The sequence below is a fragment of the Pseudorasbora parva genome, chromosome 1, assembly GCF_024679245.1.
Source record: "Pseudorasbora parva isolate DD20220531a chromosome 1, ASM2467924v1, whole genome shotgun sequence".
NCBI lineage: Eukaryota > Metazoa > Chordata > Actinopteri > Cypriniformes > Gobionidae > Pseudorasbora > Pseudorasbora parva.
The window spans coordinates 34,386,346-34,458,434 of NC_090172.1; the positions used below are offsets into that span (position 1 = coordinate 34,386,346).

At 39.4% G+C, this 72,089-nt stretch overlaps 2 protein-coding genes and 1 long non-coding RNA gene across 3 annotated transcripts; 2 read left to right on the forward strand and 1 right to left on the reverse strand.

Annotated features, from left to right (window-relative positions):
* Nucleotides 1-5,548: 5,548 nt before the first annotated feature.
* On the reverse strand, nt 5,549-12,352 carry shha (sonic hedgehog signaling molecule a). Its single transcript, XM_067438575.1, has 3 exons — nt 11,595-12,352; nt 7,877-8,138; nt 5,549-6,407 (listed from the first exon to the last, which is right to left on the reverse strand). The coding sequence occupies exons 1-3, from the start codon at nt 11,895-11,897 to the stop codon at nt 5,713-5,715; spliced, it is 1,260 nt and encodes a 419-aa protein (XP_067294676.1). The 5' UTR covers nt 11,898-12,352; the 3' UTR covers nt 5,549-5,712.
* Nucleotides 12,003-36,952, forward strand: LOC137070978 (uncharacterized). The gene is made up of 3 exons (XR_010904366.1): nt 12,003-12,106; nt 26,975-27,469; nt 36,176-36,952. It is a non-coding gene; the product is annotated as an uncharacterized lncRNA (long non-coding RNA).
* On the forward strand, nt 18,955-25,436 carry cuzd1.1 (CUB and zona pellucida-like domains 1, tandem duplicate 1). The gene has a single exon (XM_067438562.1). The coding sequence runs from the start codon at nt 19,361-19,363 to the stop codon at nt 24,590-24,592; it is 5,232 nt and encodes a 1,743-aa protein (XP_067294663.1). The 5' UTR covers nt 18,955-19,360; the 3' UTR covers nt 24,593-25,436.
* Nucleotides 36,953-72,089: the final 35,137 nt, after the last annotated feature.

Consider the following 72,089-nt stretch of genomic DNA (forward strand, 5'->3'; position numbering starts at 1 on the left):
ACGTCTTATAAAAGAGGAAAAAACTGGTTCATATTGAACCTTTTGGTAACTTCATTGTAAGTGTAGATTAACTTGGGGAAACTGTCCCTTTCCTAATTGTAATCACACATGTGACAAGTTTTTAGAGATTGACTTATTGGTCTCTTTTTAGCAGAGATTTTAGACAAGCTTTATAGTCCAAAATAATGCAATAGGTATTTTATTTTTTTGGTATGTTTTTGTTTTTATATGGTTTTGTTTCCTAATTTATGTCAATCACAAGTGGCTGGCACACTCCCCATGTTTTTTTGTATTTTTTTACATGGATCCTGCTGCAGTTGAACTATTGGCCAGTTTATAGAAATACCAGGATGGCCAATTGCTTCAAGATTAGGACTTCTAGGCCCGGTTTCACAGACTGGGTTTAGATTAAGACAGGACTAGGCTTTAGTTCAATTAGGACATTTAAGTAGCTTTTAGAAATGTGCCTTAAAGAAAAACATTACTGGTGTGCATCTTGAGACAAAACAACAACAATAACATTTTAAGATATATCAGTGCAAGTTGCTTTCAGTGAAGACAGCTCAAACATGAATTTTAGTCTGGGACTAGGCTGAAGTCTTGTCTGTGAAACCGGGCATTAGATCATTTGCATTCTTATGGTAGTCAGCTTTAAAAACAGAGATGTGGCGTGTTTTTACTCCATTTTATCTGTCAAACACAATGCACTGCTTCCCGTTGGCAGCACTATGATTATTTGTCCCTTGTAATTAAACCATTTTTTTCTCTTTTCCAGGACAGAGCTTCCAGGATCACAGAAAGGAGGGTTTTTCATAAAATAAATACACTGTAGCCCCTTTACATTCTAAGATGGCATTGGTTTTCAAAAGGAATCGTTAGGGAAATGTATGTTGCAACTATAAATAGGAAGATGTCATTTATGTTTTTTGTTGTTGTTTTGTTTCAGTTTTTTGGTATTTGAAATTGCACTGATAATGCTTTCTGGCTGACAAGGTGAAGTTCTGTGTGACTGTTTTAAAAATGGTGTTGGTGTTGGCGTCGTTCTGTGGCACGGTTGAGATATTCTTTGCAATATAAACATAGCATATGTAACTTTAAAATGAGCCCCGATGAGTTTGTGTTTTGATAATATCATACATTTTCACACTAATCATTGCAACTATTGCACCGGACAGAATGATTTAGTATACCGATTGGCAGTTCGATTTTGAATTTGGTCTTGTTTAGCACTGTGAATTAATTTTAGCATGGCTGGACTTCTCAAGTTAATGGTTGATGGTTAGGTTTTAACTCCTTATTTTTTGTGCTGTTTATGCTAGCTTTGAGCCTTTTTTATCAGCTTTATTTTAATGATCTAAAACCTTCCCATACCCGCATCCAGCGCTAATGCGCCTGAATTCTGCTCCCCAAGATCTAAACTGTTTCTCAAATAAAGGACACGTACAAAATATGGCGATTGACAACCAGCGGCCTATACTGGACTGTGTTCAGTTGAAAACCAGAGGTTTGGTGATAGTGAGAAAAATATTAGCATGATCTGTTTTATCATGTAGTAAAGTTTTGATTGTTATTATAATGGAAATACATTTCTCAAATGCCTCCTTAATTCGAGTGAAGCTCCTCGCTCCCTTAAAGAAACGTTGCTTTTGAAAACCTGCATATCGAAAATGATGCATAACAGAAGAAAATGGAAATATTACACTAATATGAAAAACCCTCCTTTTGATTTCTGTTCTAAATAATGTTGTCTGTCTACAGTAGAGCTGCGTCCAGATGATGCTAACTTGTCTTCATTTCTCAACAGGTGCTTTTCTTTTTAAGTGGTACCAGATTTTCTTTCTCTCTCTCTCTCTCTCTCTCTCTCTCTCTCTCGCTCTCTCTCTCTCTCTCTCACACTCACACACACACTCTCTCTCTCTCTCTCTCTCTCTCTCTCTCTCTCTCTCTCTCTCTCTCTCTCTCTCTCTCTCTCTCTCTCTCACACACACTCTCTCACTCTCACTCCTCCTTTGCTTTTTTTCCTCTGGGGCCGAGGCTTGATGGGAAGGCTGTTGTTGATCTCACTGTGGTGTTGTGTGAACATAATCCTTCTGTATTAAAGCAGGGGGACCTTGCTTCTGGATTTCCTTTCTGTATTAGCCCACGTCCGTGGAAGTTTTGCGTCTCTGGGACCACACCCTACTGAGTTCCAAAGTTCAAAAACTTGCACAAAGCCCAAGAAAGATCTGTACACTCTTGCCAGCTGTACACACGTGTTGTGTTGTTGGATGAAAAGAAAACATTACTTGGAAATCATTATTGTATGGGGGAAGTGATTAATGCTGCTTTGATCACCGTTTTGTTGTCCTTCAGTCTTGTATTAATGATACGGTTTTGATGTGTTTGAAATGTGTACACCGGACTGTCCTACATGTTGAATTCTGAGGAATATAAATGATGTTTGTTTAGTAACCTTTTATGGAGCTTGTCAAGTGGAAACCAATATTATGCCTTGACTGTACTTGTTATGAATAATTATTCAAAATAAATCCTTCTCCTGGATTTTATCTTCTGTGTTGCCTATGTTCTTGTTATTGAGTGATAAATGAATGGCTTTTGATACTTTCTGAGAGTTAAGTAAGCCTCTCGCTGTTTGAGCCAACAAAAAGATCGCCATCTTACAGATTTTTTAGCCGCAATCATGCCACAATAAGCAGTGTTCTCTGTACCAAACACTGTAAGTCCCTTGGAAATTGTACTTTTGAAAAAGTGATAGTTACTTGGGTCAATATTTATGTAATTAAAATGAATGATTGGAATTTAACGATAGCCTACCTTTATTTCGTTCACACCTCACAACATTTGCCAGTCCATTTTTGTTTGCAATTGCCAGCAAGCATTTGTTGAAACAGTTGCTCTCTCTGCAGACACAAGGCCCCTCTGAAGGATTAGTTGGTTTTATTTACCTGCTCCGAGGAATGCTTTCGCCCAGTCGCTTTTGTGTCTGTGTAAATGCTCAAGGTCAGGGCTGAGAGTGAGCCTAACCAACAGCTCTAAAAAGCATCAAAACCTGCAGCACAATGAAGTCTGCTCAAGAATTGGTAGTGGAATTTGTATTCGTGTTCCAACAGAGTTCAAAAGCTCAAACTTCCATTCACTCACTATTTTTAACACCCTTCAAAGTGTCCATGCACACAGATGCACATATTCATCATAAAAGACAATAAATGGATATAGTTGTATATTTAGTTCTTTGTTGTTGGTGCAACGCAGAGATAGTGAAGACACTAATCTAGCCATCTTTCATATTTACTGACCCTTCATGCTGATGATGGTAGTTGTGCAGTCTGAATTTGCCTGTCAGTCAGGCAAGACCATTCACTTTAAACTTTAGTAGCCTACTATTCTCAATGCCCAGTTTATCAGCTGAGCTCACAGTGGCTCTCTGTGACTATTCCTCTCATTGATAATATTGTTCAGCATAGAGTTCACATGAATGATATCATGATCTGAGGAGGTGCTTGCGAAAGCATTGCTATTTAAAATCTGTAAGGATGACATTTGACCGTTCAGTTTTACAAAATAGCACTATTTCACTTTGCTATGGATGTATTCAGCTTTGGTCATTTCGAATTTTCCACAGTCTGAACGTGTAAATGGGTTTGGGGCTCATTATTAGATGGCTACATAAAGTTAGACTGTATTTTCCTTGCTTGAATTGTAGTCGTTTATCACAACTTAGATTTAACCAAAGGAAACATCTCAGAGATCCTTTGAGTTTAAGGTTACCTAACCACGCGTTAGACTCATGCATCGTGTAGTAGAATTGGAGTGGATGGCTTCACTAGGCTACTTGTTGCACCTGGTGCACCACCTGTTTCAGCATAAAAAACACCTTTTAAGACGGGAAAAGTGTGTAAATGTGTTTAAAAGCAAACTGTATTGTCTAGTCGTTTAAAATATATTTGATTCCGTCACATGTTTGACGTAATTCTAATCGATCTAATAGACGAGGCGATTTCCGGTGAATGTGTTGCTGCGTTTAAAGCACGCAAACAGTAGCCTTTTTAATCTGCGTGAGAGATTTTCTGATGTTTATGCTAAGGACTATCCTGTTCATATTTAACATGGGACCACAACTTTTCGCAAGCATACAAAATCCAGATCAAAGACTTTTTCGCGTCTTACCGATAGGCGCTTTCAACAGTACGATTTAACTTCATTTCGGATTTTCCACACGTTGGTTTGAATGGACTTCTTGTTTCTCCCACTCGAGCTTTATGCAAACTGAATAGCCCGATTTACGTGGGGGAAAACTGGCAACTTATCATGCACCTTTGGTCATTTATCAGATAACGTTTTTATTGCAGCAATACAATATTTTTAGGCCTATGCTAAGTAATTCTTGTAGCATAGGCTATTTATCTGCATTTAGACAACTTGTAAGTCATTGTTTTTCGTGCCATGTCTTAAACGGTGAGTGCAATGAACATAATTAGCTCAGTTTATATTTTAATAAACTGGCGCCAAAAGCCGACTTTTTAACCAACATCAATTAATAACATCAATAACAACATTAAATCTTCTGATTATTAAAATGATAGGTCAATATGTTTAATTTCTCCATCATCAAAAGAATATTCATGAAACAAAAACATACCAACGAGCAGTTTGAATATTTTCTTTATCTCATTCATTTATAATAAACATATAAATAATAAATTCTATACATTTCCTGACACCTTGCCTTAATGAAAGGCAGGTTAACTGGTATGGCCACTCAATCATATGCTATCCAAACTGTGCATCAGCTGCATTTTATTTCTATAAAACTATTTACCTATTACAAAATATGAAAAGAAAAATACATTTTAGTAAATGTACAGTAGTTACTTATTAATTGGTTTAACGAAAACCTTTGTTCTTTACTGTGGGACTATTATCGTTACTGAATTGTCAGAATGTGCATTTCGTATTTTCTTAAAGAAATACAAGAAACAATGAAACCAGAGAAGAGTGAACAATATGTCTGTCCCAATCTGACAACCAAAGCAATGACAAAATAATAGAGAATTCTAAAAGAGATAACAGCACAAGACTGCAAAGACTCTGCACCTATTTAAATTAAAATATATTCTCGTATCTTACACTATTTCAAATAACGAAAAGTGATTAGGTAACGATCGGTCAAAATCTAATGTACAATTCTGTGTATAAAAATATAATTTCTGGAGCCCCGCGGCGTTTGCTTACCCCTAAAATATAACAGTCATTTGCACATATGCACAGAATGTTACAACCTGTCACGAAAGTTTCTTTCTCTTTTCTTACATTATCTTTTTTTTCTTTCTTTTTTTTCTTTTTTTTTCCTGTTTACATGAGATATAGTACAAAAATAGATTCTGCACCGCTGGATAATCATTCGAATCCGTTTGTGTGCCACCAGCCTGAGTTCACGCGAGAATAAATTATGCAAAGAAAACTTTTAAGGCTCCATTTATTCTTTGAAAATGACATTTTTTTAAGTCATTGTAATAAATATCCCAACTCCGCTCGGGGCCTTTGTCTCTCTCTCTCTCTCTCTCTCTCTCTCTCTCTCTCTCTCTCTCTCTCTCTCTCTCTCTCTCTCTCTCTCTCTCTCTCTCTCTCTCTCTCGCTCTCTCGCTTGTACTAACATTGTCTTATATCCTACATTAGTGTGATTTCTCTTGCTTTATTTCCACATGAAGGTTTTCAGCTCGAGTTCAATGACATCCCCAAAGGATGAAGCATGTGGCTGTCCAAAAGCCACGTTCCCATTTGATATAGGAGCTTGGAGTACCAGTGGACTCCCTCCTGTTGTAAAGTCGCAGTGGACTGAGTGATTAAGTTTTTGGGGAATAGGGCTGATGACACGGCATAATAGAGCCTGACGGGCGCGAAGGCCAAATGCGCGAGACCTTGGTCCTCTATTACGGCGTAACAGGACGCCAGTATTCTGTCGACCACAATGGTCCCATGAGCAGTCACTGGTGCGAACGAGCCCTGGTGCTCCTCCGTGTATATCCGTTCCACGATGACAGATTTAAGTTGACCGCTATCATCAACAACCATCACCTTTTGTCCGGCCCTGACATTGCTGGCAAACGCGGCGGTCATGGTGTGGAGATCATCCGTTGAGTTGTCGAGGACAAAAAGGAGATGAGCAGCGGTGAGTGTGATCTTTTCAACGGGTTCTTTCGTTTCTATGACGTAAAACACACGTCGCGTCGCTGAGTCTCGGTCTGTGAACATGATGAAGTCGCTGTACACAAGGTTCCCAGCGCTGTCCACCGCCAGCACCTTGTCGCCGGGGTTCAGGTCCTCCACGGCCTTCTGCCGTCCGTTCTCGAGCGTGACCAGAGCCGAACCTGGGAAGCAGCCTCCAGATTTTGCAGCAACCGAATTTTCTGTCGAGATAAATAGCAATGGGTTTAATAAAGCGGGACGCCTTTTATGCAGCATATCAAGAATGTACATGATTACTAATATCAGGCCTGGTATAGCTATATTTTGAGTTATGACGAAGTTAAGTCAAAAAGAAAAAAAACTCCTAAAACATGCACGGAAACTACAAGCCCCTAAAGTCGCCTCACGTAAGAAAAAGTCTGAATAAACAAAAGAAAACGTGGCAACGGGAATTAGGCAGTAAATCGAAAGCTTTTCTCCAAAAATGTCTTTGTGTGAGATGGAGGAGGAAAGAGCCTGGACTGCTCTAATTAAAAACCAATAAAGGCCGGACATTGTCATTCTAATGCGGCTTGTGTACAGAGCACTCTTGGTAAAGGACACTTCTGCCTTTCCTTGCGCCTCTTTCATATTTGCTCAGGTGCAGAAACTTCTATGTGACAATTCACACTTATAGAATGAGAAAAACCCCAAGCAGGCTCAAATAGTACCTATTTACTCAGCCCAGACACTTTTCCAAGGCTCTAATGGTGTAGATTTGAATGTAAATTAGAAATGCTAGCGGTAGTCAATCAATGCCCTCTTCTTCTTTCCTTTCATTTTTTTTTTTTAAACCATCATGCTCTCTCCGTTGTCAAGCTTAATGACAATAATTCGGGCCTTGTGGGATCTCTTCACATTCCGATCTCTTGGGTCGGTAAACAGAGCTATAGAATGGACTTTCCGTTTAATCCTCTCATAAGATTCTAGGGCATGCAATAAGATGGTGACAATTGAGAAACAGATTTGGACGAGCGAGATCGACCTGGCTCTGTTTAAAGCCTGTAATGTATTTGTAAATGTGTTTAGAATTTAAATTATAAGATTTGATGAAAGCCTCTGAGGCTTTTGCCAATGTGTTCCAGCTAAATTATCTTAGATCAATGTTAAACGTATTACTCTACAAAATAAATAAATAAAAGATTCCTGGTAAGAATTAGGTTCTTAGTGATGTCAAACTTTGTCGTGTTTTCTTAAAAACATTTTTTTTTTTTTTTGCGTGCGTACGTGCGTGCCTGTTTGATTTCTCATGTTTTCATATGCAGTGTGTATTCTGTTGCAGTAAGTGAGCTTGTGATGACTTGATAGGCGCTTCCTTCAAAGAGACAGAGTGGGGCGATGTAAGATCAGTTAATATATTGGCTGCAAAGTCGTTTGAACTCAAAGTGTAAAGTGAAAGATTTAAAAGATCTTATCACTTGATGATTATTCATAACTAAATACATTATAATTATTATGTAGGCATATTTAAGTTATTTTTACGATTACAGTTATAATTTAGATTTTAAGTAATAAATTAAGATTTTTTTTGTAGCATTATTTAAAAGCTGTTTAGTATTTTAACCCAGCTATTTATTTATTTTTCCTTTTTCACATGAAACTGAGTGTGCCCTAATATTTTGCAGTTCTAATCATCCTGCCATGGTCTTACCTGCTTTGACAGAGCAATGGATGTGGGCTTTGGACTCATAATAGACCCAGTCAAATCCAGCTTCTACTGCTAACCGGGAGAGTGTCCCATATTTGCTCTTGTCTCGATCAGAGGTGGTAATATCAACAGCTCTTCCCTCGTAGTGGAGTGATTCTTCAAAATGGTGACCGTCCTCATCCCAGCCCTCTGTCACACGCAGCTTAACCCCCGGCCACTGGTTCATTACAGAGATGGCCAGTGAGTTCAGCTTGTCTTTGCATCTCTAATGGAAAGACAGAGGGAGAACAGAAAGAGAGCAGATTTTTAATACTTCCATTCATTGATCCATGTTGCAGTATGCATTTAAATAAATAAAAAATGCTCTTAATCTCCAAAAATTCCTAAATGATTGCTTACATAAAAGCTGTTTACATCCCCTTAAACAAACCAACAGTTTTAGTTATTATTTAAAGACTTAGGTGTGATAGGCTGATTCAGATCACCGCTCTCCATTCATCTTTTAATGACAATAATTCTGTATCTATTCCAATCAATATGTCCAGACATATAGATTAACTGACAGATGAGTCTATATATGAAATAAGAACCCTGTATTTACACTAGAAATAATTCAGCCTTGCATGCAAGGCTATTCTGCCCAAAGAGGTCAATGAAAAATTGATAAGTTATTGCATTCGCTTCACTGATCTAAAACATATAGATCCAACTAGGGAAAGGTGTGAATGCATCAAGGCCTCTTCCGCTTAAAAAAGCAGAATACATACAATGATATCTTGAGCTTAGAAGGCAAAAAATACTGAAATGTAATGTTTTAGTGATTTGTGGAATTTATTATCATAACATTTGGTGTAGAGCAGTGAGTCTGGCTGAGGTGCAGGTACAAGGAGTATCAGGCCATGTTTGGGTGGTGCACCCACTAACCTTTCCCGGGACCTTGTGTTGGGATGCTTGGCCTTCTCCAGGACAACTCTTCCCAACACTTAACCAATATGTCAAATAAAACACCACAAAAGACTCTTTCACTGCGTCCAAGAGGAGAAGCAACTACTCATTATTCTTGCAGCACAGGTTTGCTCAAGGGACGTGATGTGATTGCTTAACCGGCGGTCTTTCAGAGGTTATATAAAATCTATTCAAAATATGCTTGCAAATTGTGACACTAAGCCAAATTAATACCTGTAATAATTCACACACATACCCTCCTCGCTTTGACTCGCTCGCTGGATCTTTCTCTCCCCCCCTTCACAAGTGCACACACCATCCGTAGCACATCTACATAAATGTCTGTACCAGACTATCACCCCACTTTCTACTGATTCGCTTGACCCTCAAATTTTCATGTATGCATTGAAAACCACAGATAACTTATTACACTGGATTGTATTTAATCATACATTTTTAAAAAACGAAGTATAGTCAGTTTTGCAATATTTCAGTTCACTCCATTAAATTCTGTCTATTATACAAACTCTATAACATTTCTATGTCTGGGGATCTATCAAACCAACCAAAAAGGTGGTGCAGATGCATCCTCTTATATGCGGTTACATTAATCATTTTCTTACTGAGATACTTATACATATGTGGACTGAATGGAAAATGACAGACTGGTACTTTATCTAGCCTATAACAGAAAAAAAAATAGATTTCCTGTAACTACTGATTTAACTTTAATGATTTTAACATGCTGCACTACAGCACTCGTGGAACTCGAATGAGAGAGGAACATACAAACAAGGGACCAAAAGATACATCCTAGCATACTCAGAGCAAAAGTGCCGGGGATTCAAGACCCGTGAAGCCTAAACTCTTTATTAATTCATTGGGTCGTGTGCCGCAAATCAAGCCAAATTCTGTTCAGCCACCATGAAGCGCAGCGGGAACCCCCTCTGCCGCCGCTTTGTGCTCCACACGAGGTTTGTTCAACAAGCCGCCTAGTCACAGTCAGCTTGCTAATCTCCTCCCGAAATGAACTGTTTTAGAGGAAACACTTATCAGCTACCTGTCAGAGCAAACAACCTCCTGGATGCCCTCGCACTTGCGCCTAATTTCGCGAGCAGCACCATTAACTCCAATTCAGTACACAGCGTGTTCAACCAACAAACCATCTCTTACACTCGGATGCGCTTCTCCAAAACATTTGCTAACAGGACACCTCGTTAACTCCCTTTGAAAAGCTGAGACGTCCATTTGAAGTTACAAGATTGCAAGGGTAGCTTTCCTATTTTAATGACAGCGTGTGTGCCCGCGGGTCATCACACACGTATAATCACATTCGCCTTAAGTAGAGTTTGATATACATCTGAGAAAACCACACCAGACAAGGGTTTCATCTTTTTTTAAGGACCAGAAAAAGGGAGACTTTATAATGCACCTGCACGGCGCGTGTAAATTCACTCTGGTTGACATTCGCAATGCTTCAGCAAACCTCGTCCGTGCGATAACCAGTCATGACTTAGACTTTGAACCGAACAGCTTTTCAACAGAGTAACCTAATAAAAAAATATCCCACTCAGGGTAATCACTTTGTAAATTACACGGACGCAGACCACAATGTGTTTTGTATAGCAAATACATTTTCGAAGCTTTAATGAGCAGCAATGTTATTCTTCCTGTACATTGGCAAAGGGTCAAAAGTTCAAATGATCCCTGCTAATGCGACGAGAGTGCAAAGCCATGTTGGGGACAGACAGCCTATTCCCGAAGCTGTCTGACTTTTTCAGAGGACTAGCTTTCTTTCCAGAAATTAAATAAATAAAAAAAAAAAAAAATGTTATGTGCAATTCAGGGGAAAAAACTTTATATCATTTTTGAGCAACACAATTAACCATAAAATACATGTCTGACTAGTCAATGTATACTTTCAAGCAAGGTAAACAGTTTACCGTAGGCTATCTAACGGATTAATGCAAATGTATTAAAATAATAGCGCATATGCAATTAAAATAACGTTGCACTAGTCTACTCCTGGGGTGTACCACATACAACTTATTGCATGTTGCATCGCTTGACGTTGCTTAGATATATATCGGTCAGCTGTATAAAAAAAGAAAAAAAGGGCCTACAGATTATGCAGCATCGCATGGGGCGTAAAATAATTGTCAGAAAACGAGCAAACTCTTGCATAATATCGAAAGAAAGAAGAGGGGTGAAGACAGATAGGCCATTGTGTCTGATTCTAATCTGTCACTAAGTGGTACCGTCCTGGCCCATTAATAAGCAGAAACAAATTTAAGAGCATCCTTTGAGAAATGTCAATATTTTCATGCCCTGATAAGCAGCCGCTGCGAGCGGGTGGGCTGCGGTCTGGCAAAGCGATCCCATGAACATGCACGCTTAATTTCATTCTATATTTAGCTGTAATGAGACTGACATATTATGACCATCACAGTCCCTTCAGATCAGGTGCCGTACCAAGCCTATCTAGCAGGATACCCACATGTTATAAAACATAACGCGCGCCTGATGTAGGCTATCTCGGCGAAGACAAATTAATACACAGGAACAGAGAAGCGCATAAACATTTCACGCAACCTTCCACAACGAGGATGAGCAAGGAGGCAACCAGCCTGTCCTCTCCTGGTGGCACGGCTCTCACACAGCTTCATTAGAAAGAGCCGTGCCGTAAGACTAATTCGCAATCCTTGCACGAACTGTACTTTCTTAAGCTCTGACTTCAGACAGGCACCGGTGCGATTTGCGAACGGAAAGGAATTACCTGTGTCATGAGTCTGTCTGCGCCTGTGTTCTCCTCATCCTTAAAGATGATGTCGGGATTGTAATTTGGAGTAAGTTCTTTAAATCTCTCCGAATTGCGCGTGATCTTTCCCTCGTATCTACCGCTGGCCCCTAAGGTCTTCTCCGCGACATTAGGTATAAACTGCTTGTAGGCGAGAGGTGTCAGCTTCTTCGGATGTCTTCTTCTGCTGCCGTAGCCTCTGCCTGGACCGCAGGCCAGTCCGGATACCACCAAGGACAGACTGAGAAGAGACACCAGCAGCACTCTCGTCATAAGCCGCATTTTGCCGCACGGTGAATCTCGCTGCGGTGTTCTAGAGCGCACTGCGCGGTCTGTCTAGCAAAATCTCTCGTCCTCCTTGCGCGGATCTCCGGCGATGTCCTTGCTGTCTCCTCAGTTCACGCGTGTCCCTCAGCGCCAAACCCTACCGTGACAGGTGCGGAAATGTGCGTCTGAGAACGCATCGGAGGTGTGCGGTGTGGATGTGAAAGGTAAGACTGACCTCGAAATCGCAACGTTAGTTGAAGCCACAGCCACTTATGCGAGAAGCCTCTTTACTCCTATGTATTATAGCTGCGATCTGAGGTAGGGAGGGACCTGATTGGCTCGACGGGACGAACCCTTTTGATGTTATCCCCCAAAACGGACGCGCAAAAACCTTTAAAGAAGGTGGGTTTCAGGGGAGGGACACGGTGAGATGTGAACGCACCAGTTTCCCCCGCTGCTGTCCGTGAGGCTGCGACATGCATGTGTGCTCAGTTTGTTACTGGGATAAAAATGCCCCATCCGTGTAGCCTATGTGACCTGCGAATGGACCATTTTTGTTTCAGTCATTTGGTCTGTATTTATGTTACTACTTAAGGGTGGATTAATTGTGCGACTTTCAAAACTTAAATTAGCATATTAGCCTACAAGTGAGGACATGCGCCTGTGCACATTAATCTGACCAATCATAAAAAAATCACAAACAAAGCGATTCAAAATACAAACATACATTTTAATTTAAATGTAAACTTTTTATTTTTTATCTCTTTAATCACATACTTATCATGTTGATCAGTTGTTGTCCCATTAACTTCTAACCTAAACTTTATAGAATATGCTATATGCATTGCCAATTACATCACAGCATCAAGTTGTACTGCCATTTTCAAAGTTTTAAAGTGAAAAGTTCAAATCTTGACCAATTTACAGGATTTCACTTTCTTTGAAATATCGTCCAAACGACTATTTCTAAACTGACAAGTCAGGAATATTTAGGTTAATTTAGGATACAATTAATTATTCCTCTATATTGAGAGAGAGAGAGAGAGAGAGAGAGAGAGAGAGAGAGAGAGAGAGAGAGAGAGAGAGAGAGAGAGAGAGAGAGAGAAGGAGACAGAGATTAAGTTGGCTGTTCTGCCCAACACAGCTTATTTGAGATATTGGAAAGGGCTCTTATGTGCACACAAATGCTAAGCTGTCTGTTTGGGAGAAAGATCAGCCTCCAAAAACCCTGTCACCCCTTAAAGTCCACTTCAGTGACAGATTAAGCCATGGTAACCACTGTGTTCCCTGGCCCATAGCAGCGGGTAAGGTATGTGTTTCATTGTCTTATCTTCTCGTTTTCACACATTTTCCAGACTGCTCTATCAAAGATGGTGGCTGCTTGTCTTGTGAAATACATTAAGAAAAGTAGGACCCCTGCTGAAGGTTTTTTTCCAAGCGAGCATGACGGATGATTTGTTGTCCAATTTGTTTTAGTTTTGAGGTGTGCACTTTTTTGACAGCTCAAGATCATTCAATAATGACGAGTAAAACAATTAGTAAAGATATATTTCACATTCATCCCACATGTAGAATATATATATATATATATATATATATATATATATATATATATATATATATATATATATAAAGGTATATATTTGTCTTCCCCCAAAACAACTATATTTTTACCATATTTTTGATTGGAGATTGTCTTGTGGTCAATTTATTTAATTACCGTACATTATTATATTAATCCTAACTTTGAAGGAAGAGTGAAGTTATCATAATGTTGAGAGCAAATTGAGAAGTCAATCTTTTCTAAACAACTTTATAAACTCTGAATACGCAACTGAAAGAGAGGAAGTTCAATTGATGCTCCTATTTCTAGCAAACAGTCACACAGAAGTTACTTTAGGTCCTATTTAATGAGATTATGACCACCTGGCCACAAAGGTCTAACAGGAGTGAACTCTACAGACTGTAATATGGTTTTCTATAAACTACCACACGTATGACGAATGTGTTATGAGCTAGAGCTATAATATGAAGTGGGTTCGGAGGTTGGCAATAATCTGATAGATTACCTTCAGTGTATAGGAAAGTTAATAAATCAGTGGGGATGACTATAAGAAAAAAAGGAGTACAGAGGAGAAACAGATTTTCCTGCTATCTATACAATTACAACTTGGCAAGTGCATTCATCAACAATTATGAGATCACTGATATTGTCTTCCTTAACCATACTGCAGCAATTTTATGGGAGCAGACAGTAGACATCAGGTCATTCAGGTATGTGTAGCATGAATAAGCCCTACAAACAAACACAATGTCATGTAATTCTGGGACTCATACAAGATCATGTGCTGCCGCAATTGACTAATCCTTTGAGAATGACCCTAAGCAGTCAGTGTACAGCGAAACAGTCTTACATACAGGACAATCATTCTGTAGAGGAACACTTACTTAGCCTTGATTTCGGGCAGCTCTTTGTGTTGTTGTGGACTGCAGGGAGTGGAACGTGGGGAATTTCACAATCGCGTACCTGAGGTTCCAGCTCAGCTCCGTCTCGGAGTGTGTAAAGAGTTTTTTATTTGCCTCGCTCAGCCGCTCCCTCTACTTAAACACAGTCTCAGTCCTCTCAAGGCCAAGGCAAGACAGCCAAGCCCCAGGTCAACCCAACACAGTGGGAGGGAGCGTCTAAGAGATGCGCAAATACATGCTATTTTCAATTCGAACAGAGATTTAGGGGGCAAAGGGGGCTGGTGAGCACTAAGAGTAATTCAGAAACCTATGAATGATGGGGGGGGGGGGGGAGAAGCCTATTTTTGCATGTTATCAATGGCATTTTCATATTGACATACCACATTCCACTCAGTGCCATGATAAAGACATTCCCAAGTGGAGGCTGAGAAAACCAATTTACTCGCCATCAAACATCACACACTACTAAAAATGATTATGAATGGTTCAACCTGTTGTTGTTTCTCAATGCTACATGTGGATTTAATGGTCTAAATAAAATTAAAAACTTCTAGGTAAGGTATGCCAAAGACTTGGTCAGAACTGTAAAATGGTGATGGACAGCAGAGGAAAACATAAATGCAGTAATATTCAAATAAGTGAGCACATGAGAGTAAACCATCTGCTGCAGCATGCTTTGTTCGATTGCCATTTGACCTGAGGACACAGATAGTATCTGTTTAATGAACTTGGGGTGCTTGTGGCCTGTGCCATATTACCTAGAGCAACAGTAATTCCTCTGGAAATTTAGTCAACGTTTAATGCGGCTGACCACAGTAACCAATGAAAAGTGAAAGCGTCATTAAACACCCACTCACATGCTAGTGGCCATGCGAGTCACCATCACACCATGAGAAGTAACTGCCTTTCTACCTGAGTGTTTAGACACATTCCATAAGAATAGTGAACAGTGATTTCAAAACATTCCCACACTCAGTATACTCTACTGGACAGGTTCCAGGATGTGGCTCACTGAACAACATTACAGCCAATATTTTTCATATTGATCATAAAATTAATTGTTAACTACATGTGTCTGCACGTTTCAGCTTCTGAGGTGATAGATAAGAATTAGTTTTGAAATAAGCATAGTAAAGTCATCAAAGATCAGGAGTGGAGCAAAACGATCCCACAGACTACTGCGGCTGAAGAAGAGAGAGAGAGCAGCAGTTCCTCATCACAGCCTTGGATAATGACCTCATTCCGGTCGCCAGAGTTTTGCGATCCAGGGCAGCACGATTACACAGGGAAGAAGCAAAGCCTAAAACGAGGAGAAGAGGAAAACATGAAAATAAAATACATGTATATTAAGCACAGGGTAAATGGTGAGAATTATGTGGAAAGATGGACTGATGCTGCGAACGATTACTTAATATTGCAGAATCCTCCCATCTCTTAAGTCTTAAAACACACCTCTTCAAGAGTCTTCTGACCCAGATGATTTGTATCTACTACATCAACATTATATGGAAATCCTTGCAGAAGTTTATTTTGGCATTGATATTCTATGGTGCATTTTGCACATTTTTTGTGAACACCTGCAAAGGTTGTTGTCATTTATGATATTGCTCTCTAAAACGCTCCATTCTGCAATTAATTATTTTTGGTATAATTACCTCTAAACTGTATAACTGACTTTTGTCACAAGCAACCAGTTTGCTACAGAGCTGTGCTAGTTTTATATTTTTATTTAATCATTTATTGTGTAAGAGTCCATATGTAATAAACAGGCTAAAATGTACAGATACCTTCACACTTCAAATTGTTGTCCTGATCACCCTGGTTGAGGTTTTATTTTGCGATAATGAGGGACAGACTGTACATGTTATCCATTGTTATTTGTAGAAATGTTGAAAAGAAAAAAACAAATAAGAAAGAAGCAAGCCCTAAATCCCACGAATAGCCTAAAACAAATGGTTGAGAAAGTCCAGAACTGCATCTGTGGGCTTATTTAACATACTCAACTTGTTTTAAAAGCTCTAAAGCTCTGATGTCTTGTGGTAGCTTCAAAAGCAAAAACAGCTTTCTAAATCTATTTGTGATGTTTATGGTTTAGACATGTTTCTGTGTGTTTGATATTAGGTATTTGTTTAAGGCTTAAATTCATTTCTAACTAATAGTCATACAGAGCAAACGCATTTGTCAGTTTTCTGAAACCTCTGAAGCCAGCAACAACTTTCTCAACTATATCCAGAAAAAAAACCTGACAGAATCTCTAGAAAAGAACTTTAGATATTTAAATGTATAATCAGTTACATTTCTTGCAAACAGTACCTTTCCAGATTATCGGGCCAACTTTAGCTGCAGTCTGTTCCAATAACAGTTTCCATGAGTATCATATTAGAAGCATTTAAAAGGTGTGGTTCAGATCTCTGGAATTTTCCCAGAACAAGCAGGGGGGATTACTGTATAGACAGATAGACAAACCTGCACCAGCCCTTCCAGGTGTGTCATTTAACTAGAAAAGAAAATCCACTTCAGACCTTGATTCTACCCTTAACCAACAGCAATACAGATGCCTGTTCAACTATGCAATGCTCATTCTCTGTGACTCTAAATGTCTTAAATACTCATGCCTCTCTTCATACTCACCTTAAGCCTGTTTCTTCTTCAGAGCACCCTAATAAAGGTGGTTGGTTTAGTATGTGGCAGAGGCTCTGTAGACAGGCACATGACACATGCTTGCAAAGCTTGCACCAGGTTGAGAGGCGGTATACCTTTTAAAGAATCAGTTATTACCTTTGTGTTCTATTTGACTGATTTGGTCACTCGTCCACATATAGCCTATGGCAAACGCAGCCTATTAGGTAACTATTATGTGCATTTAAATTAATAATTTGATACAATGCACTTATTGTGTGCATACATGTTTTTACATTGTACTTGTATTTTAAAAGTAACTGCATATATTTACATCTGTTGAACTTTTCCTTAGCCCTTAAACCACCTTTAAACTTACCCATACCACCAAACTTGTGCATAACCGTACCTTTATCCCACCTCAGTAGCAGCAAAAGTGTTTTGCTATGCAATTTAAATACAATAAGTTACATTGTACTTATTTTTTGATGTAAGTTCATAGTAGTCCGCCAAAACGGTCACTAGCCTATATGTTAACCGTCAAAAGATGAAGGCTAATTGTCCTTTAGAGATGCATAATTTAAAAAAATTCACACAGAAGGTTTTGAAGATTTAGTTTCATGCAAGGATAGTAAGACGACACCTGTTGTATTGAAATATTCTTGTCTTGGCTTTAATCCTATCTTTCTCTTCGTTGATTTCACACACAAATCAATCTCAGCTGTAATCATGAGATTATGTTAATGTAACGGGGTAGATATAAAAAAAAGAAGAAGAAAAAAAAGATTATTTTTCAGGGACTTTTATTTTGACGGGTGGACTGGTTTTCGGCAGTCAGAGTGCGCTGCGAGAGAAGAAGCAGGCAGAGCGCGGTGGATGAGAGTGACGCACAAAGAGATTGATGAGTTGTGTTCGAGAAGCTCGTCCGATAAAGTTACTTCACGGAAGTTAATCGGGGCTTTTAGTTGAATAAAGGACGACAGCATCAAGTAATTTTGTGAACGGTATCCTGCGTTTTGTGGTGGAAAAGATTTGTATCGTTTTGCCCCATGGATTGCATTGCTTGGCATTGCATTGGACTGCTGGAGTGACGCTTTAACGCTTCATGAAGCCCCGTAAGTGTATAAAGTACAAATGTTACTTGATTGATGACGATTGAAGAGAGGTTTAACATTTTTTTGAGCGTGTTACACGATTTACGTTTTGATCGAGAAGCAGTCTTACGAACTAGCATCCAACTGAACTGATCACGCGTTATCTGAGTGTTCTGCACGTGTCGTTGCGCGTGAGATGAGAAATGCTGTGCGTTGGTGCGGAATGTAGTGAGAAGACTCGTGTTTAAAACCTTTTTTTCACCCTGCCATCCAAACGACATTTCAGATCGATTCATCTCAGTTTGATTCATTTGGTTTTTGTTGTGGCATCTTCTAGTTTTTTTGAGCATTTCATTGAGTTTGAGTGATTCAACTGCACTATCTCAAGTGAATTTCAACGCACGCTACGTCGAGACAACGCACTCAAGTCATTTTTCTATTGACTGTTTTTTTCCAAGTTATTCCCTTTTGGTATTTTGCTCCATTGGACAGTGAGCTGTGCGAGTTCAGTTGAACTGCAGAACCTAAAGTGAACTGCGAGTACTTAAAGGGACGTTTCACGTAAGTGTTTTCTATGTATGGTGAAATTTCATTGTGTATGCACTTGTTGTGTTTAACTGGGATAATTTGAGCTGTGAAAACTCATTGTAAAAAAAGTACTAAAAAAGTCAAGTGTTTTCTATTTTAAAGTATCCTTGGGTTTGATTATTGTACAAGTGGAAAGTTTATAACTTTTACATTGAAGGTGTTTATGCCCAAGTGATTTTGGAAAGAACTCAAAGACTGTTATTTTTTTTTATTTTTTTTATTTATTTAGTGGTTTACACTGAAGTCACACTTTCTTACAAGGAAGACACACATACACAGAAAATAAATACTGTTTAATTTTTGAATTTACCTACAGTGTATCCTTTTTGGTTGAGAGCTGTCAGGGAGTAGGGGCGTCTCACCTACTTTAATAGACCAGGGAAGGGAGGAATATATTCAACTATATTTTCACTTCAGAAAGCCACCTTGTGACATTACTTTAACTGAAGCCTACCCTTGTCGGTCTATAGAGTGCTTCTCATTAAAGTAGGACACTACATATATACATTAGTATATAGCGAGACTAAAAGCACTGAACGCGAGGACCAAGATCCTTTCGTTGTTCAGTCTTCCAGGGCAGCGCTAACAAATTTCCCCTACCAGACGGGCTAAATACCCGTTACAAAAGTGGCGTCACGAACAGGATTCAAACTAGGCACATTAAAATAGTCACACGTTTCCAGGCCCACAAGTTGTTGGTCAAGAAAGAAGATGTCTGAGCTTGAGGGACTAAGACGAGACATGGCAGAGATGCAAAGGCGGTTTGAGCAGCAGGCAGGGGCACTCGATCAAGCCAGAGCAGATCAGAGAGAAGCCTTATCCTTAGCAAAGGTGGTAATTGAGAGCCAGGCTACCGCACAACCGGCCCCAGCTGCCATTTATATCCCTCGAGACAGGAAGCTCCCTGAATTCAGTGGTTGCGTGTCAAAGCCGGGAGAGCTGAGTATTGAAGAATGGGTGACATCGATGAAGTCTGCATTTCAGGTCATGAGGGTTCCCACTGAGGACCAGATTGAGCTGGTGAAACAGAATCTGAAAGATGAGGCCAAAGCCACAGTGAAGTTCATGATGGATGGAAAGGAAGAGACGGTTAAAAACATCTTTACTGTTCTCCTCGATACATATGGAGATAAAGTGCCCATTGGTACAAGGCTCAAAGATTTCTATGATCGTGCTCAGAAGGTAGGAGAAACGATACGCTCCTATGCGTACGACCTTCGGGAAAGACTTAATCGTGTGCAGCTCCGAGAGCCAAATAGAGTGGCAGATGCTGAAAATGTTTTGAAGGAACAGTTGGTGTTAGGCTTACAAGACGACTTTTTGCGACGAGAGATGAAGCGCAGAGTTAAAGCTGAGCCAGATTTGAGTTTTGTTCAGTTGATGCAAGCGGCAATTACCTGGTCAGAGGAGGAGGAAACGCAGACTGCTAGTAATGTAAGGTCCAGTACCCGTGCCAGAGGTGTAGTGAATGCTGCTGCAGCACAGGATGCTTCCTCTGCCCTGTCGCTGGAGAAACTGCATGAGGCAATCCAGAAAATAGCGGCTCGTCAAGAGGAACTATATCAAGCTGTCCATGGTAAGGAGAGAAATAGACCACAGCAGAGCCGTCCAAAGAAGCAACCTTTAAAAGACAGTGAAGGCCGTTATATTTGTTATTCGTGTGGTGAACCTGGACACACCAGTCGCTATTGTCCACAAGGTGGCAGGTTGAGGGGTCCAGCTGCATCACAGCCAACAGTGGAGTTAGCTGAAGGTACAGAGAATAACTCCGGGGGTGTGGTTCAGAAAAGCCCAGGGCCCTCATTGATTAGATGTCACACAGCAGAATGGCTGGCTGATGAGACTGCTCAAAACCAGAAGGATGGTGCTTTTGGGGATTGCCTGGCCATTGAGGTGAAGATAGCTGGTGTCAAGACCAAGTGCCTCTTAGATACAGGGTCAGAGGTGTCCACCATATCTGAGTCATTCTTCAGACAGCACTTTGAAGAGCAAAAGCTAAAGTTATCTTCTGCGTGCTGGGTTAAGCTGACCGCAGCCAATGGACTGGACATTCCTGTCTTGGGATGCTTGCAGGCTGATGTAGAATGTCTGGGAAAAGTACTTCCTGGGAAGTGTATATTTGTTCTGACGGACACAAGCCCGGAAGTGAAGGAAATGAAAGGGGTGTCTGGGATCATCGGGATGAATGTACTAAATGAAGTTCAGTCCTTGTTCATCTCAGCGGACGGGATGGAGAGGATTGATAAGTATAACAGCAGAGATGAAGCCCAGGTCCGGAGGGTTCTTGCTAGAGTTGAGAAAGAAGCAGGACATCTGGGGCCCAACGGAAGAATTGGGTATGTCAAGATTGCCGGAAGACAGGCTGTCACTATTCCTCCCCACTGTGAAAAGGTGCTGGAAGGTCGCTGTGGATTGTCACCTAAGGTGACGAGTCATGTGCTAGTAGAGCCAGTAGCTGGAACAAGTTTGCCAAATGGACTGCTAGTGGCTCATGTTCTTGCTAAAACAGAGGGTGGAAAGGTCCCTGTACGTATGGTTAACTTGAGTGGAAAAGCTGTTAGGCTTGCTCCCCGATCCAGAGTTGCTTCTGTGTATAAGCCTAAGGAGGTGATCACAAAGGATGTGCTTGAATTTGAAGAAGATGATGGTGTACTTCATGTCAAAGAGTTGGTGCAAAACAAGGTTCAAGCTGATAAAAACTCACTCCTGCAGCTACCTGTTCCTGTTGAAGTGAACTGTGAAGGGCTCACACCAGAACAACGTGAGAGGCTCACAGAGTTGTTATCAAAGCACAGGGATGTTTTCTCCAAGGATGACCAAGATTATGGCTACACCAAGGCTGTGGTTCACCACATTCCTACAGGTGAAGCACCACCAATAAAGCAGCGACATCGTAGAGTGCCACCACAGATATTCCAAGAGGTTAAAAGGCATGTCCAAGATCTGGTGTCCCAGGGGGTCCTCAAAGAGAGCAGTAGCCCATGGGCATCACCCGCAGTTATCGTAATGAAGAAGGATGGTAGTGTCCGATTCTGCTGTGATTACCGAAAGCTGAACCAAGTCACATGTAAGGATGCATATCCGCTTCCACGAGTGGATGAGTCCTTGGACGCTTTGGGCAATACTAAACTATTCTCTACACTAGACCTGACGGCTGGGTACTTTCAGGTAGCTATGAGTGAGACGGATCGAGAGAAGACAGCTGTCACCACACCATTTGGCCTATTTGAGTGGACAAGGATGCCATTCGGGTTGTGCAATGCCCCGGCCACCTTTCAGCGCCTTATGGGAGTGGTGCTCGGTGACTTGACCTTTGATGTTCTTCTGGTTTATCTGGATGACATTATCATTTTCTCCAAAGACTTTGAGAGCCATTGTGAGAGGTTGGAACTTGTCTTCAATCGTTTGAAACAACATGGTCTTAAGCTTAAGCCAGGCAAATGCTTTCTCCTAAAATCGGAAGTGAAGTTTTTGGGGCACCAGATCTCCGCAGAAGGCATTAAAGTTGATAATGAGAAAGTTAAAGCTCTGGACACATGGCCAGTTCCAAAGAGTGTAAGAGAGGTCAGGCAAGTAATTGGGTTTATGAGCTACTACAGAAAATTCGTTCCAAAATTCGCCCAGATTGCCAAGCCACTACATGCGTTGGTGGGTGGAGGAAAGAAAAGCAGAACCTCTGCAACTTTCATCTGGAGTCAAGAATGCCAGACCGCCTTTGATGAGTTGAAGAGGTGCTTGATGTCACCCCCAATCCTTGCATACCCCGATTTTAGTATGTCCTTTACACTCGCCACAGATGGAAGTCATCATGGATTAGGGGCTGTACTCAGCCAGAAGCAGGGAGGGACTGAGCGTGTCGTGGCATATGCAAGCAGAGGTCTGAGGAGATCAGAGAAAAATGACAAAAACTATAGTGCGTTCAAGTTGGAACTCCTCGCATTGAAGTGGGCAATCACGGAAAAATTCAAAGAGTACCTTATGTATTCAAAATTTACCGTGATTACTGATCATAACCCGTTACGTTACCTGGATTCAGCTAATCTCGGAGCGGTTGAGCAACGCTGGGTAGCACAGCTGGCAGAGTACAACTTTGAAGTATGCTATAAGCCTGGTCGACTCAACACTAATGCAGACGCCTTATCGAGAATACCTTCCAGGGAGGAACCAGAGAAAGATGATGATGGCAAGGATTTCATCCGGCTAGGAGCTGAAGAAGTGAAGGCATGTTTGTGGCCAGGCAAAAGGATTGACCAGGAGGAACCTGAAGGCAAATCTGTGTTGCAAGCATCTGTAAGAGGGGAAATAAGTGGTTATAGCTGGAGTGAAATTGGGAAACAGCAAAGGAATGACCCTGTGATCTGTCCCATTTATAAAGCAGTGTCTGAGAACAAGAGACCAAGCAGGGTGGATCAAGGTTGTATGGAACCGAAACGCAAGAAGCTTGCCAAGGAATTTGATCGTCTTAAGCTGCGGCAGGGAGTACTGTTCAGGTGCATCCTCGACCCTAGGGATGGAGAACAGATCTGGCAGGTGGTTGTTCCTGAACCTTTACAGCGTGAAGTGTATGAGGGCCAACATGAACACGGAGGTCATTTCGGGGAAAGAAGTACTTTGGCTCGAATGAGACGAAGTTACTACTGGCCTACCATGTCTGTGGATGTTCCATGCTGGATAAGGCAGTGCAAAAGATGCATACTGGCCAAGGATGTTTTTCCCAGACTTCGAGCTCCTATGACATGTACTAATGTCTCAGCCCCATTAGAGGTCCTCGCCATGGATTATACGCAGCTTGAGCAGTCTTCTGGGGGTTATGAAAATGTGCTTGTTCTTACTGATATGTTTACCAGAGTCACGGTTGCTGTTCCTACCAAGAACCAAACAGCAAACACAACGGCGAAAGCTCTGATTAAGCACTGGTTCGTTTATTACGGTTGTCCAGCTCGCTTGCATTCAGACCAAGGCAGGTGTTTCGAGGCCAATGTGATCAAGGAGCTTTGCAAAATCTATGGTATAGGAAAGAGCCGTACGAGCCCATACCATCCACAAGGGAATGCTCAGTGCGAAAGATTCAACCGTACCATGCATGATTTGCTAAGAACCTTGCCACCAGAGAAAAAGAGAGATTGGAAGACTCACCTTCCTGAGCTGGTGATGGCTTACAACAGTCACGTCCATTCATCCACTGGTTATTCTCCGTTCTATCTGATGTTTGGAAGGGATGCACGTTTACCAATGGATGTGCTTGGTGAAAAATATCTAGAAGAGGATGAGGTTGAAAACCTGGATGATTGGGTGAAAGGTCATCATGCAAGATTGAAGACGGCTGTGGAGGTTGCCAACGCAGCATCTCAAGAGGCTTCCAGAAGAAGAAAGAGGTTATATGACCGCAAGTCATTTGGAGCTCTTGTGAGGCCTGGAGATCGGGTGCTACTGCGTAACCACAAACACAGAGGTAGAAACAAAATTCAGGATAAATGGGAAGACATGCCATACATAGTAGTAAAGCAAAACCACTCAGACATACCTGTGTTCACTATTAAACCAGAGAAAGGGGGTTCCACAAAGGTAGTACACAGAGATCAGCTTCGGCACTGTTCATTCCCGTCACCCACTACACCGTGTGTACACCGTCGCAGAATGAGAGACAAGCCAGAGTCAGACACAGACATGTCAGACATTGTCTGCTTTCCAGAAACTGTTCAACACTCCACATATCATGCACACACAAGGGTGAATCAAGGGGAGTCAGGGGAAGTAGAACAGCATGACAGTGGTGGGGGTCAGGATGTAATATCAGAAACTGAGTTGCGGGTACAAGATGACGCAGATGATGCTGATATTTCAGAAGTTGAAAGAGAAAGTGTTCCTGAGATCAGACGTTCTCAGAGGCAAAACAAGGGTACCTTACCTGTGAAATTCAGGGATGACTACATTCTAAAATAAGAATTCAGAGTGTCCTGTAGCTTATAATATATTGGGATATGGAGTTATACATTTATAATGTGATGGTTTCCTAATATGTTGTTTGTGTTTCAGAGATGAACCTGCTGGAAATGTCGATGGAGTGGCAGGGTTTAGCAGGGGGGAAATGTAACGGGGTAGATATAAAAAAAAGAAGAAGAAAAAAAAGATTATTTTTCAGGGACTTTTATTTTGACGGGTGGACTGGTTTTCGGCAGTCAGAGTGCGCTGCGAGAGAAGAAGCAGGCAGAGCGCGGTGGATGAGAGTGACGCACAAAGAGATTGATGAGTTGTGTTCGAGAAGCTCGTCCGATAAAGTTACTTCACGGAAGTTAATCGGGGCTTTTAGTTGAATAAAGGACGACAGCATCAAGTAATTTTGTGAACGGTATCCTGCGTTTTGTGGTGGAAAAGATTTGTATCGTTTTGCCCCATGGATTGCATTGCTTGGCATTGCATTGGACTGCTGGAGTGACGCTTTAACGCTTCATGAAGCCCCGTAAGTGTATAAAGTACAAATGTTACTTGATTGATGACGATTGAAGAGAGGTTTAACATTTTTTTGAGCGTGTTACACGATTTACGTTTTGATCGAGAAGCAGTCTTACGAACTAGCATCCAACTGAACTGATCACGCGTTATCTGAGTGTTCTGCACGTGTCGTTGCGCGTGAGATGAGAAATGCTGTGCGTTGGTGCGGAATGTAGTGAGAAGACTCGTGTTTAAAACCTTTTTTTTCACCCTGCCATCCAAACGACATTTCAGATCGATTCATCTCAGTTTGATTCATTTGGTTTTTGTTGTGGCATCTTCTAGTTTTTTTGAGCATTTCATTGAGTTTGAGTGATTCAACTGCACTATCTCAAGTGAATTTCAACGCACGCTACGTCGAGACAACGCACTCAAGTCATTTTTCTATTGACTGTTTTTTTCCAAGTTATTCCCTTTTGGTATTTTGCTCCATTGGACAGTGAGCTGTGCGAGTTCAGTTGAACTGCAGAACCTAAAGTGAACTGCGAGTACTTAAAGGGACGTTTCACGTAAGTGTTTTCTATGTATGGTGAAATTTCATTGTGTATGCACTTGTTGTGTTTAACTGGGATAATTTGAGCTGTGAAAACTCATTGTAAAAAAAGTACTAAAAAAGTCAAGTGTTTTCTATTTTAAAGTATCCTTGGGTTTGATTATTGTACAAGTGGAAAGTTTATAACTTTTACATTGAAGGTGTTTATGCCCAAGTGATTTTGGAAAGAACTCAAAGACTGTTATTTTTTTTTATTTTTTTTATTTATTTAGTGGTTTACACTGAAGTCACACTTTCTTACAAGGAAGACACACATACACAGAAAATAAATACTGTTTAATTTTTGAATTTACCTACAGTGTATCCTTTTTGGTTGAGAGCTGTCAGGGAGTAGGGGCGTCTCACCTACTTTAATAGACCAGGGAAGGGAGGAATATATTCAACTATATTTTCACTTCAGAAAGCCACCTTGTGACATTACTTTAACTGAAGCCTACCCTTGTCGGTCTATAGAGTGCTTCTCATTAAAGTAGGACACTACATATATACATTAGTATATAGCGAGACTAAAAGCACTGAACGCGAGGACCAAGATCCTTTCGTTGTTCAGTCTTCCAGGGCAGCGCTAACAAATTTCCCCTACCAGACGGGCTAAATACCCGTTACATTAACACAAACCTAAAACAAACAAGCTGAAACCATTACATGTAACCATCAACCAATTGGGTTTGTTGTTTTTGCGTAGAAGTCTTTTCTGTAAAATGTGATTACTTACCCACATTTTACATAACACAATAAAAATGACTGCTGTGTGCACACTTTTATCAATGATACAACTTGATGAAATGTAGAGTGTAGAAACATCAAATTCTCCATAAATGTAAATAATCAAGAATATTAGCAAAATCACAAGGAACCTACCAGTGTTCAGTCACTTTTCCACTGAATGACTTCCTAATACGTAACAGTATGGATCATGTTGGCAGTCGGTTTGATCTGTGTCTACACAGGTGGGAAAGCACCTCCACCTTTATCTTTATGACCGTAACTCTGTCTGACTGGAAGGGGGTGGGGCGATTTAAAGCACTTCTATACTGTAGACTAATGTGAGCTGTAAACGGGACGACCAGCATCACAAAACCAAAGATCACAAAGAAAACAGACAGGTGTGAGTGAATATAAAAGGTATAGAAGGGGTAGGAGAAAACACACATTCCTATAAGTATGTATGTATATATGTATACACATTTGATTCATGATGACATGATGCACTCATTTCAATCACTTGTTTATAATTAATTACTTTAAATGAATTATTTGTATGTTTGCTGCTCACTCAGGTTTTTCAACTTGATCAACATGCAGTCAATCTGCTTCACCACTCAGCCGAGTGAGACCCTGCCACATCTGCGGCCCGAGTTGCCCCAGAATAAATGACGGGAGGGTGCATAAAACCTCACCAACTTGCCACATTAGAACTGAAGAGCCGGCGCAGACTAACACTCACCACTCACAAATGTGTTGAATTTTTCTACACTCAAGTGCTGTTGTAATATATACATTATGTCTATAGTGGAGAGCAACTCACAGATTTCACAGTTTTTGTATTTTGTGCTGCCCTTAGCATTTGTAATTAAAATAAATAAGAATATGACATGATCTGATCAGTAATTATTATTTGGTTTAATATTTGTATTCTTCTTCTTGTTGTAGTTGTAGCAGGCTGAAAGGAGGACATTGTCTCTATGGCCTTGCAGATCCAAGATTGAACCAAATGCAAACATTCCTGCAATAAACATCCAGGTTCAACCATTCACATCAATAGCTTGCTGTCTGTAAGTATGCAGAGAATCACAATGGAGAAACATTACAACTCACATTATCTGCAAAATGTTATAGTGGGCCACCAAATAACATGTACTTTTATTTTCAGTATTCAGGTTTTTGTTGTTGTTTATTTCAGGATCAAAAAAAAAAAATCTGACCATTATACTGTTGGAAATATAAATCAAGTTTTATAGCAGAATTATGAGACATACTGTGAAGCTAAATCTTCACATTAGTACTCTTTACAAAGCTGTACTATTGTATTTCATTTCACAAGTGTTGCCATATACTGTATACACCACCAATGCTGCATATTTACAATGCTGTTAAAATGATTATTATTAATATTATTATTATTTTTTTTACACGCACGCACGCACGCACACACACACACACACACACACACACACCTAAAGGATTATTAGAAACACCAAACTAATACTGTGTTTGACCCCCTTTCGCCTTCAGAACTGCCTTAATTCTACGTGGCATTGATTCAACAAGGTGCTGAAAGCATTCTTTAGAAATGTTGGCCCATATTGATAGGATAGCATCTTGCAGTTGATGGAGATTTGTGTGATGCACATCCAGGGCACGAAGCTTACGTTCCACTACATCCCAAAGATGCTCTATTGGGTTGAGATCGGGTGACTGTGGGGCCATTTTAGTACACTGAACTCATTGTCATGTTCAAGAAACCAATTTGAAATTATTCGAGCTTTGTGACATGGTGCATTATCCTGGTGGAAGTAGCCATTAGAGGATGGGTACATGATGGTCATAAAGGGACATGGTCAGAAACAATGCTCAGGTAGGCCGTGCATTTAAACAATGCCCAATTGGCACTAAGTGTCCTCTAGCGTGCCAAGAAAACATCCCCCACACCATTACACCACCACCACCACCAGCCTGTACAGTGGTAACAAGGCATGATGGATACATGTTCTCATTCTGTTTACGCCAAATTCTGACTCTGCCTTCTGAATTTCTCAACAGAAATCGAGACTCATCAGACCAGGCAACATTTTTCCAGTCTTCAACTGTCCAATTTTGGTGAGCTTGTGCAAATTGTAGCCTCTTTTTCCTATTTGGAGTGGAGATCAGTGGTACCCGGTGGAGTCTTCTGCTGTTGTAGCTCATCTGTCTCAAGGTTGTGCGTGTTGTGGCTTCACAAATGCTTTGCTGCATACCTCGGTTGTAACGAGTAGTTATTTCAGTTAAAGTTGCTCTTCTATCAGCTTGAATCAGTCGGCTCATTCTCCTCTGACCTCTAGCATCAACAAGGCATTTTCGCCCACAGGACTGCTGCATACTTGATGTTTTTCCCTTTTCACACCATTCTTTGTAAACCCTAGAAATGGTTGTGCGTGAAAATCCCAGAAACTGAGCAGATTGTGAAATACTCAGACTGGCCCGTCTGGCACCAACAACCACACCACGCTCAAAATGGCTTAAATCAAATTTCATTCCCATTCTGACATTCAGTTTGGAGTTCAGGAGATTGTCTTGACCAGGACCACATCTAATTGGTTGATTAGATAATTGCATTAATGAGAAATTGAACAGGTGTTCCTAATAAACCTTTAGGTGAGTGTATACACACACACACACACACACACACACACACACACACACACACACACACACACACACACACACACACACACACGCGCACATCTCAGTACTATTTAAATATAAGTCAGGTCAGAATAATTAATTTAGTCATTTGTTTTCTGCAAAACCATTTTATGTTGTAAGCTATAAAACTGTCTGAAAGACATCCCTGTTCGAGGAAATATAATGTGAGAGAAAACAAAAAACGTTTTTCATCATCATCATCATCATTATTATTGGACAGTTGACGTACAAAAGATAATATTGATATAAATAAATATTATTTTGTCAAATTAAATTGTAAAGAATGTCATTAACACATTACGATTAGACAAAAAAGAGGCCATATTTTGTATTTGTGGTGTAACTGTCCCCACAAAAGCATTGAATACGATTTGTTTCACTAAATGTATTTTTGTTCAGTGTATTACAAATGGGATTATTAGTGACTCCTCAAGACATTCCCTCGGCTATACAGCCTTCAATTCAAGCCCAACTATACTATATCCAATTTGTACCTCTCGAGTCCATGCCTTGCTCTACCATACCAAGAACTTATAGCAATGATTCCCCGTGTCACTCTGCTTTCTAGACCACAGGGTCATGCAGATCTTTTGGTGTCGGACTGAAATAACGTGTGCTGTGATGCAGGACAGGACACCGGCAAGCAGCATCAGACAGACAACCCAATTAGAATCAAGCGTTTCCTGTCTCTAGGCAACCCTGGCATTGAGCATGACCCGAACCGGCCAATTACAATTTATCTCCCTGTAACACTGACACTTTGATGTTCAAGAAATATATAATGACTTCCTCTAAAAGACATTTACCTAAAAAAAAAAAGCCTCCACATCTCAGCATCTTGAGTAACATTGCTTGGATTATGATGAATAGAAGGTTCCTAAGCAGGTTTCTGATCCCAAAACTATTTTAAGAGTCTTACTTAACAGCAAAATCCTTGCCAAGCAATAGGCAATGATATTTGGCATTTAATCTTTGAGGTAAGCCAAAAGCATTCAGTTCATTTAGTCCATTCAGGAGACTAAATATTTTCTGCTTCAATCATCAATCATATAATATAAAATAATATCATATCTCATACATATAGGCTATCATTCACCTGCTTTAAATCTTAAGGCCTGAATATGAAGACCTCAAACACAGTAAAGGATGGTCCTGACTCTTTGAATTACGAGTATATACATGTATATCTGATTGTCCACATATCCCAGATAAATGGACAAAAGGACAGCGACAAAAGAGACCAGGAAGAGACAGAATATGAGTTAAAGAGACAGTGGTTAGCTGGAGTCAAACAACTCTCCACATAAGAGACCCAATGTATATGTATAAAGGCAGCAGTGGGGGTGGGGCAAGGATTTGGATGAGGATGTGGCTGAGCAGTTTAAAGTCTCCTTAAGCAAAAAACGTGATCGAGACCGACCTTGCATAAAATGACCACATGAGCACCATACTCTGTGTGACAAAATTACTGAGAATGAGAGTTGAAGGGGCCAATACAATGTGAGCATTAACAATTTTTGTTTTAACTACTAAAAAAATCCAATAGGGGGCGATATGGAGGTGTTCCCTAACTGTAGTAAGAGACCCTTAGTGTACTGTGGTTGACATCACATTAATATTATCAGGAATTAGAGGGAGAAGTGGCTGCTAAAACACAGACACAGATGCTGCATTTTTACTAAAAGAATAGAACTTCTGAACACAAAGAGGGATCCCCCAAAAATGTATAACATAACAAAACTCTGCATAAAAGTTTAACAAACAATGGCCTATTGGAACACCCGCAACTGAAATGAGCTTCAGGTAGGAGTATGTATGTATGTATGTATGTGTATATATATATATATATATATATATATATATATATATATATATATATATATATATATATATATATATATATATATATATATATATATATATAATACATACTTTTATTTCCCCACCTATTTATAAAACATTAAAGTTTTTCAAAATTACATTAGTATATTAAAGAATTTAAAGGGATAGTTCACACAAGATGAAAATCTCATATCTCATATTGTTCCAAACCTGTAAGATTTTTTGTTGAATGTCAAAGATAAAGTTTTTTTTTTTTTTTTTTTTTTTTTTAAAGCTGCAGTAGGGAGTTTTTAGTAAACGTTGACTTACCCTGAAAATTTGAACGAGCACAACTCACAGGTCACTCCTCCTTGCTCTCTGGTGCGCTACAGCCCTCCCTCCACAGCTCCTCCCCATCACAATGGAGCCGGCCGTGAACCATAGAGCCATGAACGCGCAGGCTAGGAAGCAAAGCAGGTCCACCGATGACAGCGGATAAACAGTTATGGCACATTCACTGGTACAGACGAAACATCAACAATATGATTTACATTGACTATGGCCTGCCCATACTTTGACTATAAACTTGGTCCTTAAAACATTACGTATTTTGCAATACATGTAATGTAACTATATGATGTTGCACTATTTCTATAATAAATAGCTGTAAGATAATATAACGGTAACTAACATTACAGTATGCAATGATATGTATGGTCAGTACTGCCGAGTACTGACATTGTCTTTGCTGTATCAGTAGGCTATATAAATTTATGTTTAATATGAAGTATAGGCCTTCCCTGTACGTCAACTAGCAGCAGCACCACATCAGACACGCTCCTGGTGTGCAAAAGGCATAGAAAACGCCACGCAGCCATCCCGCAACAGAAACGGCACGCTCACAGAGGCACGGGTGTCTCTGGCCTTAGAGACTTTCAAAGATCAAAATGTAATTTATATAATAATAAACGCTTCAAACACGTTTATATGTCGCATGAAAAATAGGCCCCATTTCTATTTATAGCATGCACATGTTTCCACTCGGGCAGTGTGCAAGCTCAAACCTGTTAACATGGGAGCCGAAATAAAAACGGACACGCCATGCCGCTGAGACGCTCACATAAACGTAAAGTATGAAGATGTATGTATGATGTTGTAGAGCTCCCGGTATCCACATTTGATTTTGTTCTCATTGTTGTCACCAGAGCAAGCACGCCATATGTGCTGTGCATGAGAGGGAGTTGTGATCAGTGTGCAGGCTGGCACGAGCTTGATTGACACTGCTAAGACACTCCTCCTGGCTCTGATTGGTTGTTTCTAACTGGGAGCGGTGTATTTCTGCAAATGGCAATAGGACCACTGGGAGGAGCCAGAGGAGCTTGATTTTTTCCCCCACAGATTATCTGTTTCATATTCTACTTTCAGGACATAATGACAGGTTTAACAAATATGTCAAAAATACATTTTTACAAAAGTTACCTACTGCAGATTTAATACCATATAGGCCTAACAAAAGTCAGTGGGGTCCAATGTTGGTTTAGGCGACACATTCTTCAAAATATCTTCTTTTGTGTTCCACAGAAGACAGAAAGTCATACATTCATGGAACAGCATGAGGGTGAATAAATAATAACAGAATTTTTAGTTTTCTGTGAACTGTCCCTTTAATTTATTGAATTTATGTATGAGACACAAACCAAAACCCAATGATTACTCTACAGTTATGATGTCCAAAATGAGTTCTCACATAAAACATCCTCAAAAAAGACAATACAGCAGCCTTACCAAGCATTTAAAAAAAGCTAGCAGTGCAGTCAAGAAGAATTCTCCAGACTTCAAGGTTAGTGTATGTGTGTGTTTGTATACGAGAGATAGACATATGTATTTGTGACAAAGATAAATGAGCTTTAGAAAGAGATGCAATGCCTCAGCTGCACCCAACCCTCCAACATTGACCAGTAGATTGATTTGAGTGACAAGAAGAACAAATGTATGCCAATTAACAGCCAAAGTTGCCTAATGCAGAACTTAAGAAGATGCTTTGCTCACAAGCAGAGATTCGGGAGCAGGGATTAACCTTTTGAGTTGTTTAAACTTAGTAATAGCCACATTATACAGATACAGGCAGCTGTGAGGACATCGCAGCATTTTACAGCTAGATCAGCAGCCTATTGTGTAACTACTTCCCCGACAAGCATCCACTTTAACAAGCATAATGCAGCCTAAATTGGCAGTTCACATCAATAACTCTTGTTAGGAGCATAATGACACTGATGAGCAGAGATTGGTTCATCTGTTTAGTTCTGATTAAAAGCAGAATCAAGATACCTACAAAACACACCCACACACACACACCACCATCAGCATTGATGGTGTGAAGCGCTGTTCTTTGGATGGTGATAGGCCTACTCGCCTTCATTTAGCAAGGACACGTTAGCAAGGGCAGCAGGTAAATAAACCAGCCTGCTCTATATATAGAGATTACACTCCTGACCTTCATACACATGAGAAATAGAAGGAGAGAGTGAGACGGGAGGATGATAGATGGAGGAGATACTCATAGAGAATAAGAACAATTTTGAAGAAAACAAGTCAGGAGGCACTGAAAGGACTACAACAGTGACCTCTGGAAGACCAGGAACAATGAGAGAGAAAGTAACTGTTCAGTAGAGTTGCAAGACATAACTGTGACTTGAAATGGGTGGATAAATGGAGACAGAAATGCTCTCTCTGCTAAATCCTGATAAAAAGGTGATTTCGCTAGCATGCCTACTCCACTGGGCTGATTATGGGGCGTTTCAACCAAGTGACGTTATTAAACGTAATTTTGGGGAGGAGTACACCCATCTAATTTTTCAACGAATACCAAGCCATAACACCAGCAGCTTACATCTTCCCATTGTTAGTTCTTGCAGCATCCCCCCCCCCATTCTATATCCTCTCTGAGCCCCTCTATAGCAGACAGCAAGCCAAATCTGTTTACCACTTTCACTAAGATTATATGGCCACACAAACTCATGAAACCAGGAAAGAAAATGCCTCTGCACTCATTTGGATAGACCTACAACCAATCACAGCAACAGAGTATAAGTGACGCATATTATAGCACTGGAAGAAGCAGAAGAAGAAGATGAGTGTAAATGATCTTCCCCAGTGTTGTGAAAAGAATTTAAGGATACACAGAGTACTTACCAATACAATAATCATTTTTGAGAGAAATAGCGACTGTGAATGTATATATGAACAAGTTCTACAATTAGGATTAGAACGAATTTAACCCATGTGCTCTTTGGTGATGTGGATTACGTTACTGCTGATCATCTGGCAATAATTATATAAAGTACGACCTGACATTTTGATTGGTCCAAACAGCTCAACTGGCTTGGAAGTAAACAGCCACTGATATGATTGGTTAAGAGTTTTGCATATTAAAATAATTGTTCAACATCCCAGCATCCCATTACATGTGTGGAATTGTTTTGAAAATGTACATAGTTGGAACATTTATTGGTAACTTTATTTGCTGCAACCAAGATATATGCCTATAAAGCATAAGTACTTGGAGTTACCACTTTTAGTTTACAAACTAGACAGAATTATGAATGAATTTGTTGCATTGTTGTTCTTATAGGCTTTTCATCTATATATATATAAAAAAAAAAAAAATAAAAAAAAAAAAAAAACGTTGTCATGTCCAGTGTCTGTTTTAAAGGGGTCCTATAATGTTCCTTTCTGAACTGTTTCTGAAGTTTTAGATCAAAAAAACTTGATCTTGTTTGTGTGTGTTCCCTTTAAATGCAAATAAGCTGCTGCTTCTGCTGCTACTACCCTTTCAACATGATTGTGGAGCTTCAAGAGCTCCTGTTACACACTGAAAAGCAATTGTTCAGCCTTTTATGTTCAAATCAGAGTCAAAAAGGATAGAGAGACTCAGGAAATAGTGACAACATGTATAATGCAACAGGACATTTCTGAATGGTTAGCAGATGAATATGTGAAGCTGATTTGGAGTTAACCTACACTCTTAAAAGAAAATGTTCTATATAGAACCTTAAAAGGTTCTATCAGGGCTACATAGTTGGAACCCCTAAAAGGTTCACTGCAAAAAAATGCTTTTCTTACTTGGTATTTATGTCGTTTCTAATCCAAACATCTAAACATTCTTAAAACAAGAAGTATTTACTAGACAAGCAAAAGGAATTGTCTTATTTTGGGGAAAAATAACTCAAAATGAAGAGAGTTTTTGCTAAGAAATGCATTTTTTTCTTTGATAAGAAATGCATTTTTTGCAGTGTTCTATATAGAACCCATTTTAAGTGCCAAAAGGGTTCTTTTTTGTCATTATAGAACCCTTTTAGCATAAAAGTGTATAGAGAGTATACTCAACTATACTTTATATATAACCTTTTAAGGGGTTCTAAATACGTAGCGCCGATAGAACCTTTTCTTCTATAGCCTGAAAAGCCAGACCCACATCAAGATGTTTGGTCTGGAAACTCACCATAGACAGGGCTCAATCTGAGGGGTGGGATAAATGGTTGTCTTTCAAACTCCCTCTGCACGCGATAGGATAGCGCTACAACCAACCAGAGCAACGAAGGTGAAACGGAGCTCGTTGATAGCATAGACGGTTGATAGATTAAACACAATGTACACGATGTGATTGGCCTGACCAGTTTGGCGTTTACAGCTCAGAAGTGTATTGAACAATCATTTGATTATACTCCAGGGTTTCTACTGATACAAAGCCATATGCTAATCGCTGAAGTAACCCTTTAAATAAAAAGAAATATAAGAAACATTGTATTTCTCTAGTACTTATGACAAAACAGATGTCACTCACTGAAACTATTATTGAGGATTACAGCAAATGGCTTTGATCAAAACAATAACAAAAGAAGCATTCTGTACTGTGCTTTCTTCCTTATCTGATAATCCAATTCATTAACCCCAAAAAGGTTGAAGCAAGGGAAAGAACTGCAAATTACAACTAGCCCACAAGTATTCAGTTTGACTATGGCGCTACAGTATACTCAGCACATTAAACAATGTGCAACAGACAAAGCAATAGTGGCATATGGTTAAAAACCGCACGCTTGTCTGTTGCTGTTATGACTTTCCTTGACTTGTGAGGACTTTTTTCATTTCCTGTCATGTGTCATGTTTTTAGTTTTTAGTTTTCCATGTTGATTAGTCTCCCCAGTTGTGTCTTGTTAACTTGTTTGCCGCTGTGTATTTAAACCTCTGTGCTTCAGTTGTTAGGTGTCGGTTGTTGTTCTTGCATGCGTGTTTCCTGTAACAACATGCTGTTGGTGAGATCTCAAGTCAAGTCCAGCATCCAGTGTAGGCTCCAGCCCATGACTAGAGTCCAGAGAGGGCTCCATCTTCTTTCCTGTCCCCAGTGCAGAGAGGACTGCGTCTCCAGTCCAGGGGCCATATGGTCGTCATCCCCTGTCCAGAGTCCAGAAAAGAGACTTCAGTCCATGAACTCTTTCCAGTGTCAGTAGCTCCACCCAAGAAAACCCAGTCCACAGACGCCATACCTGAACGGCCGTCGCCATGCTATTCTCCTGAGCTGCCTGCACCTCCGTGGTCACCTGAGCTGCCTGCACCTCCGTGGTCTCCTGAGCTTCCTTCACCACTGTGGTCTCCTGAGCTTCCTGCACCACCGTGGTCTCCTGAGCTGCCTGCACCTCCGTGGTCTCCTGAGCTTACTGCACCACCGTGGTCTCCTGAGCTACCTGCACCTCCGTGGTCTCCTGAGCTGCCCGCACCACCGTGGTCTCCTGAGCTGCCCGCACCACCGTGGTCTCCTGAGCTGCCCGCACCACCGTGGTCTCCTGAGCTTCCCGCACCACCGTGGTCTCCTTAGCATCCCGCACCACCGTGGTCTCCTGAGCTTCCCGCACCACCGTGGTCTCCTGAGCTGCCCGCACCACCGTGGTCTCCTGAGCTGCCCGCACCACCGTGGTCTCCTGAGCTTCCTGCACCACCGTGGTCTCCTGAGCTGCCCGCACCACCGTGGTCTCCTGAGCTGCCCGCACCACGTGGTCTCCTGAGCTGCCCGCACCACCGTGGTCTCCTGAGCTTCTCGCACCACCGTGGTCTCCTGAGCTGCCCGCACCACCGTGGTTTCCTGAGCTGCCCGCACCACCGTGGTCTCCTGAGCTGCCCGCACCACCGTGGTCTCCTGAGCTGCCCGCACCACCGTGGTCTCCTGAGCTTCCTGGACCACGTCGTCTCCTGAGCTATCTGCACCACGTGGTCTCCTGAGCTGTCTGCAACATGTGGTATCCTGAGCTGCCTGCACCACTGTGGTCTCCTGAGCTGTTTGCACCACTGTAGTCTCCTGCTCAACCCTGGCTGCCTGCTCTGCCTCAATCTCCAGGCCCTCTTCCACTCCACAGGCCTGGCTCTTCATCCCTTCTTTGGTCGGACTCTGCTCCATCATCCTCCTGGACTCGTTTCATGTGGATCATCTGGAATCCTTTCCTTTTCTGACATGATCCCAGCTAGTGTTTCCTTGTCTTGTCCCATGTTTAGTAGTTCTTTGTAGTTTTTCATGTTAATTAGTCTCCCTAGGTGTGTCTTATTAACTTGTTAACCTTGTTTGCCCCTGTGTATTTAAACCTCTGTGCTTCAGTTGCTATGTGTTGGTTGTTGCCCTTGCATGTGTTTTCCCTGTAACAACATGCTGTTGGTGAGATCTTTAGTCAAGTCAAGTGAACAAACAGTATTTTACTGATGCACTCTGATTGGAACTTTGTAAAAAACAAACAAAAAAAAAACTAGACTTTATGCATCACATTTGCCTCTGTTTACATGACATACAGGGATCTGTGGGTGGGACTAAAGAAGCATTGATTTAGAATTAGATGAGGATTTTCTTTAGCAGAGGCTCTTTCATCACTATTACATCATAATGTGACAAAATGTAAACCTTCTGAGTTTGGTTTAAATAAAACAGTTTTTGGACTAACAAGGAAGTTTTGAGTTCTGAAACTTTTTTCATAGAATATTGCACAGAAAATTAGATTTCTCAATTCATGACCCCTTTAAGGTAGTGTGAAATTAATTCATACAACTTTCAATGATTATACGCTACATTGTAAGTCTTCTAAAATGACACGATCAGTTTGATTTCAGTCAAATCAAAACACAGAGAAAGGCAAATACAGAGAACATCCATTGCAACACAAACCTTAAACGTCAACTACTGGTTCTCGCATGACACAGGACAAATGTCAAGCTGTTTCAGGTTTGTTTCGCCAGATTGGATGTCCCCTGTGTATACAGTTCTTTTTTGAGAGTGAAATTTCTCAAAATATTTTTTCTATTGAAATATCAAACAAAGTGACTACTCTACTTTTAAAGTTCTGGCCTACACTAACAAACATTCTGGCCTCCACTGAAACATTCTTCTAAAGACCTTTTTGAGTGTGCATAAGAAATATAGTCATAAAGTTTTCGGAACAACGTGAAGATGAGTAAAAAATGACAGAATTGTTTTTATTTTTTACTATGCCTTTAGGTACATTTGTGCATAAAAATTGACATACACAGATAACAGAGAAGGTAAAAGGACATGAAAATGTCTCAGACACAAGACTTCCTCTGCACCACACCATCTGTCCCTCTTTCCTTCTGAGTTTGGGTGAAATATATGGTCCTCTGCAAGCTTTTAAAGGATGAGACAATGACGTCAGCTCGGTATTCAAATTCAAAAAGAACAAAAGACAGAGGAAAAAAGATAAAAAAGAAACCAATTTGTTAGATGAAACATGTCTTGTGTGTGTGTAATTTAGAACATCTACTGTGCACCAGCTCTCTTCTGGGACAAAACGCTCTGTCAATCTAGCCAGCCAGACTTTCTAATTATAGTCTAGAGACACAAGAAGGTGGAAATCTTATTAAAAGTAAAGATTAAAATTCCCTCTGCATATTAAAATCTCTGTCTAACATGACCAGCACTTATTTGCAAGTTCACAGAACATTGCATTGCAAAGAAGCTCATAACAGTGATATTTGTGCTTTTTAGATGGAATGTGTTGGAGTGAAATGCATGTGAATCAAGAGAAAATGGCCACTGTTCACTGTTCAATATAATAACTGTAAATAGTTTTGCACATAAAAGGTAAGACTCTTATTTAAACCATCATATCATCCTCATAGTCATAACACATCACAAAAACTCTCTTGGTCTTAAAGATCCAGTTTCTTATGACCATAGCAGCTCCGGATAAGAGGGAATTCCACATTGTCCAAAAAGCCCATTAGCACCCAGTAAAAAATATTATGCTGCCTCTCTATTGCTGGGTCCAAAAGCTAGAGAGGCAGCTTACAGAGGAAGGAAGGCAACAAGGCATGTCGGAATCCAATTATCATGTCACATCCTACAGTCTACTGAGATACCTTCATCTGATTCATTTTTAAAGGCAGCCGATGAGATATCCTTATGATATCTCACAATCCTGTACTTTCGATTCTATGAGAGTTGAGCTAAAAAAATTAAAAAGTGACACGTTTGTGGTCTGTTTGTGTGTAAAAGCACATTTTTTTCAAAAGATATTCATCTTTCAAAAGATGAATAAATTGCATTTATTAAATATTCCCTTAATTAATCACCAAAGCTCTCTGTTTTGTTGTAACTCATAAAAGCATCATGCTACCTTAGAAAAATGTCCAAAATCAGTTGTGAGGTACTTTCATACACACATGCTGCCTGCAAAGTCCTTGCCTTGATAGGGCAGCAAGGCAACAAGACAGCTAAACTTTCAGAAGCTACCTGTGTCTCTCTCCCTGTCTGTATGCAGCATTGGTCTTTTTTGCCTAATGAGTTTAAGATCATGTGTTGTGTGTGTGTGTGTGGGCATGTTGTTGTGACATATGAGGACACAAATGTGTATAATGACATGGGTATGACACAGGTATTACAAGGAGAGGGTGAACTATGAGGACATTGGCCATGTCCCCACTTTTCAAAATGCTTATAAATCATACAGGATGACTTTTTTAGGATGAGAAAGTAAAAATGCCGAATGTTTCCTGTGATGGGTAGGTTTAGGGGCAGGGGCAGTGTAAGGGGATAGAAAATACGGTTTGTACGGTATAAAAACCATATGTCCTAAATATGTCACAAAAACAAACGTGTGTGTGTGTGTTATAAGTGATGTGTTTGAGTAAACAAGAGGGCAGGGGCTAAGAGGTGCCAAGGCAGGACAGGGACAAAGCTAACAGCTCAGAGAAAAGACTGACGCAGGTGTTGGCATTCTCAGAAATACCACACTTCATCTTGCATTCCCTGACTCCAACCATGTCTTCTCACACATCACACACTCACTCTAGGGCTCCGGTAGTGACACACATCTATCTCTCTCTCTCTCTCTCTCTCTCTCTCTCTCTCTCTCTCTCTCTCTCTCTCTCTCTCTCTCTCTCTCTCTCTCTCTCTCTCTCTCTCTCTCTCTCTCTCTCTCTCTCTCTCTCTCTCTCTCTCTCTCTCTCTCTCTCTCTCTCTCTCTCTCTCTCATGTAAAGTCAATCAGTCTTTAGACACTTGTTTAAGCTGAATTTTCAGCATCATTACTCCAGTCTTCAGTGTCACCTGACCATCAGAAATCATTCTAATGTGCTGATTTGGTGCTCACAAAAAGTACTTTTTTTGCAAAAGCAAACCTTTCATTCAAAACTATTTTAACCCTTCTAAAAATGGTGGTTTGTGCAGTAATGCCATACAAGGCATTCAATTATTATCCACATACAACTAAAACACTACTAACTTTTTCATGTTCAATGTGCAGTGGAGCATACATGAGTTTGTCACACATGTACATGCACAGATACACTGTACATACAGTATGTATGCACATTTAAAAAACTTATTGAACTGATATTATTGAACTGAATCAACACAGAACTGACTTGAGCTGTATAATGACTATTGGCTTGATAGAGCTGCTTTTAATTTGTTACTATTGTCAAGCTGCTTTGAAACAACCTCTAGTGTGTAAAGTGCTACAGAAATAAAGGTGACGACTTATATATTTACAAAATAAACAGAAATGCAAGGGTTGAAATGTATTTGCGAGTTTGATTTCTAAGTCATTATTTACACTATGAGCAGAAATACAGGAGGGTGATAATAATATAGTGTGATTGTGTAGTATACATGTTACTGCCTTCATTAACCTCCCACAGCCGTTTGGAGCACGTTATTTGACAGACAGATGCATTTTTATGGACTTCAAAAACAAAGCAACAATCCCTGTCATTATAAAGCTGGGATAAGCCAGGCCTTTTTTAATCTATCCATCCATCCATATATATATATATATATATATATATATATATATATATATATATATATATATATATATATATATATATATATATATATAAATGCAAAAATTACACTTCATCCACCTCTTTCAATAGCGATTCAGAGATCTCTGGCCAGTCAGCAACTCCTCCTCTGCTCTCTCCTGTTTTAATCTCTATTTGATGTGATTTCAGCAGTCGTCTCTAATACGAAGGTACCTGACAGAATTACAGGACTGCTGCAGAGAGTAGCTAGATTCACTTTCTTGTGGCTTTCTAAACACTGTTTTTTCAGCTAGTGTGGAGCTGTGAAGTTTAGTGGAGATTACCCAGTCTGCAGCTTTTGTACAAGGCTTTGAAAATAGGAAGTGCATTCTAACTTGCTCTACAATTAATTGAACTCATTCTAAGGTGATGCAGCAGGATACAGTTTCACCCAAAGACCCAAGTTATAAGTTCCTAACTGAGATCATTTTCCCTTTATTGAAAGCATAAGAGAATTGTCATAAAGAAAGAAAGACTAATAACAATGACTGACCTTTTTTAGACACTTAAGATGTATTTAAGATGGTTATGTTTTGATGTTGGCATGAAAAGAACATCTTTTTGATTTTTTATTAAAATATCCTTTAGCTCACATAGCTCATTTTAATGCGATTAAATCAATGAGGGAACCGACAAGATAGATTCCGTCGTTAATGTTCATCTATCAAATGACATATTACTTTTTTTATAGGCGTCTTAATTTGATGCTAATTTTGTATTACGTTTCCAGTTTTACCGCGATAGTCACTTAATTATCAGCTGAGCAGAAGGTTGAATAATGAGTAGAGAGGCTGCTGTCTAGTATTGAAAGGACTCTGTTAGTTCTGGGTGACAGACTTATAAGAAGCAATTACACCCACCCAAGTCCTGTCTGACAGTTTTATGATTTAACATCCATTTTTTTAATATCCTCCATTCTCTGTTCAGCTTTAAAAGTGAGGCATATAGCAGCTGAGAAAGACAGAAAAGGCAGAGAGAAAGAGAGACAGCGACTGAGCCATAAATGACGTCACCCTTTGGTCCTTCTGAGGATCCACTCCAGAGAGAGACTAATTATTACACTTCTGAAAACAAGATTGATTCGACTCGTGTCCTCAGTGCTAAATCTTTAGGATGAAGGTGGGCAGAAATGCAGAGTCATTGTATCTCACTTTCATACTCATTATGTGATCATGCCAAATGATTATAATAATTCAGTCAACACATTCATTTTGGGAACAAGTCTTGCCAGGACTGCACTGGTATTCCTGGACTAAGAATGCATGAATGGAGGCATACTACTAAGTACTACACATTTACCTGATATAAATGAACTTGTAACCCTTTGTTCCTCCATACCCCCATCCAGACCCTTTCCTACAGACTCTTTCCATTGCTGTCTGTCTACACCAATTACATTATAGAAATTGATGAGAGGAAAGAGGGGCCAAACCCTTAATTAATTTTGCTGCAAGAAAGTGCATCTCTGTCTATTTACCTTTGATCCAGTTTCCCGGCAGTAAAAAAGGGGGTTTGTACTGAATAAAGAAAAGTTATGCATGTAGCCCGAATGCAAATTTGAGATCAGTATTAAATACCTGTATCTGCGATTTTTTTTTTTTTTTTTTTGCTTATGGTGAGAAGTAAATATCTTATGACAAATTTATAAATGCCATGTATTTCAGATCATCGTCATGTTATGTCAGGAATTTTTAACTCTCAGTCTCCTTCAAAACCCTTATATAAATTATCATTGTGCAGTCAGCACTTACTGCAAACACTACATCAATCCATTTTCAAGGGAAATTCCTTTTGATATAACTATTCCCACATTTAAGTCCATTGAAAAGAAAAGGCAATAGCCCAGCAGACATAGCAAAAAATTTCCCCGACCCAAAACCCTCACATGTTGCTTCAATGCATTTATTGGTGTAGTCCTGGTCAAGACAATCTCCTGAACTCCAAACTGAATGTCAGAATGGGAAAAAAAGGTGATTTAAGCAATTTTGAGCGTGGCAAGGTTGTTGGTGCCAGACAGGCCGTCTGAGTATTTCACAATCTGCTCAGTTACTGGGATTTACACGCACAACCATTTCTAGGGTTTACAAAGAATGGTGTGAAAAGGGAAAAACATCCAGTATGCGGCAATCCTGTGGGCGAAAATGCCTTGTTAATGCTAGATGTCAGAGGTGATTAATTCAAGCTTATAGAAGAGCAACTTTGACTGAAATCACCACTCGTTACAATCAAGGTATACAGCAAAGCATTTGTGAAGCCACAACACGCACAACCTTGAGACAGATGAGCTACAACAGCAGAAGACCCCACCGGGTACCACTCATCTCCACTACAAATAGGAAAAAGAGGCTACAATTTGCACAAGCTCACCAAAATTGGACAGTGGAAGACTGGAAAAATGTTGCCTGGTCTGATGAGTCTTGATTTCTGTTGAGACATTCAGAAGGCAGAGTCAGAAATTGGCGTAAACAGAATGAGAACATGGATCCATCATGCCTTGTTACCACTGTACAGGCTGCTGGTGGTGGTGTAATGGTGTGGGGGATGTTTTCTTGGCACACTTTAGGCCCCTTAGTGCCAATTGGGCATCATTTAAATGCCACGGCCTACCTGAGCATTGTTTCTGACCATGTCCCTTTATGACCATCATGTACCCATCCTCTAATGGCTACTTCCAGCAGGATAATGCACCATGTCACAAAGCTAGAATAATTTCAAATTGGTTTCTTGAACATGACAATGAGTTCAGTGTACTAAAATGGCCCCACAGTCACCAGATCTGGGATGTGGTGGAACGGGAGCTTCGTGCCCTGGATGTGCATCACACAAATCTCCATCAACTGCAAGATGCTATCCTATCAATATGGGCCAACATTTCTAAAGAATGCTTTCAGCATCTTGTTGAATCAATGCCACATAGAATTAAGGCAGTTTTAAAGGCCTTATATTTTGTTACTTATTTTTTTACTGCTAACACATATTATGACAAAGGCAAGATTATGATATCTCTATTTATTTACACAAAGTGGCAAGCAATTTTGTGAGTGAGTCAAAGTTATACTTCCTCACCAATAGTCAAACTACGGAGCACAGAAGTGGACATGGAGATTGGAAAAAATGAGATATAAGGAACAATTATATTTGAATGATTTAGCATTTTATTTAGTACATTTTGCAAAAGCTTTGAGTTCACCTGAGAAACTTTGGATATGCTCGCAAAAGCATTAAAAGCTGTTTTTTCTCTCTTATTTTTTTCTATCGCCATATCCTCGCTATCAAACAAACCAGTATGTGTGTGAAGTCTTTACCTAGTTCAGTGGATCTCAAAGTTTAATATAGAATTGTTCAGTGGTAAGTTATGCCATTACATCAATAACTGTAATTAAACTATAATTAATATATATTAATAGAATAATTAATAGAGACAGAAAAGCAAATGAAAAATAATTAGCATAGCTGCAGTTAATAGCATTTAAAACAAAAGATAATAATGTGCATTTGATCTGATATAACTGGAGTACAATGTTATGATGTGCATTATGTGAATGCTTGGCTAAAGAGACGTCTTTAATCTAGATTTAAACCTGAAGGGTGAGACTGAGCCTCGAACATCATCAATAAGGCTATTCCAGAGTTTAGGAGCCAAATGCAAAAGTGCTCTCCTTTAGCAGACTTAAATATCTTATATACTACCTCCAATGTCTGGTCCAAAGTTTTGTGACCTTAATGAGGATGATGGATTGTAGGGCCATATAAGATCAGTTAAATACACAGGAGCTGGACCATTTAGATCCTTAGGTCAGTAGCAATACTTTGTAATTGATATGGAACTTAATAGGAAACCAGAGATGATAAAATTGGGGTCATATTTTCTTGACCTAGTAAGAAATCTAGCAGCTGCATTTAGGACTAATTGTTGCTTGTTTACTGAAGATGCAGAACAACTGCCTAGTAATGAATTGCACTTACAGTAATCCAGTCTAGAGGTCATTCATACATGATTTCGCTTTTCTGCATCAGAAACAGATAACAAAGTTTGACAGATTCATAATTTTTTTTAGATAGAATCGATCTGCTTGGGGCCCTGCTACAGCTGACTGGCAGGGACTGATCGAGCTGACAGACAAGAGAGTTACTGATAAGCAAAGATGGGGAAGATAGCCAGCCGGATGCTTCTACCTCCCAAATCACCTGCGGTCAGGCCCGGTTCCAGAATCAAATCACTGAGGGTGCTTCTGAAATTACTGAGGGTGCTCTAAGCAACGGCTCCACCATAGCGGCGTAACGTGAGAACTTTATGATCATTTATTTACAGGTCATTTACTTTAATGCTTTACTAGTATTTTAACATTTCATCTTCCTGAGAACCAAAAAAAGGTTATGTGAATTTAGATTTTTTTTTTTATTCCTATGTTATATGCGATATAGTCTACTATACAAAGGACACCAGAACCCCTTTATTGAGGAAATTAAAAGACATGAATAGACAAACAATGGGATTTTTTTTTCATTCATCCAATCCATTTATTTTACCCAAACTTTGTATAAAGATGATTCTCAATGTTATGAAAGATATAGAATAATTTGATATTGGCTACCATTTTACTTAATGCAATATGTGTGTAAACATGGCCATAAATGCCATTTCTTTTCTTTATAGTTTTGGGACTATATATGTAATGTACCAAGACATAATATTTTCATAAGAATGTTGTATATTCTATAAGAATACTTAAAACTGTGTTTTGTTAGAGAAATTTGCTAAATAATGTTCTCTACTGATGCCAAACCTCTATTCTGGGTCTCAGGGGGATATTTCTGTCTCGTGCAGAGTTCCATTTATATTTAGATGTCAATTCCAAAACTTTGCAGCAAGCAATATTGGCCGTCGATTTTATCAATGAATGAATGTAGCCTCGAAAGAGCCAAGATCTCTATGATCACTACAATGCTGTTGCTTTGTCAGTTCATCGTCATCTCGCAATGTTTCGTATAAAAATGAAGTTGTCAACAATAAATATCTTACTTACATAGTGGCTCGACTTTTGTTGAGGTTTCGCGAGCCTGCATTAACTCCGAACTTAATGAGAGCTCTGCAATTTCGAGTGGTAAGATTCTGATCGCGTTCCAGAGATCAACAACTATCTGTGATTGGTTGCATCACTCACCGCTGTGTCTGTGATTGGCTACACCACTCACAGCTGCAAAAACACACTGTAAATATATGCATTTGACGCTCTCCAGAGCTCGGACACAAATGTGAAAATCTGCCAAATCTGTTTCGCAATATTAATACTGTTAACTGAGGGTGATTTTGCTTGCGTTTGAGGGTGCTTAGCACCCTCTATGGACCCCCGTAGAACCAGGCCTGCCTGCGGTGCTGAGATTAGTAGAGACGTTCCCTGAGAGCCCTAAAGGAAGTCGGGCACACAATGGAATGGTGTGCACAGACCTCCCCAAGAGGGTTCGCTCTTAGGGACCAAGATCAAAAGGGATCAGGTTTAGTTAATGTGTGGATTTTTTTTATTGATTTGTGAAATTATTTATTTTTTGTGAATCACTTTACATTTATTTGTGGATAACAATATATTCGTTTGTAATAAAGCTACAATAATACCCCCAAAATATACCCAACTGTTGTCAAAGCAATACTCCACGTGTGTTGTGTCAAACCACCAGACGGAACAGAGGGGCGGGGTGAGCAAAGCTCATTATCATTTAAAGTCACATGCACTGAAATGGATTGCTGAAAACAGAGCTGTTTTTGACCAAAATTAGTGTTTTCTTACAATAATAATAATAATTTTTAATTAAAGTATATTATCAAGTTTTCATTTAGACACTAAAAAATCATATTAACATGTACAAAAATGGCAATGGAGTTAGAAACCACTCTAAACAATTCAGTTTGTGAGTGACGAATCAATTCAGATTGCATCGCTAACCTGTGTGACCGATACAAAGAAGTGATTAATTCATTAATGAAGCTTTGTTTCATTTAGTTTTTTCTTTGTTCCAGCTTTGTTTTTCATCGATCATAGATATATAGATTCCACATACGAACGTCTTCGGTTTCAACACAGCTTGATTACGTTTTTTTATCACTTACTTAAAACGCTCATTCATTCAATGAATCATTAACTCAACTAATTAATTTACAAAGGCTTATTCCTATTAAACATTTTGTTCAAAACATGGCTGTGTGAAATTAATTTTGTGTACAGAGTAAAAACAGACAAATTAACTTCAAATATTGTATATTGTTATTGTTGTTAATCAAACTGTGTTGTATGAAAAAAAATCACCTAAATGCACAGTCTGCTTGTTACAATTTTTTTGTGACAGCAATAACATTGTTTGCAGCATACCACTGTAAGCAGTTTAGTCCATGATAAGTGATGTACTGTAGGTGGGGATGGTTCATACTCAGTGGGACAGATATCAGTAATCACTGGCTATTATATGGCAAGTATTGTGATAGGGAAGCGGAATATGCCCTATGATTATGATATTATTGGTATTGGAGGGCAGAAAGAGGACAGGGATTGGCTCACAAACTCGTCGGGTATGGTAATAGGCTGTGATAATGCTATTGATGACAGCATAATGGCTGCCTGTGACCATGAATTAAATAAGATCTGTGGTGATATTTGTTCAGCTCTCACATGGACTGCCTTGTGGACAAAAGATAATACTGAGGCAAAGTAAGGCGAAAGGAAAAGAAAGAGATCAGAGAGAGGCAGGGAAAGAAAGGGAGAAAAACGAGAGAAGAACAAGAAAAGGATGACGTAAAGGAACAAGAAGGAGAAGGGAGAAAAGAACGATATGGACAAATCTGTTAGGACTTGTTGGCATTTTCAAGGCCAAACGAATGGTCAGGGCTATTGCCTCTGTGCTACATGTCCAAGCATAGCATGGCACAGTCACCTGAGTTATTCAGAGTTTGCATAAACTCTTTTTCAGGGTGCGAAACTCTTTAAAATGGTCTCGGGGTGAAGCCCTATCTTGAGGGAGTTGAGTGGAGAAGAGCAGAGGCCTGCGTCTATCTCTCAATCTGTGCCTCTCAATCCCAATCACAGGCACATTGTTCTCATCATGTTGTGGAAAAGGCTTTTGACAGGGCACAGTGATGAATCACCCACGCCAGTCTTTCAGCAAGGGAAATAGAGTGAGCAAGTGAGCGAGAGAGAGAAAGAGAGGGAGAGAGCGACAGGGCCTCACAATGTAAGTTAGGGCAGCGGAGAGGAAGGAGAAAAGAGGAAAAAAAACATCAACCACACAGCATTCAATTCATTTTTGTACCTCTTTCATGTCTGGCTCTTTTCATTGGTGCAACGATGTTTTAAAGTTATGCTCTCCTTTTTTCTCAGGATCAGGTTGAGCAAATAGCAAGAGGCAGAAGCTGAAAGAGGAAGTGCTTTTACCTGGGCAGAGGTGCTGATGGCCATGAGCTCCCTGTTATGTTGGAGACGCTTAGAAAAACAAACGTTAAACAGACCCAATTCCTTAACTAATGAGCTGGCATTCTAATCTCTTTCTGAGTTTAGTCTGACACGAAGAGAAAACACATTTCTTACCACATTCACATCATTATATATATATCTCTTTTAGCTTTTTTTAAATTTAGGGAACACATAATTTCTGGAAGCAAGAGAAGCATATGTTTAGGTGTATCTTTGATCATGTGAACATCTCAAAACCATCCCATTTGTTTTGGCCCAAAGCAAGCAATTTAATTAATAAAAGTATTTCTTAGGATACAGAGGCAGTGGCCATCACTGTATTTTGTTTCTTAAGAATGATACTGCACATTTGTATACTTTGTATAATGTTTGTGTCTGTGCATGCGTATGTATTTGTTTTAATCAAAGCTACTTTTTTTCCGAATGGGCCATACAGAAGGATGGGTGGCAGGGTGGGTTGTGATAGAGATGTAATTTTTTATTATTATAATTTTTTTATTATTAATACTTATATTCAGCAAGGATGTATTAAATTGATCAAATGTGACATTAAAGGGGGGGTGAAATGCTGTTTCATGCATACTGAGCTTTTTTCACTGTTAAAGACTTGGATTCCCATCCTAAACATAGACAAAGTTTCAAAAACTAATGTTGGACGTTTGATAGAGTATTTCTGTGTCAAAAATACTCCTTCCGGTTTCTCACAAGTTTCGGAGAGTTTTTTTGAGTATGGCTCGACTTGACGTTAAAAGATCGGAAGGTCCTTGTATGGGCTGTACGGGCTCTTCTCCCGGTAGGGTGCGCACACGCGTCACTAGCATGAGAGAGGAAATGCACGCTGTAAACTGCTCTCAGCTGCAGATCCAGTCGTCCGTGAACACTAATGTCGGTTATAGTCCGCGCCGCGCTCCACTTCATTCCTCCACTTTGACATTAAGGCGACTTCAACGCTTCAGCACAGCATTCCGGGAAGGCAGCGCTGCATTTGAACCGATTTGAACGCAGAAATGCTTCAGTCGCATCGCAAAGTGGATCTCCACACTCCAAGAAGTGTGTTTTTGACGGAGCCGTCCCAGCGATAAAGGTTCGGTCCTGCTTTGGAAGCAGCCGGTAAGTAAAACTGCTTCAAATGTCTGTGCTGTTGCTTATCGTCGCGCATGTAAACATCAGTAAACGACACGATCGCGTGCTTCGTCATTCAAATGCACTAACGGACTTCATTGCTGTTCTATGTAACTTGTTACACTACTCTGACGTGCAAAACCGTTTTGCTTGCTACTAAGGTTTGGTCGCATACAATAGTCCATAAACCGAATCATGTCATGTTGACAGGCCTCTAAATACAGTACTTACCACAGAGACGGACGTCCTGCTGTTGCTGTTTCTATTTCAGCCTCAGATTTGATTCTGGATCATATCTATTAGCTGAGATAGCCATGGGTGTCACCGCTTTGCGCAAATGTCATTCTTTAGCTCCGCTCACACGATACGCCTCCAGGCGCTCGTTTTTTTCCGGAAAGACTCGGTACAGCCCATATTTCTTTTACAAATATAATAAAACGAAAAACTTTTCGGAGATATGAAGGATGCAATACTACTCTATAGGTACTCAAGATTGACATGAGATTGACTGAAACTGCGTGTTTCACCCCCCCCTTTAAATGAAATGAATGGTGTTCTTTTGAACTAATGAACTTTCTATTATTTCTATTATCTAAAAAAACAATCTATCACGTTTTCCACAAAAATATCAGTCAAGGATCATGTGACATTGAAGAAACTGTATATATATGTAAATACTATTTCACAATATTAGAGTTTTTTTTTTTTTTTTGGTCAAATGAATGCAGCCTGGGTGAGCATAAAATAGTTATTTCAAACATTTTAAATGGCAGTGTAGCTGGCTGATTATCTCGAACGCTACCCTCACTTCCCTTTTCCTTTTCTTAATTTTCCCTAATATCTTTTCCCTAATATCTCTCTGCCTCCATCTATTTTAGTACAAATCAAAGTATTATATTTAAGACAAAATGTTGTTTTTATGTTTTTAAGTTAAAAATTGTTTTATTAAATATCCAAAATTTAGCAACACTATATTGCATAGAATATGTAAAAAAATAAAACGTTTCTTATTTTGCTTCTACTCTGCCTGACTGAATCTGATGTGTGATCCCTGCACCGCAGCGAGTGCTAGGATGATTATCTCCACCTTCTTTTGATTCAAAAAAAAGGGGGGGGGGGGGGGGAGTTTTAAGCCTCACAAATGGGCAGACATAGGGTACGTCTCAATCAGCTCCGCGCCCATAATTTTCTAAATAAATGTCAAAATGTATTCAATAATAAACTACATTTTGACAGTATTACAGGGGGATAGCACAAGATCCAGGTCAATGCACAAGATCTCGGGCCCTATGCACCGACAGTCCTGATGAGCCCCCATGTTCCCAAAACAAAATAGCTGTAGATACTATTTACAAAGTGAAAAAGCTTTACTAAGTGAAAATAGATTCTATTTACACCATATAAAAGTAGCAGTTCTGTGCAATATATGTAAATAGTAATAACATGCAATTTATACTTTTTGACAGATACATAATATTTGCACCTCAGTATTGTTGTACATTAACAGGATTCACTAATTATATTTATTCAAATTATTAAATTGATGCAGCCTTAATGGGACCTAATTATTTTAACTGACAATTATTGCAAATTATGTGGTGCATTTCAGTCTTTGAAGCTACACTGTGTAACGTTTTTATTATATTCTTAGCTAAAAACACTTAGTTCTTTCAAAAATATATGTGCTCAATAATGTATATTTACTTCTTTCAAGTAACAAAGTAGTTTATAATATGTCATTGAAAATACATAAGGATGAGGGTTCGAATGCCAGTCGCCATGTTGCCCCTCCATCTTGAAAGTACATTTATGTTACAAGTACGTTTTGTTTACTGCATATGTTTTTATTGGACACGGAGCGAGTTGACTGGAAACGTATGCGATGCGAACACTAACTTACCCAATAAATGCTTTAATTATTATTAAACTTTTCGGAAGACACTTTATTTCCACTTTTAGAACATTTTCTTCATTTTTATTCAAAGCATTGTTTTTTTTGTTGTTGTTGTCTGGACTATTGCTCATCCCTGTTCCCAGTACCTATCAGTATCATATAAATGAATATTTGTCTGCTAAATTACTAATGTAACTTTACACTAAATAATATTAATTTCCTTTAGCTTACAGTAGTTACACCCATACGGAAATGTAATATATGTACATATATGTCCCTATATCCGAGTAGTGATGTCATATATGTTTCATATAAGGCAATACATTATTAGCGCATATATACATTCTCACGATATATGAAGATATAGGTTTATACCATGTATGAAATACCCATAGAATAATTATTATATATACATGTATTGAAATTATTTATATGATGATTTTTTATATGGTACTGTATGTTAATTCCATATATGTAAACAATATATGTCGAATTTATATATGTAAGTTTATTTAAACATAATATATGCAAACATTCAGTATGCTTGTATTGGATTTTATATGGATTTATATTGTGGTGTTTGAATCCTGGCATTTCATAATTTGGTTTTGGTTCAGGCTTCGGACATTAAACGCTCCATGTGTGTTTTTCTCCCCGTTGTAAGTGTACAGTTTGAGCATTCGCTTGGTCTCGTGCGAGCATCTAGTTTTGCTTGGGCAGTATACACTCTTTTGTCCATGTGTTTAGGGTTGTTTGTTTAGCATGCGGCTTGTGCTCATCATTAGCCATGGCATGTACTTTCATGTTTTGTTCTGTGTAGCATGTAACGGTTACTCTGGTACATGGGTGACATTTTTCATCCTGTCCTCTAGAGGGCAACAGATGGAGGAAGTGGTTTTAAGGTTACGAGTAGCATAGAGGAGAGGCATGGCAATGGAGAATGGGTGAAAATGCCTGGAATCACATTGGCCCTCATTTATCAATCTTGCGTAGAAACGGGTGTATATGTTGGCGTAAGATTATGCTTACACTCCTCTCACCGCCTGATTTATGAAACTGTGCGCACCTCTGCAATCCAGGTGTACGCAATACTTGCCCTTGATAAATCCCACGGCTGAAAACGATCGCCATTAGAATAACACGCCCCTATATATTCAAGTCTCTGCCTCCCGCACGCCCTCATTTTACGCCATGGACAAACAGAAGACGGCAAAGAAACGAAACTTCTCCGACGTGGAGATCGGGCGCGCTCAATCATCTCACTAGTCCACTAGTCAGGGCACTGATTAGGACATAAGTTAATGGGCTGATTCCCTGATCAGTGCTCTGACTACTGAACTATTGAGATGATTGAGACGCGCCCATCGAGACCATCACCAGGGAAGTGGAAAAATCCCCCGAAATTGTTTTATTTGGGAGTTTAAAGAGTGGGATTAAAGGCGCTCACAAAAACAAAATATGGACCCAAATTACGAGTAGCTACTGTTAGTGTGGGGGTTGAGACGCGCACTCCAGCAGTTTAAATAGCTGTTTGGATGATAAATTACCATCACAATGCATTATTTTACAGCACGTTTTGAAACAATTAGCATTTAATTTCGTATCACGGCACATGTATTGGGGTGTACAATAGTGATGATGTATTGTGGAGTAAGATTCATTCACATTAATAATTACATGACAATTTGTAAGATTCTTCTTCTTATTATTATGATTATTATTCTTAATGACGCTTGTTATTTAGAAGAAGAATGCCGTTTTTATTGATTTTATTATTATTTAAAAGAAGAAGGCCATTTTTATTATTTTGTCAGTCAAAAGTCCCAGTCCGTGCGCAGCTGCTGGGCCAGGCGGGCCTGAAACGTCAGATAAAGCGCACAGGCTCGCGACTGGAGGAATACATATGCCTACAGATCAAACGCTTTGGTAAAGTCACACAAATTAAACATTGACGTTCATGTTGCACAAAAATAAACACTAAATGTTGTTGTTGTGGTTTTTAACAGTGGGTCATATAGCATATCTTGTCAGTGCGTTTTGTGGTGTTAGGAATTGTTTTTCTGCGCATTTTCGCTCTAACTCAAACGTGCGTACACCACCTCCTGAGCTGGCGTAGGATTTGAGCGTGCCGTACGCCAACGTCCATATTGATAAATCTCAAAGTCACCGTGGGTTTGGGTGTACGCAAGGTGTACGCTGGAAATTTGGTGTACGCACTTTTGATAAATGAGGGCCATTGTGTTTGAGAGTTAAGTGAATTGTACATTCTAATGCTTTACAATCTTGTTCAAATGCACATTTTTATGTACCCATAAAAATGTTAATTCATAGTGTTTGGAAGTTTGCAGAGAAGCTCACAGAGGACTCTGTTATGGGGCTTGAGTGCACTGATACCTACTTCTGACCTGTGTTGGATTGTGCCAATGCCTAATCTAGGATTTAGGATTGTATATCTTCATTGCCTGCTGGGACTGGAACTTCTACAACACTCAAGAGACTTGCATTGCAGACTGTATATCCTTTTCCCTCTAGGGCATTTTGAATTGTTTGGTACTGTTTTTTGTTTGTGTATCACTAGTATTTTGGGTTTGGAATTGATTTACTGTTTATTTGTCTACTTACAGTGTTGAGCTTTGATATTCACAATGCTGTCTTGGATTTCTGTCCAGGTGCTAATTGTTACTATGTTATCTCATTCAGTGGTTAAATAGATACAAATTATTTTCACTCCCTCATTGAGAATCTTACAGTTAGTTTGAACACAAACTATTGGCAAAAGTGAATTCCCGTGTTTTTGAGGATTTCTTATTGTATAAAAAACCAAGACGAGCCAGTTACAAGCATGAAGGGGTTTGTTTGTGTTTCGATTGTTTATTTTTGAAGTCTAATAAAAAGCCCATTAACCTCTGCACCCTTGAGTCCTTCATCTCTTGCCTCACCTGACAATAAGTAACATTATAAATATTTTATATTTTAAATGTCATTTGTTTTATACATAGTATAGATTTTAAGACACTACGGCATTTGACAGTGATAATGATTTGTCACATATATAATTTAAACATATATAATATGTGGACTAAAGATATATGTCAATATATGGAATTTCTGGTGCTGTGCATATATGTGCATTTATGTTTTTACTCTATATGAGCATATTAGGATATTTCATATATGAGACCTATGTCAAAATATGTTTTATACATACATTAACATATATAATATATGGGATACATATATATGTCAATATATGGAATTGTTCCAATTTCTAATATGTTTCATATATGTTTTTACTTTATATATCACATATATCACATATATTGATATTTCATATATAGACATATATTACATTTCCGTATGGGCAGTTACGATAGTAATAGGGGTGCTACGCTAATGTTCGCTAACAGTTCAATACTAATTTAACAAAGAAAAAAAGTACAGTATTTACAGATGAAACTGACCTGCACTTGAAGCCCTGAACAGGTCAGTAAAGTTTGCAACGTTTTGCTGCTTCTTCTTTGAGTGCTTTCTTTTTCATTGCCCTTTCCCTCTCTGCTCGACCTGCTGCTTTCTCATTCATTGGGTGCTGCCCGCGTTTGGCTGATTCAAAAAGTCGGTCAAGACTAACAGATTCGTGATTTATTTTTATTTTTATTATCATTAATAATTGTATTGAATACCGATTTCGAAAATTAACACTTTAGTAAAGGCAATAATATACAATAAGAATTATTTAAATAAAAGTAAGTTAGTAAATAAATAACTAAATAAATAACTAAATAAATAAAGTAAACAAACAAACGCTGGCCATGGCAGCAGGCCAAATTAGTTGCCATGCCACTGGGATTTCTCTCGGTACTCCCGATGGTCAGTCCGGGACTGGTTGATATCATGTTGGTATTTTTATTACAATCTAACAAAATATTTGAAATACCCTTAAATCTTTCCCCTTCACATCTTTGAGAGAAACTTGGATTTTTCTGGGCTGGACTGCAGTGATTTATAAGACGTATGCCTGTGGGAGGAGCCAGACTCAAACCACATGCCTCCACCACACCTCCTCAAACCCCAGACTAAACAACATGTGCTGATTGACATGTCCTAAAATTTGCTATAAGCCTTCCCATTCTCGGCCTGCTGCCAACAAAATATCCTGCTTATTAGCAGACTAATTTCAATGCATGGTGGACTTTTGAACAAGCACAAAATGTTAAAGACATTCACTACATCTATACAAAGATAAATGGTCTTTAATAAGACACAGTGTGAAGCACAGTAAACGTCTCCTTGCCAAGTGCCCCAGGTCATACCTTTTTAAACCATCCAAGTAATTATGCACTTTATTCTTTGGCCATAAAACGTAAAACTTTTGCACAGGGTGAATTCGGCTGTGTTGATAAATGGCTTTTGGAGTGAACAGAAGCTTAGCTGGGCTAGTTAAAGCATGCGCACTGCACATAAACAGGAAATGGGTCCAGGGCCCTGACTGCCACAGCTGTGACAAAGGGTTCGCCTAGCGCTTTTGTGATCAGATACATATACATATTTCATATCTATTCAGCTCTAATCTCCCAACCCTGAGATGGATTCTGTTTGGAAAGCTAGTGCATACATTGCAAAACAAAAAAGAACGCTGATAATGGTCGCGACTTCCGAAACTTTGCGAAACCAATGAGGTTCCTTTTTTGATGGCTTGTCTGAATCGACCTGTTGGGTGCTTTTTGTGTGAGAAAGATATTGCACGGATAAAGGCCAACAAGGACGATGAGAGCAGTAGGTTAAAAAGTGAGACGCACCCTTAGCTGAGTGGGTTAGAGGGACTGACACCTGGGCAAACACTGCCGAAAGACTCATCTGTCATCAGCTCTGAGAGCGAGTTAGAAACTCAGCCGCTTTTGTCGAGCCACAACAAAGGGAAACATATGAATTAATTTAACACTTGGCATTCAGTGGTCTCTGAGGTTGAGTTCTTTTAAAGCCATTATTATGGGTCAATAAATATCATAAATTGCTTGAGTCTACATCCTTGACTTAACTATATGTTGGACTTGATTTGCCTTATTGCTGTTGTTGTGCTCTCTGATCTCCACGCTCTTTATTGCATGTCCAAGACATACACAGTAGTTATCCTCAAAGTCTTTATTACATACCTCCATTTCGAACTCGTTCTGAATTTGAGATTAACTAAGGCACAGTAGGAGATAACTAAAATGCCTGAAAACGATGACATGTTTGTATTCTTTGTACTTAGTCTTTTGTGACGCATACTTGGGGGCTGAGGAAAACTCTTGTGTGGCTGGGAATGCTAAGCCATTAAGGCCCAGATTCCATGGTGAGCTCAGAGCCTTGCAGACTGTGAGTGTCACAATTACAAAAAATCAGAGTATTAGCGGACACACTAACACCCCTTAGCCTTATTCAGTCTGAATACTTACACGGAGTCTGCTGACAAAAGAATCATTATATATAGAGAGAGAGCCATATTCCATGCGATTTTTTTGTGATTCAATTCTAAGGACGTGCACACACAAACAGGGCTACAAAAATTTAAAATATGTATAATGAAGGTACAATAATAATTAGTACCCAAATTATTATTGTTGTTATTATGTAGATTTGTGTATTTTTTATGATCCTACATCAGACATGCATCTGTGCTTTTTCAATAAGCATCAGTGTCAAGTGATCACACACTTCTTAAATTACCAAGAGAGCTTCTGCATGTGATATGAGCACCAATATGTTAGCTGCTGACTGTGACACTGAGTTGAACATAAATCAGCTAAGCACATCAGTGAATGAGCTTCAGAGACATTTCCATGGCAACACATGCATTGAAATCGCAGAGACTGATTGTTTTCTGTCAAAGGCCAGCTACACGCACAGAAAACCTTGAGAGACCACGTAGACTAGCACCGTGTGAAGGCTTTCACTTTTCCCCAGCTAAGATGAAGCACAGCACTCGGACTGCTGTGCATGTAGAAAAGAAACTCTAAGCTGTTTAAGTCAGCCAGTAATCCAGCTATGAGTGCAATGTGACATGACCACTGGGGACAATGAGGGCATGCTCGTTCATTCATTGTCCTGACAGCCTGATATCATCTCCATGTTATCTAGATCTGCTACCAGCAGAGCAACAGGCTTCTTAACATCCTTATTAATATGTTTGGACTAATCAGTGTCTTCATTACACCCTAAAGCTGCAGTAACAGGATTGAGTTTATTTGTGAAATCCCCACAAATCCTCAGAATGGCTGTCTAAGATTAAGAGTTTTCTGTGAATGTGTGAATCTATATTCACAAATTATTTATTTTCTGGAACCTCAGTCACACATCTGTGGAAAGATGGGAAACAACACCCCCTATTGCCACTATAGTATTTTTTTTTAACAACAACTAGGGATATATTATAGTTGCAAATATTTGTTTATTTATTAACCAAATACGCTGCATAATTTGTAATATTTTGGTGTACACATGCTGTGGAACCATGTAATAATGCTGACTATTTTACAGCATCAGGATGTTGCATTTAATAGACCAAATTGTTCTAAAATAGGCACAATAAAACCTGACATGACAAGTGTTGTACTTAACTGACACTAAACTATGTAATCATTTACAGTTTATGCTTTGTTAAAATATATTAACGGAAGAGTAACCATACTGCCTATTCTGTTGTAGCTATTAGTAAGAGACAATCGTTAAACTTGCATCAGTAAAGTTTAATTCTATCAATATTTCATAAACTATCAATATCTGTCAAAAGCAATATGGTTGGGGGGGGGGGGGTGTGCTGTTTCATACATACTGACTTTTTTACACTGTTAAAGACTTGGATTCCCATGCTAAACATGCACAAAAGTTGGACGTTTGATGTAGTATTTCTGTGGCAAAAATACTCCTACTGGTTTCTCACAAGTTTCGGAACGTTTTTTCCGAGTATGGGTCTGGGTGACATCAGATAAGGTGGAATGTCCGTGTATGGGCCGTATGGGCTCTTCTCCCGGGAGCGTGACTAGGCCAGTCACAGGTCTTTTTTCTGGAGCAGCAATGGAGTCGTGCAAGTGTTTTTGTTTGTTCCCTGCATTTCAGCGACGATTGTTTTATAAATAAGGACCAGTTCAATTCCGGATTTGTAGCTCGTCTAATGCTGAAAGATGGAGCGGTTCCAGCAATTAAGGTTCACGGTGGTGTGTTTAAAGCAAGCGGTGAGTAAAACTGCTTCAATGTCTTTGTGTTGTTAGCTATCGACTCATTCCTTTGTTTTTCTATGTAAAATCGCACTAGTCTGATGTGCAAAACTCTACTGCTAACACTAAATTGCATACAATAGTCCATAAACCAAATTATGTCCTCATAAACGACGAGTAAACACACAAACACTGGGTGGTTGTCCTGCTTGCTTAATAAACTCCAAATAGTCCAAAACGCACCAGCTCGAGTTCCCAGAACCAGGAAGTATGATCATATTAGCCCAGTTCTGTCAACACTGCACTGGCTCCCTATTAAACATCGCATACATTTTAAAATTCTGCTTATTACTTACAAAGCACTAAATGGTTTAGCTCCCAGTACTTAAGCGAGCTCTTAACACATTATACTCCATCACGTCTATTGCGGTCTCAAAACTCTGGCCAGTTGATAATACCTAGAATATCTAAATCAACTGCAGGCGGTTGATCCTTTTCCTATTTAGCACCTAAACTCTGGAACAGTCTTCCTAGGATTGTTCAGGAAGCAGAAACTCTGTCAGTTTAAATCCAGACTAAAAACGCATCTCTTTACTATGGCATACACATAGAACATTTTATTATTCAGATCAATTGACTGATTGTTAAGCTGCATTAACTACCCGGAACCGGGAACACTTCCCGTAACACCTGATGTACTCATTACATCATAAAAAGAGTGGCATCTACGCTACACTGTAAAAGGGTTGCTGTAAATTTTACAGTAACTTACTGGCAGCTGAATACTGTATATTGTATTATTTACAGTATGAGTACTGTATTTCATTTGCAGTACAAGTATACCGTATTTTTATTTACAGTATTAGAATTGATTTCCTATTACAGAATTATAATTTTTTTAAACTAATTGTTTAGCTTAATTTACTTTAAACAAAATGTATTTAATTTCAATCTTTAAATTAAAATAAGTTGATGAAACAGATTTAAATCCCAGCAGTCAGTTTTATTTAACACAGAATTCAACATACACAGAAAACAAAGGAACAAAACAACCAAATCAAAAACAGAGTTTAAAAAGACAAAGCAATTAAAGAAATTAACAACAGGTGTGACAGCACTGTAAACTGTTTTTTATCCCCCAAAAATGAATGAGTCCTCATGAACATTTGTCATTAAAATATGCTGTTTTGTTTAACTGTTTAACATTTACTTTAAAAAGTATATTTTACAAATGTGTTTGAATTCATCTTGTGTATTTAAAGGAATCAAAAATGAAAATGTGATGTTTATCTGCTTACCCCCAGGGCATCCAAAATGTAGGTGTCTTTGTTTCTTCAGTACAACACAAATGGAGATTTTTAACTCCAATCGTTGCTGTGTGCCCGTCATATAATCATGTGAATGGGTAACAAGTCTATGAGAGCAAAAAAAAAACAAAAAAAACAAAAAAACGTGCTTAGACAACGTGTACAAAAACTCTGCAGCTCCTGATGACACATTGATTTCTTAAAACACAAACTGATCGGTTTCTGTGAGAAACCAAACAGTATTTATGTTATTTTTTTAACCTCATATCCTGACGAGTCTCATCAAGTTTTCCCATCGTCTTTTACTTCTGTCTGATAAGGTCAAATGGACACAATCATAGATATACAGTATGTAGATGCCTCATTCGAGCGATCCGCGCAGGCACTACTCAAGGGGGTAATCTAGCACTCGGAAAGCGTTCTACCCATAGTGGTGGCCATTGCTAACCAAGCCATCACCTGCTGTTAGCATCCCATTGACTCCCATTCATTTTTGAGTCACTTTGACAGTGAATAACTTTACATCTGAGGTGTTTAAAGACTCCATTTGTCCATTGTTTATTTATAAAGAAACACGACAATGTATTAAAGGCTCCATTACCTTGTATCTTACACTATCGCCCCGTAGAAGCTGTTTTTGTAAGAAATAGGCTAACGATTGCGTCATAACCAACGCGACTCTGTCGCACAGTTGAGAAATTACCGTATAGACAGGAGGAGACGCTCAGAAACAATCTTTTACTGTCTATGAGGCAGTCGGGAGGACGTGGAAACAAAGTCCGATAAAGTCAAGGGAGAAGAATTGGGGAGAAGCCGATAGTGAGCCAAAAGCAACGGGAGAAAATATTGATTCAGATTTCACTTTCCACAACTACTAGAAGACCTACAGCTGTCAGACAGGAGGCTTACGTCACATCTATGTCGTCAAGCTCAGTCTGAGCCTGCGCAGTTCGCTCAGCCATCAGGAAGAGTGCCTCTGATTGGTCTCATTTTCCGCCGTTGAAGTCAATGGGATAGCTCTGTCCATTTCTTTTACTGTCTATGGCACTACTGAGGAATCTATATATCTATGATCACATCCGTTTGACCTTATCAGACGGAAGTAATAGACGATGGGAAAATTTGATGAGACTTACAGAAAACAGAGAAAACAGAACTCCTGTAACAGACATCATCATAGCAGATTTTTTTTTTTGGCAAGACAGATTTTTTTAAATACTTCTTTAGAATCTTAAAAAAAGCATCTATCACTTTCTCAACGCAAATAAAAAAGCAGCATAACTGTTTACAACACTGATAATAATCAGAAATGTTTATTGAGCAGTAAGCCATCTTAATTAAAAAGATTTCTGAAGGATAAAGTGACACTGAAGACTGGAGTAATGATAACAGGAATACATTACATTTTAAAATATATTTAAAAAGAAAACAGTTATTTTAAATTGCAATTATATTTAAAAATATTACTGTGTTTCTGATCAAATAAATGCAGCCTTAAAGTTTTAGTACAAGTGCTTGTGATGTACAGCCTGGTTGGATTGGCTGCTGCCTAAAATAATTTAACATAATTTAACAATTTATTTACAAAATATTAATCTCCAACATGTTCACAAGATGTTCCTATGCATTATGATATGGTTAAAATCTGCAATGCGTCCGCACAGACAACTTGCAGTGTTTGCACACAAACTGCGCAACCATCTTGACTGTTGCTTTTAGAAACCGTATCATATAAGGTTAACGTTTTAATATAAGAGTCATATAATCCCCAGCTTCTGCTTACCAGTTTCCTCAGATGACGATAACCGCCAGAAAAACACTCCAAGACACCTCCCATGTTTAAAATTGTGGTTTTAACAGCAGACTTTAAACAAAAACAACAGATTCACTTCAAAATTCTGTTAGTCATCATTAGTCAAAGAAAAATATTAGTTAATGAAAAACGATTACAAACTCGCACACCGAATGCGAAGCTCGGCGTGGCACCGCTGAAATTTGAACACATTTAATGAGTGTACACTATGGTGTACTGTATACACACCGGCGGCGGCAATCGGTGCCTGTCCGCGGCCATTTAGGAATTTGTTCAAACTCCTGCCCCTCCTCCGGAGCGCCATTTCAAGGCTTTATATTAAATTTATATTATAGTTCCCTCAAATCTTCAATGTACATAACTTACTGATGTCAACCTGTGCTACAAGATACACTCATCGTGCAGCTCTTCTGTCATAAGAAGATTCAAAACTGAGCTTCGCGCCGGTGTGCGACCCCCTCACTTTTCTTTCGGTGTTTTAAGATAGTTGCTGCTCCTGCTTAGCTAATTTACATGAAAGAGGTAGGGAACATTAAAAGAGCTTTTTCTATTTCACTAACTATTAGTCAATGAAAAACGTTATTCACCCCGTTGAAGTAAATCACAAGAACGACCGTTCCCTTTCGAGAGTACTCTCGTATTGCGTTTGCTAACGCTATGGGGAATTCCTTACCTCGAGATATTGAAGCAAAAATTTTATCCTAAAAATGAAGATATAACACACAGTGCAGCTGCACAGCTCTCAGCAGGAAGCTGCTGCGTGCTGATTGTCTGTGCCACTGTAACTGCAGCAACCTATGGCGAGACCGCTGGGCAGGACGGACCAATCAGGTCCTTCTAAATTCCAGCCACAAGGGGGGTCACTGATGTCTGGCTCATATTGGGACTTCATGATATCATGTTACTTAGATCGGCTTGGGTATTGTGTCTCCAAGCTTCAGAGCTGTTAAGCAAGCACGGTGTTTTGCATTGGTTCCCCATTGCATTAGCAAACGCAATACGAGAGTAATTTTGAAAGGGAACGCGTCGGTTAATAACGTAGCCTCGGTTCCCTGAGAAGAGGGAACGAGTTTTGCGTTTGCTTGCCGTGCTTCGATTCTCAGGAGTCGCTTCAGTCGATTATTGACTCGACCCACAAATTAATTCAGCCTGAGTCGCTTCAGTCGATCAGCGACTCGACCCACAAATTAATTCATTAACCCCGGCATTTCAAAATGGGTGTTGAACATAATAAAACAAGCTTTCGCGCCGTGGAAGAGACAACGGTGAGAAGCGACACAAGTCACATGTTTCGACCTGAGATATCAAAACTGTTAATAAATGGGGCGGTGGAAGCCGTACACCCCTCACATAGCGAGTCTGGCTTTTACAGTCATTACTTCCTTGTACCAAAAAAGGACGGTGGTCTCAGACCCATTCTAATCTCAGACATTTGAACAAAGCCCTTATGAAGCGCCCGTTCAGAATGTTGAGAACAAAACAAATCCTCGCGCACATTCGCCCGGGAGATTGGTTTTTCACTTTGGATCTAGAGGATGCCTATTTCCACATACAGATAGCCCCTCATTACAGGCCATTCTTGAGATTCGCCTTCGAGGGTAAGTATACCAATACAGGGTGCTACCCTTTGGTCTATCTCTGGCTCCCCGCACGTTTACGAAGTGCATGGAAGCGGCGCTAACCCTGCTAAGGCTTCAGGGAATGAGAATTCTCAACTATATCAACGACTGGCTCATAATAGCTCAGTCAGAGATACAGATATTAAACCACAGACCTTGGCTTCTCAACCATTTAGAATGCTTGGGCCTCAGAATCAACGTGGCAAAGAGCTCATTGTTTCCCACACAAAGCATTTTGTTTCTGGGAACAGTATTGGACTCACTGCAGATGAACGCGCGACTGACATCACAGCGCGTGCTCTCTATTCAGAACCGAGTGGTTTCCCTCAGGTCCGGTGCACTCACTCCTCTCAAACACTTTTAGAGGATGTTGGGTCTCATGGCCTCGGTGGCACCAGTCCCATACATAAAGCACCACCATGTCCTAGTCCGAACGGACAGCAGGTTGGTGGTAGCCTATATAAATCGCCAGGGCAGTCAAAGATTTATCGATCTGCAGCACACAATGGTGGAAAAAGTCCTAATATGGGCAGAGCGCAACCTGAGCTGGCTGAGAGCGACTCATGTGCCAGGCATTCTGAATTTGGGTCCAGACATGCTGTCCAAAGACAAAGTGTCCCCAGCAGAGTGGTCTCTTCACCTACATACGATTCAGACAATTTGGGGCAGGTTTGGAGAGGCAAAAGTGAAAAAGATCTTTTCGCCTCACAAGACAATGCTCAATGCCTAACATATTTCTCCAAGCACAAGGATGCGTTGGCCCACGAATGGCCCAACCTCCCTCTTTATGCCTTTCCCCCAGTCTCAGTGTTACCGCAGGTCTTAGAGAGAATCAGGGAGGACAAATGCGCTGTGCTTTAATTAGCCCCGCTTTGGAGAAATCAACCATGGTTCTCACTGCTAAGTCAGATGTCAGATACAGCTCTGTGGCCGATTCCGCTGAGGAGAGACCTCCTCAGGCGAAATGGCAGATCTGGCATCCTCGTCCCGATCTATGGGCGCTTCATGTCTGGCCCATCAACGGGTACATGAGAACCTCTCTGAAAATGTATTAAACACTATTTCTGAAGCTAGAGCCCCCGCAACCAGCCGGCTCTATTCAGGCAAATGGTCAGTCTTTTCAGGCTGGTGTAAAGCACGAAGCCTGACCCCACATAATTGTGAAGTCTCAGAAGTGCTCACTTTTTTACAAGAGCTACTGGACGCGGGTCGTTTCCCGTTCACGCTCAAAGTCTATGTGGCCGCTATAGCAGCGCTTTTCCATATTCAAGTGAATGGACTGTCACTGGGAAAGAACGATTTTATCATGTGCTTCCTTAAAGGGGCTAGAAGGCTGCACCCACCTCGACCCCCTGCAGTCCCTATATGGGACCTGTCCACGGTCCTAGAGGCTATGAAGGGCACAACATTCGAGCCTCTGCATTCGTGAGCTTAAAGCTCCTGTCACTCAAGACCGCTTTTCTGCTAGCGATCGCATCAGTTAAGCGAGTGGGCAACCTGCACGTGCTCTCAGTGAACACCTCTTGTTTGGAATTTGGGCCAAACGATTCTAAAGTCGTCCTCAAACTAAGACATGGATATGTACCTAAAGTGCTCTCAACTCCATTCAGAGCACAGGTCATTTCACTTGTAGCACTCTCATTATCGTCAGATGAGGAAGATGCTAATTTGCTCTGTCCCGTCAGAGCGCTGAGAATTTACATAGAGCGTTCCGCTGCTTTCAGGTAAACCGAACAGCTCTTTGTGTGCTTTGGCGGCGCACTCGCGGGTGCGCGGTTACAAAGCAGACCTTGTCACGATGGATAGTGGATGCTATCTCGCTGGCTTATGAGTCTAGAAATCTCAGCTACCCTATAGGCATCAAAGCCCATTCTACTAGAGGCATGGCTTCTTGGTGGGCTTGGTGTACTGGCATTTCCCTGAATGATATCTGTGCGGTGGCAGGCTGGGCCTCGCCATCCACTTTAATCAGATTTTATAATTTAGATGTTCCTGCCTTACAGGCTGGGCTTCTTGCTGTGTAATACATTGACCCTTTAGGCTCGATAGTCTGGCCTGAGTTAAGTATTTGTATACGACTCATTATCTGGTCATTCATTATTCTTGGCCCGTCTATATTACTACACGCATCTTATGTGTTATTCTAATTAAAACAGCCCGACTGAGGTTTGGCTCATATTGGGACTTCATGATATCATGTTACAGGTTCACTTAGGTCGGCTTGGGTATGGTGTCTCCGGGCTTCAGAGACGTTAAGCAAGCGTGGCGTTTTGCATTGGTTCCCCATAGCGTTAGCAAACACTATACGAGAGTACTCTCGAAAGGGAACGCTTTGGTTAATAACGTAACCTCGGTTCCCTGAGAAGAGGGAATTGCGTTTGCTTGCCATCAGGAGTCGCTTCAGTTCGTTAACCTGACTAACCTGACAAGACAGGGGGTTATATACCCGTGGCTATGCAAATTCTGTTGCCCCTTGTAGTGGGAAATTAGAAGGACCCGATTGGTCTTTCCCGCCCCAGCGGTCTCGCCATAGGTTGCTGCAGTTGCAGCGGCACAGCCAATCAGCACACAGCAGCTTCCTGCTGAGAACTGTGCAGCTGCACTGAGTGTTATATGGTAATTTTTAGGATAAAAATGTTGCTTCAATATCTCGAGGAAAGGAATTCCCCATAGCGTTAGCACACGCAATACTCATTCCCTCTTCTCAGGGAACCGAGGTTACGTTAGTAACCGAAGCGTTACCACCCGCCTTGACAAACATGCAGAAAAAAAGGCTCTTGACAGGAATTTGCTTAACTCACTCAATTTGCAGCACTGGTTCTTGTTATGTTGTTGATAATAACTGAATGTATTTGTAAATATCTCAGTTTTACATAAAATAATGACAGAAATAATACAAACTTTTTTGTTGAGTCTTTCCTCAGTTGCCTCCACCAACCCGAAAAAAACAAACTTGAAAAGAAGTCTCCATTGTCACTGGTCAGTTTTTCACGGGCATTGTCGCTACTGTAAATCAATTTACAGTAGAGCATATTTACAGTAGTAAACATATATTTTCCCATAATCCTTTGCTATTAACAGCATTATACTGTTGGTACATTTAACAGTATTATACTGTACATATTACAGTATAATACTGTTCAAATTACATAATCTTTCTGTTTATCCCGAGGTTTACTGCAGTCGGCCGGATCTGGGCCTGGACCTGCGTCTGGACATGACCAACACATCCTGGAGTGTCTGCTGAGACCGTGTCATTTGGCGTTTCTTCTGAATTTGCCTCACCGGCACGTCATCCTCTATAAACCAGTCTCCGGCACGATGACCGATCCTTCATGTATTCATACTCAAGTGTAATCGACGCACCATCCTAAATAAACCCGTCTCATGCGTGATGCCCAGAAATATGTATTATTCCGATCTAATATGATTTCTGACCTGTAAGGATGCCAGAATAATCATGCACGGTGTTTTAATAGGCCAGAGGAGAACTGGCACCCCGACTGAGCCTGGTTTCTCCCAAGGTTTATTTTTGTCCATCATGCCCTGATGGAGTTTTAGTTCCTTGTCATTGTCGTCTTTGGCTTGGCTTACTCAGTTGGGGACACTAAAATTATGATACAAATTATTCAACTAAATATACAAATACAATTAATTAATTAGATCTTATTTAATTCTATAAACTATAATACTGATCTGCCAACATTGTCGCTCTATAATAAATTAAAATAAGCTGATAATGTCACTGTTTTCTACAGATCGACTGTACAGCCAAATCAAAAAATTTTCATTCATTCATTCATTCAAATGTTGTAAAACTAGTGCAAATGCAGTTACAGTAGGCTACATACCTAATAGAGACGTCCTGCTGTTGCTGCTTCTCCTGTTCAATTTCAGCCTCTAGATCTGATTCTGGATCATATATATATATATATATATATATATATATATATATATATATATATATATATATATATATATATATATATATATATATATATATATATATAGCTAAATCTGATTGATCTCCATGGTTTATTTAGGATAACATTTTATTATCCACGTTTAAGGAAATCACAGATTTCAGACACTTTCAACGCAAGCTGCGTGCTCGTGATTCTTTAGCTCTGCCCACACGATGCCTCTAGCTCAGATTTTTTCCGGAAAGACTCGGTACAGCGTATCTTTCTTTTATAAATATAATAAAACTTAAGACTTTTCTGAGATATAAAACATGCAGTACTACTCTATAGGTTATCAAGATTGACATGAGATTAACTGAAACGGAGTGTGAGACTTAAAGACAACAATGGAATTGTAAAACAATAACTGAAAGAGAAATATAGTGAGACTAAATTGACTAAATTACTGATAGACACATTAAAACTGTGTAACAATTTAGAAAGGTTTCCATTCAATCATTGAAAACTCTTTAGTTAAGTCACCATGAAAGGAGATTTTTATGGAACATTGCATTATAAAAATGCAGGGTTAACAACAACCTAGGTTGGGTTAAAAATGGACAAACCCAGTAATTGGGTTGTTTTAACCCAGTGTCTGGGTTAAATATTTGCTGAAAACAACCCAATCACTGGGTTTGTCAATTTTCAACCCAACCTGGGTTGTTTTTAACCCACCATTTTGCAGTGTAATCATCATAAATCTGTGTACATCATTATTTTTTAATTCATGTGTCTTCATCATCTTTAATCTAAATATCTTCCTCTCCCCCTAGCAGTGACATCTATTATTCTCTGACTTGTTTACCGGTGTGAGGGTGGGACATCCTGTTACTCACATGAGATCAGCAAACCATGATACAGTAATCCAATCAAATCACGATGGACAAAATCAAGACCCGTCCTACTTTTCTTTTCTTTTCTTTTCTTTTCTTTTCTTTTCTTTTCTTTTCTTTTCTTTTCTTTTCTTTTCTTTTCTCAAGGAGCCATTTCACTCAGATATACTTTACAATAGCAACTTTCGTTTCATGCTGACAAAAAGCCAGGGAGAATCGGCTGGATTCAAAACAAGGGGGCAAAATAAAAATAATAATAATTATTATTATAATTTATAATTCAAAAATAATTAATATGCCTTTAAATGGCGAAAATGATTATTGGTGAATAAAATGACTCCAGTGCTGAGTCATTTGGTTCAGCAATGTACCAAATGCACAAGCACAAACAGGAGCAAGCTTTTAAAAAGTTAGCATGAGGATTAACACCCCTCCTATGGTAAATCTCTGTACTGCATGGTAATAAATCACTCCACTTAATTTCATTACATTTTCCATTAATCCACTGCATTTTTGGCAGTCAAACTATTTTTTAATGGTTTCCATACAGATTAAAAGCTTTGCTTTTGCCCTTGTGAAAGTTTGAAATAAGAGATTTAGGGAATTTCAGGTATCCTCAGATAGTGAAGTGCATTTTATTCTAAATTTACAAATAGAAGTGAAAAAGAAGCCTATAAGATCAGTCTGCTTTATTATGACATGCATCCCTTCAAAAGTAATCTCAAATCATTAGAGTTTAAAAATAAATGTGGGTTATAAGCTAAATACACCATAAATAGCCTACATAATAATCATCTTAACTTGGAGCAACAAAACTTTACAGGTCAATTCAAAGCATGTGATCAGAAATAGTGATCTTTATAACAATGAATAGGTTCATGATTTATATCTTAACACAATACTATAACCATTTTACATGCCATAGGGGCATGTTGTCACAAAAGGTGAATGTCTGTTGAATTTAGGAATATTTTCACCGGTGTAAAAAGTAACAACTAACCCTTTTTTTTCTCTCCTGTAATCAATATAACAAATTTATTAACTGTAAAACCATAAACAAAGGCGTAGTTGATTGACGCCAAGTTGGAGCGCTGCATCTTGGGACATGTGGTCTTCACCTCACAGCCAGTGGAAAATAGGACTCGGGCAGAAATCATGTTCATGGGTGCAGTTATTAACGTTACTGTAGTATGAAGCAGAGCAGGACCGAATGTTGAGGAAGCTGAGCACGGCTGCTGGAGCGATTGTTAATGAGATGCAGAACACATGGCTCGCGAACAGCCTGGTTTCCGCTTTTCAAGTCATGAGGTAAAGCAGCTCTATTTATCATATTAGATACATTTAAGTGTGATTAAAATGATGTTATGACATTACTCTGTGCGTTCGCCCAGCAGCTGGAGTGAAACTTGTTCACACTGCTAAGAGTAAAGTGCTTCTGCATGAAATTTTACTACTACATAGTGCACCTTTAATTGCGATTAATCACATCCAAAAAATGTTTTAACATAATATATATGTGTGCTGTGTATAATTTGAATGTATATATGAATATAATTGCATATAAAGTTGCTGGTCATATGATTAGATTATCATCAAAAAAATTGATTTATTTCACTAATTCCATTCAAAAAGTGAAACTTGTATATCATATTCATTCATTACACACAGATGGATTTATTTTAAATGTTTATTTAAATTTTGATGATTATGACAACTAAGGAAAATCCTAAATTCAGTATCTCAGAATATTGTGAAAATATTGAAGACACCTGGTGCCACACTCTAATCAGCTAATGGTCTCAGTCTAGTTCTGTAGGCTACACAACCACGGGGAATACTGCTGACTTGACAGTTGTCCAAAAAACCACCATTGACACCTTGCACAAGGACGGCAAGACACAAAAGGTCATTGATAAAGAGGCTATCTGTTTACCAAAAATCATGTCACATATGGACTACTTTGATGACGTTTTTATTACCTTTCTGGACATGGACAGTATAGTGTGCATACACTTTCATGAAGGAACAAAAAACATCTCGGACTAAATATAAAATATCTTAAACTGTGAAGATGTATGCACACTATATCAGTGTTTTATATCACTATTATGTTATTATCTGTGTTCCGAAGATGAACGAAGGTCTTACGGGTGTGGAACGACATTAGGGTGAGTCATTAATGGCATCAATTCCATTTTTGGGTGAACTAACCCTTTAAGTAATATTCTAATTTTCTAAGATACTGAATTTGGGTTTTTCCTTATAGTCGTCAGCTATGATAATCAAAATTAAAAGAAATAAACATTTGAAATATATCAGTATGTGTGTAATGAATGAATACAATATACAAGTTTCACTTTTTGAATGGAATTAGTGAAATAAATCAACTTTTCAATGATATTCTAATTATATGAACAGCAACTGTATATTTATATAATTTGTTATATAAATATATTTTCTTAAATAGATACATGCTTTAACTAGAATACACTTCTAGTTATTTGTATTTTTCACTTATACATACTGAAAAAATTGCCTTTCTTACTCAGTATTTTTGTCGTGTTTCTAGTCTAAAAATTAACTAGACAAATAAATAAATAATCTGCCAGTGGGGTAAGTAAAATAATGATGTTTTAAGATTATTTTGCTTACCCCACTGGCAGATTATTTTGCTTAGTTTAAGCAAAAACTCTCTTCATTTTGAATTAGTTTTTACCATTACAAGACAATTACTTTTGCTTGTGTAGTAAATAAATCATGTTTGAATAATTTTTAGATGTTTGGACTAGAATCAAGATAAACATACTAAGTAAGAAAAGCATTTTTTTTTTGCAGTGCATTGTTTATCACTAATGACTTCCAGGCAACATTCAAAGTCAAAGCACAAGGTAGGAAAAATCCTTATTTAAGTTATTGGTGAAATAGTATTTCATCTCATGTCTCTGTTTGCTGTGAAAATAACCAAAGACTAGAATCACACATACCAATTTGCATTAACCATAACTATCCCTCTTCTTCTCAACTACAGTGTGAGGAAGCATGTGTACTGCAATTTAAAGATGACAGTAGGAATGGGAATCTCTTCTAATGGCTAGATGGGCATCAGTGATTGGGAGCACTCCCTTGTCTCCAGCTCAAGAAACCAGTCATAAAAGGATTGGACTCCTCAGACTGCATTGGCAAATAATAATTAACTCCCCTTTGGTCTCACAGACACAAGCAATAATTGACAAAGCAGATCTTAAGACCTCAAAAGACACTTTGCCATGCTCCTATGATGAATTAACACCAATAGGACATTATTCCAAATGCTCAGGTGAAGTATCTGAGCAGACAACAAAGGGACATTTAGTCCTGTAGTCATATTGCTATATATCCAACTCATCATAAAAAAACATCTTGGAATTGTGTTGCTGAGAAAACTAACTCTAACGGATGAATGTGAAAAAAACATAATTAAGAAGAAGTGTGTATGTGTGCGCTATATGGAGGAAGTCATGATTCTCCATACAGGGAGATGGGCACAGATGCTCTTGCTCTCCTTATACGGTTTGTACATTTTATCATCTCCTCGGCAGAGGTGTGTCACTGCACTGTTCTCAATCTGA

Excerpts from the sequence above, each read along its gene's own strand:
- shha (XM_067438575.1), bottom strand. The coding sequence starts at position 11,897 with ATGCGGCTTATGACGAGAGTGCTGCTGGTGTCTCTTCTCAGTCTGTCC. Across the intron at positions 8,139-11,594 it reads CAGACAGACTCATGACACAG|AGATGCAAAGACAAGCTGAA; the intron begins GTAATTCCTTTC and ends TCTTTCCATTAG. Across the intron at positions 6,408-7,876 it reads CCATTGCTCTGTCAAAGCAG|AAAATTCGGTTGCTGCAAAA; the intron begins GTAAGACCATGG and ends TTATCTCGACAG.
- cuzd1.1 (XM_067438562.1), top strand. The coding sequence starts at position 19,361 with ATGTCTGAGCTTGAGGGACTAAGACGAGACATGGCAGAGATGCAAAGG.